Source organism: Lutzomyia longipalpis, chromosome 1 (assembly GCF_024334085.1).
Source record: "Lutzomyia longipalpis isolate SR_M1_2022 chromosome 1, ASM2433408v1".
NCBI classification, from domain to species: Eukaryota; Metazoa; Arthropoda; class Insecta; order Diptera; family Psychodidae; genus Lutzomyia; species Lutzomyia longipalpis.
The window spans coordinates 10,508,518-10,580,606 of NC_074707.1; the positions used below are offsets into that span (position 1 = coordinate 10,508,518).

At 36.9% G+C, this 72,089-nt stretch overlaps 3 protein-coding genes across 3 annotated transcripts; 2 read left to right on the forward strand and 1 right to left on the reverse strand.

Moving 5' to 3' along the window:
- Positions 1-1,786: 1,786 nt before the first annotated feature.
- Positions 1,787-50,648, reverse strand: LOC129789672 (connectin-like). The gene is made up of 4 exons (XM_055826675.1): positions 49,953-50,648; positions 10,420-11,278; positions 9,801-10,017; positions 1,787-3,349 (listed from the first exon to the last, which is right to left on the reverse strand). Exons 2-4 carry the CDS (start codon positions 11,269-11,271, stop codon positions 2,862-2,864), a joined length of 1,557 nt encoding a protein of 518 aa, XP_055682650.1. The 5' UTR covers positions 11,272-11,278; positions 49,953-50,648; the 3' UTR covers positions 1,787-2,861.
- LOC129789120 (uncharacterized) lies at positions 42,011-44,262 on the forward strand. The gene is made up of 3 exons (XM_055825770.1): positions 42,011-42,261; positions 42,329-42,960; positions 43,034-44,262. The coding sequence occupies exons 1-3, from the start codon at positions 42,124-42,126 to the stop codon at positions 44,244-44,246; spliced, it is 1,983 nt and encodes a 660-aa protein (XP_055681745.1). The 5' UTR covers positions 42,011-42,123; the 3' UTR covers positions 44,247-44,262.
- A 7,423-nt stretch (positions 50,649-58,071) lies between the features above and the next one.
- LOC129786913 (uncharacterized) lies at positions 58,072-59,307 on the forward strand. The gene has a single exon (XM_055822169.1). It carries the CDS (start codon positions 58,072-58,074, stop codon positions 59,305-59,307), a length of 1,236 nt encoding a protein of 411 aa, XP_055678144.1.
- Positions 59,308-72,089: the final 12,782 nt, after the last annotated feature.

Consider the following 72,089-nt stretch of genomic DNA (forward strand, 5'->3'; position numbering starts at 1 on the left):
TTCCGTATTTACATTGAAAAATATAATTTTTTGGGCCTTCTAAAAACCCTTGTCTAGATTTTATTAATCTCTCTCGCCGTCTCTTATAAAAAACGAGTTAAATTGTCGCTTCGCTCCAATTTACCTCGCCCTGCTTCGCGGGGATTTATTGCGCTTTGCGCAAATTTTAGAGAAAAAATAAATTTTGATGGTTTAAAGATAGATAAGGACCACTTATCAATCCCAGAAAAAAAATTTACAAAGAGAAGAAATAATTTTCATTGAACAAATCATGCATATGTTAAATCATAAATCATAAATCATAAAACATAAATCATAAAACATAAATCATAAAACATAAAGCATAAAACATAAAACATAAAACATAAAACATAAAACATAAATCATAAAACATAAAACATAAAACATAAAACATAAAACATAAAACATAAAACATAAATCATAAAACATAAAACATAAAACATAAAACATAAAACATAAAACATAAAACATAAAACATAAAACATAAAACATAAATCATAAAACATAAAACATACATCATAAAACATAAAACATAAATCATAAATCATAAATCATAAAACATAAATCATAAAACATAAATCATAAAACACAAAACATAAAACATAAAACATAAAATAAAACATAAAACATAAAACATAAAACATAAAACATAAAACATAAAACATAAAACATAAAACATAAAACATAAAACATAAAATAAAACATAAAACATAAAACATATGTAGATGTGGTGTAGATTTGTATAGCCGAACACGACTGATTACCAACAAACTTACAATAGCTTGGGAAAAGCTTAAAATATTTTTTTTCCCATGTGAAACTGAGCAAAATTATGCTTGAAGAAGTTGTAGGGCGGAAAATTTTCATTAAGGATGAACTACAAACTGTGCTGTATTTCATTGAAAAATAATAATAAAAAAAGTTCCATTTCGCCGAGAGACTTTCTTGTCCTTCTCTCCCCTAAAAATATTTTTTTTAATTTTAAAAAATAAAATATATCCGTTCCTTTTAAATTCATTCCTACAACTCCCACGTTAGTGAAATTTATTAAACTTATTTAAGCAAGCCCGGTCTTCTCTATTAAACTTCTATTGTAATAATTCTATAGATTATTCTGTGCAATATCCGGAATTGTTTTACATATTGAAAAATTATTCTATGTGAGTTGCCAGAAGTACATACATTACCAGAGCGCAGAAAATTTTAATTCTGTTTTTACTGTTGATTGAAAATATTTCCTGCATGATTGGACCAAGCCAGGGGGTAGACAAAGATTCTATTTCCATAGGAATTCACTGATCACTCGCTGAGACACTCAGGAAAATGCTTCAATCTGAAAAAATCCACCATTACTGGATAGATAATTTAATATTCTATCGATTGATAGCTTTTGAGGGGTGTCTCACAAAGATTAATGCACTAAAACTGATTTTAAAAATTTTGATGCACTTTTTGGAAATAAAATGACGTCATTTTCTTCCTTTAATTTTTCTGCAAACCGTCCGCCATTATTTGCTGTGTTCGGGTAAAAAAGGGCTTTGTCTACCCCCTGGACCAAGCATGAGAATGATTTTTAATCAATTTTTTGGATAATTGCGATAAAATTAAACTTCATTGTTATTGGAAAACTTTATAAATATGTACATCAGGTAGGAAAAGTTTGATACATAACTTACCTTTATGTGAAATACGGGAGTGAAACATAAACTTTGAAAGGTATATTAAACAGTTCAAAGGATGTATTGGGGGAAAATAAAAGTCACGGTGGTTTTTAAATTATTTTTATACTCTTATATGTATACATATTTCTTTATTATAATTAATATTATCATTATTTATAAATTTAAAATCACAAATATTCTCAATTTCATTTTTTCCCTTAAATTTTTAATACTGATTATAGGTACACTCACATTTATTATTTTTTTCTTTTATCAATTTTTAATTCATAACTCTTGTGTAACTAATCGGGAAAAAAAGACGCGAGAAATGTGGGTGAATATTTGTCAAAATGTTGTAGCACAAGAGCTTTCAGGGAAAATAGATTAGTTTTATCACTGTGGGACACTTTGAACGATATAAATGTGGTATAAATGCCATAAAATCCCACTTTCTGGCACCACAGCAATGTGTGTGTGGAGTCCTTTTCAATCTGTAGCCTCTGGGGATCCTTTATATCGCTCAACGTTTCCTAGCAATACGTTCAATAGAGGGGATTTATCCTAAAATCATTGTTTTTGTATCATTAGTTTAGTTTTTTTTTGTCATTTTTTTTTCCTTGGAGACACACACAGTTTAGGGGATTGTATGATGTTATGTTGTGTATATGGAAAATTGTTGATGTTGCAACAGCAATATATGAAGTAAGGAATCGTCTGTAAACAATCCACTTGTGGGTCGTATATTGGGCGCACATCACACCATTCCATAGCCACACATGGGAGAATTGCACACAGTCATTCAACAACAAATCGAATTGGTATTTAAACATCCCAAACCACCCCCATATTCCCATTTGGATAACACATGGGGAACATGGTAGATTTTAGGAAGAGTATTCCAGAATATAATGTTGGTGTGAGGTTTTCATGGGGAAAACATCATCACCATTTTCCACTTTAGCACCCGCACAATTTTGGGGGATTTTGATTGGGGTTGAAGACTTTATGGACATGAGAGAGACAGACACTTCGTTGGCTCAGCAGGGCTCACAACACTCACCCTACATTTGCCCCCATTTTGATAATTTACTGATTAATAATATCCTGGTGTGGTGCCAAATCCGATTTGCCACACACAGACACATACTCAGGCCAACGGGCTTATGCCACTGCTGGGCACTAATTGATGACGGACGGCAATGGTGGTGCCGTAAGAGCATGGATTGACACGATTAAGATGACCAAACCACTGACCAATGACACACCTGTACCACTACTTGATGTTGTCTGATGGAGTTCATCGCGTTCTGCATGTGAGATCACTTTTATGGACTCCTGCGGCTTAGGGAGTTCCGTTGGGTACTGCAACTCCTGATGGCATGGCAATTGCTCCTTCATCAAGCTCAACAATCTCACAGCTCGTGGTCCTTGATCACTTACATGCGTCTTCGGGGCAATTATCTCATTAGCCTCCTCCGTATCAGCCTCATCGGTGTCATAGTACTCAAGCCTGACCTTCTTCCTCGGTATAATCTGCACCCCACCTGCCCTCGAGGGGTCAAGTATACATTCGAGATCTCGCAGTGAATGCCGGAGTTTGGTGTTGTTAGTGATATTTCTGAACTCAAAAATCCACGTCAGGCGACAATCGCAGATCAATTTATTCTCTGGAAATGAAAATTAAATCATTAAATTATTTTTAAAACTTTTCCCCAGAGATTTGGACTTTTCACCAGAATTCCCAAACAATAATTACAAATCCTGATAGTGATTCGGAGAATTTATAATTATTCTACATAGTATAATGGCATATGATGTGATTCTCACTAATGTGTCTGATTTGTATGGTGCTGGAGAATTTCCCATGTGGTTAGTCAAATGTATATAGTTGAGTGGGTTTCTTGGTAAAAGGCACGAGCCAAAGTGGCGGAATGCATCTTCAGGGAATGAAGAATTCAAATTTAGAAACTTCTGCAGAAGAGACACTTGAAAGTAATTCGTTGGAAAGAAAAGAAGAACATTAGGATGAATATTTAAAAGGAGTGATAAAATACCCCAAGGTTATGCTCAAGGATATCCGCTTTGGCTCACATTCTTCACCCACACATTATGTTGACTGCATTGGGGGTGTGAGGAAGTTCTTAGAGGTTAAAAGTGGATGACAGAGGGTGAATTTCAATCTACGATGGTCCTTTCCTTCCGAATGAATCTCCCACCCTTTCAACCCCTAAAGGCACCACCCGGCGGCTTCTCGTTTTCCACCACCGGAATCCACGTGGCACATATGAAAGCGCACCGTTGTGCGCCTTCTCTAATAAAATATTAAACGCATGTAACTCGAGATATTCCCTCCGGCCGATGGGTTGAAGGGGGCTCTCGAGGCTTGGACTGAGTGGGTGAATGAGATGAAAGGTAGATAAAAGTTTTTTTTTTCATGTTCAATCCCACCCAACGATGGGAAAAAAAGTCTCGAGGGTTGAAAAATATTTCAGAGGTTGTATGGGGGGGTTGTGAAAGACGAGACTCCCGGCGAAATTGCAATCGTGCTTTACTACCCCGTACATACCAGCGAAAAATTCACCCTCAAGCCACAAACAAGCGCGCTTTTGAAGCAATCTGCCTATCTTTTGTGCATCACGCATGGTTTCTTCTGTCGGCAGGTAATAATACGCTCGTTGCTCTCTTCTATAAAGCAACAGCATCATATAGCTTCCAAATCCACAGTACTGGATTCGTTATGAGGATTTTTTTTTATATTTCTTCAACCCCTAAAAATTGAAAAAGAAGATGCTGCTGAGAAGGGTGCTTCGCAAGCAAAAAACAAATATAATGTACATGATAGTACCTCATCCCTCTCATCCCTGAATCTCGTTCACAAAGGCTGAAGCTATGGGGATGTGTTATTATTTTGGGAGAATTACAAAATACAAAGAAGACAGAAAGAAGCTCTATATTGCGGATACTTGGAATGGGTGGTAGCTGCTCAGATTTCACATGCGTTTCCTTTCGCTCCCATCCCCCTAAGTCAAAATGACGACTTTCCAAGCTGTTATAGAGGTGGAGAGAGAGGTAGGGGGTGGTTGGAGGAAAATTGCAAGGAGAACATTAGTACATAGAGAGGGTATCATGAGAGCACTTTGCCATGGACACGTTTTACACTCATCAATCAAATATCCCCCCTGAATAATCACCTCATCAATGGGGGTGGCAACTGGTGAAAGTGTTGCGTGAAAACAATTCCATGGGCTAATGGAAAAGTTACTCCCTCCTGAATGTTAAATTTTCGTACATGGGATGCTTTCGCTTTGCTAATTGAATTCCATGACGTAAGGAGGAGATTCTATAATGAGTTAGGCAAATTTTGAAGGCATCACTCTATTTGGGTTTAGCTCAAAAGGTACACACAGAAGAAAATTTTGTTTGCAATAAAAAACTATGATTTTTAAAATAAAAAAGTGAAAAATTTTCTGTATTTTTAAATTAATTTTTGTTTTAAAAAAAGAAATCCTTCAAGTTTTAATGTAAATTATTTTTATAAGTTTTAATATTCATTTAAAGGAGTTTATTCACTGTTTATGGGAAAATTGTTTATTCGAGGAAACGATCGGAATACAGTTAACATTTAAAGGATCAGAAAAGGATAAGAAATCATCACAGAGACTTGACATATTACACTGAGATCAACTGAGAAAAATTGACAAGAAAAATATCAAAGATGCAGAAAATGACGTCATTTATGTATTTTTTGTCTTTTCCAATGAAACATAAAGATTTTTCACAAGAAAAACCATTAACGAAATACTGTTATATATGTTTTATTAATCAAAAAATACAAGAAAAAACACAAAAGTGACGTCATTCTTTGCATTTTTGAGGTAATCTATGCAGATCTTTAATAACTTATCTTAGTGGAAAATGTGAAAATATGGTTCTTTTTTATTCATTTTTGATCTTCAATTAATCGTATCCCAATTGCTTTTTCAATCAAAAAAATTTTGTCATACAACAGTGACTAAACTCCTTTTCCATTACTTCCATATTATTCATGAAAATATATCCACAGCAATTAAATAAATAATTTTTTGAAATGCAAATAGATCGTTCGTATACAAATTCTTTCTTATTTTAAGAGATTATTAATTCCAGATTAACGTCTAACATTATAGAACCCAAAAGACACAAAGTCTACTAAATTCTTGTTCTAGAACTCATTGAGTTTGTGAAATGATTCTATCAGCAAATAATTCAATTCAGCACTGTTCCAATTTGCCAAAATTCCATTTTGAAACAGAGTTATTGAATATTTAGTTGAATATTGTTGATGCTTAACTTGTTCCAGAACATCCATTTAGCTTCTCGTGGCAATTTAATAAATTCATCCTCAATGCACCTTCCTGTTTACTCAATAATTTATATAGAAATTAAATTTTCATGTCCACTGGGGAGGTATATAGCATGGGGGGATAAAGTCTCCTCTAATGGGCTATAAAAGAGCAAAGTGAAGACAATACGCCCGAGATTTGAAAAGTCTCTGAAAAGGCGTGAAATATAGATTTGATCACGATATTCTCTGGAGCAATAAGATTCTCTTCGTACAGACAAAGTTGAATGGAAAACTTTTTACTGATACACAGGGAATCGAAGGGTGGAATTCAGCATCGCCCCACTCTCTCATCCTTCCGTATGAACTTTTGAATCATACTGAAAGTCGTTGTTGAGAAGTTGATGCATCATGAAAAAGTCCCCATGGGGAAGATTGATTTTTTTCCAGGGCTCCACACATATGCAGGAAGTATGGATAGAAGGCATGACAGGGTAAAATGACGACAAAATCCATTGAGAAAATTTTGGGGGTGAAGTCGTGGATGGTTTTTGTATGGGAAATTTTGAAGTGGAGCACATTGCTTAATTGGTGACCTGAAATGATGCATGATTGATTGTCTCCAGCAATTTGCAATTCAGCTCAAAACTATCTGTCAAATTCGACAACACCATGCACAATTCGTTGTGCTGATTGACACGCTGACAAACCCGTGCGGTGCCCTCGAAAAGTCCAGAGGGTATGTGAATGCGGTAGACAGGAAGCTCTCGCTTATAGCTCAGAGTCATTCAGCAACAATAGACTTCCCCCATATTCCATGACTTCTGACCAATTGAAATAATTTCCTTGTCATTTTCTCACATTCATCCCATATCTCTGGGTTTTTTTTTCATTCTCAAATACTACTGTGTGCTTCCAAACCACCCCCAACTCCCTCATAGCCCCATAAAACCCCAAAAGCGGAAAAACACGTGTCATCGAGAATGGTGAAAGATTATTTTCATTCCCACACTCGCAATACATACATACATATCAGGGAGCAATATGTGAAATTTTATTCCTCACACAGAACTTTTGTTATTGACTCAAGTGTCGATGGGGGTGGGGTATGTGTGTGGGGTTTGAAAGTGGGTTGTATATGGGGGTGGGTGGGTTTGTCGTATATAGACCGAAGAAGAGAACCCAAGGAAGGAAAGACATAAAGAAAGGAGAGAGGAAAAAAAACCTTTTCATTATGATATTGAAAATCCGGTTTCCTCCCCATAAGAGAATGTCTCCGCATGTGTATTGTTTGCGTTCACTGTGTGGTGCTCGGCGTGAGAGCTTTTAAGCTCGTCTCGTGTGCCAACAAGTGTTGGGTGTATTATGCAAAATATAGTGAAGAAATACATTTATTTGATTTGATCTCTAACTTATTTTTACCCGGGAGTGATGGTAGAGAAAAAAAATTGAGAGGAAAACTGACGCTCCATTGGATAGGAAATTCAATATAGGAATCACCCCTCAAACCACAGAAACATAACCAACAACGTGAGCTTTTCTCGCGCAAGGAAAGCACTCACACTCTGCTATCTAGAAAAAAAAATTATATATACCTACATAGCATACACGGCTGCCTCAAACAGCCTTTGCTTGTTCATTTTTTTTCGCCACCACCCTTATTTGCTGCTGTTGTATGAATATTTTCCTCTGTGTGATTTAAAGAGCTCTGCACACATGGAAATTCCAGTAAGTGCGCGAATGGGTGATTCTCAATGGGGATGGGTTGGATACAGAGGGGAGCTCGATATAGAAGAAAAGACATCACACTCAGGAGGGGCAAAGGAGGAATGAAAAAAAAAAAGAGTCGAAGAACAGAGAATTTTCCATGCTATACGCTTGATTTGCTCTTCGTACAAATATTACATTTTACCCATGTGAAATGTTATTCAGCTATTGGGCGTATATATTCTACTCAAAAATATGTATCTACATGGCAAACAACGTGGTGGGTGAAAGCCAAAATATATGAGAGAATTTATATTGTAGTGTCGTACAGAGGGTAGGTAGCTAAAGGGGCATGGGGTGGTGGAGGTTGGCAGCCGATTTCTGGTGTTTTAACCAAAGGGAAAAGGCTTCAAATAACATTTGTTCGCGAAATACACGTGGTACGTGCTTCTTCTCGCACGTTGACGATTCACCAAACACTGCCGCAAGTCACCATGAAAATTCTCTTCTGTACACAATTTTCGCTATATGTATGTGGTTCCCAACCATTAGTGTGCAGCATGGGTATTCTCACCCACTTTCGCCCCTTACTTTCCGTATGATCCTTACAGGAAATCATCCCCTTACAGAAATATCAAATACACACACAATAGGGGGACATGGGGCAAAAAGTTAGTTTTTTGGGAGGACCATTTTCCTGATTTCCCTGAAAATATTTGAGTTTTCTCATGACGACTATCTTATAGGAAATTTTCCGGGCTACAACTTTGTCTCAGAAGATTTTTTTCTAACTCAACGGGAAAATGCATTTTCAGTCCATTTTCCGAACCCTTGCACTTTTAACTTTTTGCCCCAACCACGGGGCAAGAAGGTTAATTTACGTTTTTTGTCCTTAAATTTTAATTTTATGAATTTATTTCATCTAGAAATTATAAAAGCAATTGAGAATAAGTTATTTGTGCAACAATTAGAAATTTTCTTAATAAAAAAATTACAGAAATTAAAAAATTTAAGAAATTTTACTTTGAAATTGGAAAAATTTGCTTTTTAAATAAATCCTGAAATATTAGATCAATTATTATAAAACTTTTTATGCTTAGAGTTATAAAAGGTACCTTTTGATTAAAATGGATCAATTACGAAATAATATTTACTGAGATATTGGAAATGTGTTGTCTTGTCTTTCTAACTTTTTGTCCCAGTTACCCCTATACTGAGATACATAATCCAATTTTCTTCTGTGAAAAATCAAACAAAATCCCTCTCGTTGCAAATTAAAAGTTAAATAATTTTTAATTTTGATAATTTTCTGATAAAATGTCATCACCTTTTGCTTCCACACACACAGACACTTTGACCCAAGTAAACCTCAAAGCACTATGGCATCAATTTTGCCACATTAAAGTGCTTCTGAGGGGAAGTTATGTATGGTTCAAAGCTTTTGCACGGCTGAAAGCTCACCACAAATTCGTTGAGTGCATAATGTGGGTGAAACGAGTTTTCTCTTTTGGTTCAAATTGAAAATTTTCCTCAGAGAACGTCATTTCCTCGTTTTTTTTTCGTTCATACTTCCACAACTCACCAGTTGTATGTGTATATAGCCACCAAAAAGGTTTCTCTCCTGAGGATTCATCGAGAGAGGGTATGTGTGTGTGTTTGACTTTGATATGGTTAATGAAAAAGTGCGGAAAAATTGCTTCTGCGGTAGAGGTGCCGGCTTCTGTGGGGTCCTTGAGAAGCGATATCTTGAGATAGAGAGGCAGAATTCACTTGAAAGAGTTATGTCACATAGAAAGTTTCTTTTGAAATTCAATTGAAACTTTTTCCTCACTTATTGAATTTGCAGCTTCTTCAGGCAAACCCAGCGAGTGTTGGATGGGTTGGAATATGCGAGAGAAAACCTAGGGATTGTAATAGAGCTTGAGAAGAATATGGAAAAGTTCTTGGAAATGAGCTCTATAGTGGATGGAAAGTTGATTACAATTATTACACCCCTTTCTATGAAGGTTCTTTTGAATTTTATGTGTATGTGTAGGTGTGGACGATGTTGATGAACAACAGAAAGGTATAGACTTGATGTGAAAACTCACCGTCAATGTTGAGTTCGCTATTTATTCGTTTGAGATTATCATATATTGGATGGAGGTTCTCGAATGTGAGTGTCTCCAGTTGATTATCCAGCAAATTCAGAGAATTCAGGGCAGGTACAACGGTGAAGATGCCATTGTGGAGTGCGATCAGGCGATTGTGTTGCAGCTGCAGGGTGTGCAGATTGTTGAGGCCATCGAAAGCTCTCTCGGATACTTGCTGCAAGGACATGTAGTATAAATTCAAAATAGTAAAAGAGGGGTGTGCAGAGCTACATGTAAAATGGTTCGAGTGTTTTTTGACACCATCAACATCAACCGAATTGTCATGGTAAATTACAAATGAGAATGTGGGAACCATATGATGGTATCTAAAAGTTTTGCTGGCACTACACTACACTGAGGAAAATGAAGTTCTCTCTTTTGAATTCTCCTGCTTTGCATGGAATATATTTTCCTGCTTGCATGAAAACTAGATCCTCAATTGATTGTACCAATTGATGGGGAAGGGTGTAAAAGTTTATCGTTCACTCGGAGCTTTTTATCCATTTGAAAAGCTTGATACTTTTATTGTTTATATTTATCAAGCATAAAGTTTAGGGGGTAAAAACACGAAACTCACCTCAATCTTGTTATTCTGCATGGCAAGCTCCTGTAAACTCCATAGTTCTGCAAAAACTGTATTCCCAATGAAAGTGAGGTTGTTCGATGATAAGTCGAGCATAAGTAAATTCCCCAAGCCCTTGAAAATATCTCGCGATAGTTGAGCAATCTGATTGTGCTGCGCATGTAGCTCCTTGAGCTTTCCAAGTGAACCAAATACATCATCGGGTAGGGTGGTGATGTTATTGTAGCCGAGTCGTAGTACCTCAAGATGGGGTAGATTGACAAAGGTCTGCGGCTCAAGTTGACTGATGGAGTTTGCCTCTAAATTGACATCAAACAGGACGGGGTGATTGGCAAAGGCATACCTCCGCAGTGACCTAAGCTGGGTGTTATTTGTGAATTCAACTTTGGCCAAATGTGTGGCATTGGACAGGGCGTAGGGGCCAATTTCGGTGATTTGCGTAAAGGAAACACTGATCTTCGACAGGATCGACAGGATGCGTACAGCCCGACTGGGTACGTATGTTAAATTGCCCTGGGCAAATGTGATAAATTTGACCTCTGTTATGGATGTGTGGGCGTAGAATGCAGCCCAAATGGGATCTTTGCGTGATAAATCGGAGCCAAGGATCCAGCAATCGGCTTTAGTTACCAACCGTCGGGCGTCTGTGGCACAGTGACAAATTATCTTCATGTCGGGTGCTTTGGAGCAGAGATCCGGCACAATTGGGGATCTCGTAGGCGCTTGGGAGGAGGATGATGACTTTGGTCGCTTGGCAGCTGCTGTTCTCGTTGCGGGTGTGCCATCCACACAGTACATGCAGCTCATCATCATTGCCAACACCCACCCAAACTGCGGTAGCCACATAATGATTCTGCAAAAAAAAGAGAGAAACTTTATTAACATTTTCGTGGTTTCTATGTGCTTGGAATTTACTTGGCGTGAGACCCGGAATATAAGTCCCTTTTCTAGAGGCCTTTTCCAGGGCATCGTTATCTCTTCTCATATGTTAAAATAAAGCAATTTATTTAAAAAAAAACCAAAAAGTATCATATTTGTTTACAGGGATTTAAATTTTATTATAAGCCTGGCATGTATATATTTATTTGTAGGGTTAGAGCTTTTTCCATATGCTTAAATTAATATATAAATATGATAGGGTCAACAGGTTCGAGCGCACCTGTGTTCAGTTCCACGAAGTGAAAATGAAACATGATTGAGGGAGTTAAATCGAATGAATGCAAAATATTATAAATTGCAATTTGGTAGTAGGTTGAAACATTTTAATTCCCCTATTTGTGCAAATTTCCCTGGGAGTTCAGTGTGTTGTTATTAGCTCCCAAAAGGTTCAGGTGCGTTCGATGTGGTGTGGGTGGCTGAATTTCAATGTATTCAGAATATAATTGTGAGGCATCCATTAAAATTGATTCAGCAGAACCATTAAAAGCACATCCACACGCAGTTACATAAATAAATTACCTTAATGCACAAACTTCGGATGGGTGTGGTGGTGGTGGGTTTTGTGACGAATACCACAGCACAGAGAGACACTTTTTGGGTAAGTAGCAATTTAATACACATGGGAGATTACCTGGGGGAAATGCGCATAATTGTACGGAATTTCACTGAGCTTTTTCCAGCGAAATACCCCAAAAAGCTATCGCCTAAGCCATTTATATTTGATGTGAGATTCATTTAAAATTCAAAAAGAGCATATTTAATTACAGTCATACTTTTCACGTATGGACTATTTTCATCGTATGCGGGGGTTCATGGGAATTCTGAATAAACAAGAACAACCTCAACTCAACGGGTTGTATTTACATTGAATGGATTATAATTAATTTAAAACGTCAATAGGTCGGGAGTTTACGGTCACACCATTGAAGATTGCACACACAGGTTAAATGTATATGTATATAAAATTTAATTAGAACGGATTACAAAAGATGAAAAGAATTTTGCAACAAAGTTTGAGTTTGCAGAAATTTTAACAAAAAGTTCAATATTTCAATCAAATTCAGTTTATTTTTTATATTTACTGAAAAATCACTAATCAATGAAAATCATTTTCAACCCTCCTTTCAATACACCGCGGAAAATTTTATATTGTGAATTTTATTTTTCCCTAACATTCAAATTATATACGCTTGATTCGCACATCAAAAGTTTTTATGTTGATTCAGAAGATTGAGAGTTTCTTGCACAGAATAAATCATACTTCTCACAATGAGTTTCCTTTTATTTTTCCGAATAAGTGAATTTTCATTCGAAACACGATTGCACACAATTCAGATAATAAATGGGTTGAGTGCAATTAAAGAAAAGCACGGACTTTTGGTTCTATACCCGTTGTATTCAACACCATTTCCTTTTATCAGCAATTTCGAGAGTTTACCCACCCCCACACCACCACCTCGTTATTGCTTTGGGTCGGTGTTAAATGCTTCTGTCTGTGTTATTTTTTTCAGAAAAAAATAGTTTTGTATTTTTGAATTTTTCATCACAGATATTGCAGTTGAATGATGCAGAAATTCCTTTGAAAATTATGAGTTTGTATTTATTATTTCGCGTTAAAGGTCTATATAGGACGAAAAAGCTCGAGTCTACCCAAAGCTTTTATTTAAAAAAAAGGATTATTCAAAGCCCGATGAAGAGATAAATTCATTCTATTCTTAATTTCAAGAAAACAATATTGAATACGAAAGCCCAGATTTAACCTATAATCCTAGCAATGAAAACGGAACATTTTTATCGCTCAATAAGCATAATTATGAATTAATTATAAATAAACGAATACACTCTCAGAACTCTCGGATGTGGTGCATAATATCATTTAATGCTGCAATATATTTTTTGCCACCAAGTGTATTTAATGAAATTTTCTTTAGTTTTCCTAAACGAATAAACCTATCCTACCTCAAGTTTGTGCAGCATTTACCCTCATTCCCCGTACATCCGTGTGCGTTCGTGGTATGTTGGAAATTAAATTTCACTGAGTTTTCTGTTTTAGAAAAATAATTACGTGTATTTTTCTCGGGGAAAACGAGAAAAAGTTGCAGAATTGCTATAACTTTTCAAAGCTGCTAATGAAGAATTTCCATCTCATAGTACCTATATACAGGGGATTAGTCCTGTAATTGGAGTGTAAGATGTTCGTATACCCGCCAAAGGATTTTTTTTGCCCTCTCTCTCTTCACCTTTCGGAAATGAGATCAAAGGGTGGGTGGTAAATTGGAAAAAGGAATAGCTTCCGTGTTTGCTTTGTTGATTTTCTATAGAGAAAATTCCTTCCTTTTTAGAATTTTAATGCTTTTCACGCTAAAATTGCAACCTGTTTTACTATTTGCATGGAGGGGAGGGTGTTAAAAGGGGTGAATTTCTTAAGAAAAATTCCAAAATCCAATAAGACATTTTAATTATATAAAGCGGGCATTTATGGAAAATTTTCCCTCAAAAGTACGAAGAGATAAATAAAATAATTTATGAATTCTTTCATTTACAGTTGTTGTGTGTCTGCCTACTCTAATATATAAAGAGCTTTCAGCTACAATGCATAGCATATATAATCCCAAAAGTCAGACATTACACTGCAAAATGCTTTCGAGGTTCGTCGATCTATAGAGCATTTTGTCGGGACATACAAAACCGCTTGGAGCAATGTGAACATTAAAGTGTTACAATTCATACAGCACTCATAAAGAACATTCAATATTTAATCGTGGCAAGTGCAGGCACAAAAGATACATTTACCATCCATAAATATGAAGGAATGTAGTCACACCATAGGAGGTGAATGTAGACAATGTTGTGTGCTCTTTATAACCACCATTCCGCAGAGATATTATCTTCCATTTCGCATTAAAAACAATTCAAGTTGTTGCCAACCCCTTTCGCGAGGCATCCTCCCACACCCCACCCCCAAAAAAACTCTTGAATCTTCCACCTTCAGCATCATCATCTTCCAAAAAAGAAAAGCTTGTTTATGGGGAATGGTGGAATTTTGTGAAAGAGAATTGCCCGCCAGCACTTTGCGATATTTAATGCACATAATTAACTCAAATGAATAAATTTCACGAAAAAGGTTTGGCTGAGATGACTCTGCGATAGAGTAAGAAATATCCTTTGCTGAGAAAATTTTGAAAATTGCAGAAGAAAATTAATTACAATACTTGTATTATTGTGTAATTTTCCCTCATAGGGAAAGGAATTTATCCTTGTTTTCACAGAGAGAGAAAGGAAGAAATATACGGAGAATGAACTGTTTTTGTTGGGAAGTTCTCTACAAAACATTGCCATAGGCTTGATATTTATTTTGCACTCAGAACAACTAAATTCAAAAGCTCAAAGGAAGTCTTCTGATTTTATATTCAAAGTCCGGAAATTTGACAGGTAATGATCTGTACTTGAGTATCCTTTTATTTTTATGAAGGTTAAAGTAGAAAATTTTACATTTTCCTCCTCAGTGAGTGGTGAGAATTCAGCAATAAAACATACCAATTGTCAGAGCTTTCCCTGGAGCTTTCAGACACAGAAAGTGTTGGACATACAGAATGTATCGAAAGCTCTAGCAGTGGGTTGGGCATGTTCTAGCATTCTCAAAGATCATCGGAGAGAAAAATCCAAAATTTTGCCACTTTTTCTTTCATAATTTTAAATGTAAAAGCTCAGAAAATATCTTGAAAGCTCTAAAAGCTATTCAATAATTTTATAAGAATATCTAGAATATTACTGTGTTATTTATAGCATTGAGAAAGTATCAAAAGCTCGAAAATGATTTGCATTCAAAGCAGAAAGAGAAGAAAATTCCTTGGAAAATTCAATCAGTTTAAATGAGTGGTAATGCCAATCCTCCTTCCGGGATGTTGCAACATTTTCTCTGAGTGTGCGTCTTTTTATGCACGAGAAGAGTAGCAAAGTGCCTCGAGTTGATTAATTTCTGGGAAAATCTCCTGAGAGCATGTCTCCCTGGTGGGTGTATGAAATTTGCAACAAATTCACCTCCAACACCCTTAGGACGATATACATTCGCACACTAATGCAAAAGTCTCCTTTTGGATAGCCTGAAAGTCATAACTTGGGTGATTTCCACACTCTGTGTGTATTATATAGAGATGGGTCATGGTGGCATATCCTCATTTCTCACACTCTCCCCATCGTGTGTCAGTTGCTTATATATTTATTTACGCTCATTTTCAGTGAATTGAGGAACGGACGTAGAAAAGTTTGTGGCGGAAGTTTGAAAATCCTTCTTCATGCATGCACTGAATTCGGAACGATGTTGAATGGGGTTCAGGGAGCTCATGTTTAGCACTACACACCATTATAAGTAGTTAGGAGTGTACGAGGACAGCGATCTTGGTAGTTAGTTAGAAGAAAGTTTTGTCTATATCGCACAAAAGAATCTCTTCTTCTTGCGCGCGAGATGCTCCCCGCCACACTTTGAGCTTTTTTTTTTCCTCATATGTATCGACAAAGCTGACTCAGTGAGGGAGGGATGGGGAGCTTTTAGCTCGATATTTCTCCTTGGTGTGTTGTTTTACCGCGAACCTTTCGCACGAACAATGGGAGAGAAACAATAAATGGAGATTGGAAGATGAGAAAGTTTTCATGTTCCCCAAAAGATACACGCTATTCGTTGTGTTGCTGGAGGTTTCTTTTTTTGCTGGCTCGTTGTCGGGGGCAAGCTTTGTGTGCCAAAAGTGTGAGAAAAGCTCCATCGTTAGTATAGTGTATGTATGCCATTAGGTGAAGCACTACGAGAGGGGGCATTCAGGTGAGAAAGCGGAGGTAAATTGATGGAGATGGTGGGGATAATAATTAATGGGGAAACAAGAAGGATAATTTCCATGTTGGCAGAAAGTACACAATGTGCTTGCGCGATGTATATTTAAAGTAAGAAGAGAAATGAGCGTGAATTTACAATGGATTTCCTCACAATGCGCAAATAAGTCTATTTAAGCAATTCATCTGTGGCTTGCTCCATCTAATTCCGTGGTAAACACTCGACACCTTCACACCCCCCTCGCCATCCAATCCGCCCAATTTGTCACGTGAGCCTCTCGCGTCATTTCATCTGCCACACTATAGAATTGGATTCCACTATCATTTCACATCACACAATATACGTGTACACACTCAAAGCAATTACTTTTGTATCAAGCAGATGATTTTACAAAAGGATTTCTCAAGCAAAATGATATATTTTGTTTTAAAAATATGATATTGAATTTTTTTATAGAGAAATTTTTTTTTATCCGAAATACTTTAAATTGTTTCAATTCTCATTAAAAAAAAAGTTTATTAAATAAATGAGTAATTTAAGTAATTTAGAATGTTGATTAATGTTTTTTTTATTATACCATACAAACATATTTAATTAAATAATAATAAAAACCACAAACTTTCACTGAAAATTCCCGGGGTTTTGTTTGGCGTGTAAATTATTTTGTGAAAATACCCGGCGCCTCCATCCACATTACCCCGACAATGGGGTAAACTTATTGTGACACGAAGTGAGGGAGACAAATAACGCCCAGGGTGAGTCAATAGACAGTGACACCTGGATTTCTGCCTTTTGATTCCAATTTATCCGCACTAATAAGATCGAAGGAAATCCCAAAGCGTGAAATGATGAAAACCCACAGACATTTCACAATTCACATTCTCACCTCCGCGTGGCTGCCACCATGGTGCTCATGCCTCAAAATCTGTGAGGGAGCATGTGGTAAACTGGTGATGAATTACTCTTGAGCGCATGAGAAAACACATATAGTGGCAGTTACAAATAATACAATATTTAACCACAATGACAAAGCCGTTATACTCCGATTCAATTAGACTGTGAAGGAGATTTCCGTTTGAGCTGTGGAGGTTTTGGGATTTGTGCATTCAGAGATTTGTGGAGGCCCGGATATGTATTTGCTTCGAAATTAGAATTGGAATCAATCAGTGTCTAGGAGAGAGGGTTTTAGAATGTGGTCTACCCACATACTTACAAATAATCTGCATTTAATTCTAAACGACAGAAATTTAAACTGAAAAGGATATGGGGTGGTTTTGAGCTTTTTTTCTCGTTGTTAACACCACACTGCAGCTTTGATATATTGCTGCGGGTTAAGGGAAAACTTTTATAATTCCCAACTCCCCATGAAGCCGTAGTTAAAGTGATGGGAAAACATAGAGAGAAAATTCCATGACCCATCCCCGGAAATCTTCTCAAAGAAGGAAGTCTCACTGGAGAAAATCGTTTTAAAGCACTCTACAAGCTCAATTTTTTTTTTATTTATGACAAAAAAAGTTTTTTTTTGTACACCTATTCTGCGAATTATTATCCATCTTCCAGGGATCAGTATGTTTATATTTACAAGTCTTGGAGCTATTGTGAATTGGATTTATTCCTTCCTAGTTAACTGAAGTGGAATAACATCCTGATTTTCTGGGGAGAGAACTCAAAGGAGACGAGAAATTGTATTATTTATCAAAATTCGCTGAATAGGAAAAACCTATTGGAGATTACTTTTTGTATATTGGTTGATGCGTATGAAATTACCCTGAGAGGTATGGGGATGATCGCTTCTTCTTATTGTACAATTTATGAATGGAAGAGCTTTTTGATTGATAAAATTCCATTTAATATTGTTGAAGTGAAAATTTAGATTATTTTAAGGATACTTCCTGCCTAATTAGAAGAGCATGAATAGAGAGATTATGGGGCTGAAAATTCCTGTAAAATTTTACTGAATTTCTTCTTAAACATTTTCAAAAGAAAAAAAAATGACAGAAATTGTCACAGAAAGGGTTATTAAATTGGAAATTATCTTGGGTCATCCAAGAGGAATGGGTATGGAAATAAAGTTTGTGACTCCTTAAGTGTTCTTCCTCTTCCTCATGATGTATCAAATTTCTAAGTAGTCAGCGTGGAAATTGTTGTAAATTGCATAGTATTGACGTCAAGTTTATCTTGAAAGAGCCATCGAACTATGTTGCATGTACTGCTAAATATTGGAAAAGTTGCATTTATGAAATATGAATTCCTTCCCATAGAACGTTCAAAGTTTCCTGCAAAATGATTCTTGTTCGATTTTTCAATTATGCTCTTTTGTATATGCTTGAAGGACGTATGCCGAAAAACTCAAGAACTTCAGTGTGTGAGAATTTCAGCAAAACATATGAATTAGGGTGGTATGGCTGGGAGTTTGAGTACTCATCAAAAGTTTTCTTATCAGATTCCTACACAGAATTGAGTGCTTACGTAAGAGTTTCATTATTCCGTATATATTCCAACTCTCTCTCGAGAGACTTTGGTATGTGTGTATACATAATATTGCATGAATTTTCGGGAGCTTTTCTTGGGAGCTTTCGAGGGTTTTTCTATTTTCATACACACACACCCCCTCACATCCACATAACAATGTTTCAAATTCACAAAATTGAACCTGCCAATTTGTAAGCCCAATCGGGGTAAACATACTCGTCTAGCTGTGATTTGTTGAGCTTCATTTCAGGCCATACATGAAAGAATTTTTCGCATAGAACCTCCGACATTTCGAGAGGTTTCCACCGCACCGGAGCGAATATACTTTTCTCCCCACAGCTAACGAGCTTTTTCGCGGAGCACATGAAAATTCCACCGTCAATACCAAAATGGTATTTTTGCGTGAAATTGTACAACATTCTCAAGTCAAGTACATCCAATTATGTGAGCCTTGTTAGTAATGATTCCCCATGCTGATTCCAACATGCATACAAGTCTTCGGCTTTTCGCAGTCAGGGCAATGTGATATGGCACGGAGGCTGAGTGTAGGTAAAAGTCTAAATGAGAAAATGACATTTCCTCAGGCACACACGCACACTCTTTACAATTATGTAAATGAGAATTCTCTCATATCGTGAGGTTTTCTTCTCAACAGTGAAAATTTCCACATTATTTTCACTCTCAGTATCTCTTTGGGATTTTCCAAACATACCACCGAGTGGTTGTGCTGTGAAAGGCAAAAGTAATGACGCCCGGAGTTGGGGGGAGGGAAAGCGGGAAAATTCATATGTTTTCTGTTCCTTGGGGGTGGCTCAATTTTAAACTCCCTTTTAACCCGTAGACATACATACAAAACACATATCAAAATGGGCTCTTTTGCTCTTTGGGATCATGCATATAAACTCACTCTTTCTTCATAATATTCAAGCCGGAAAATTTCCTGCGGCGAGTGACTCTAATTATTTTTTTTCTTTTTAAATTTCCTCCACAGGGTGTTCCAAAATAACGTGACCATCCCTTAGAAAAGATTTTTTATAGGAAGAACATCTGTCTCAAAAGCTCTTCCAATAAACATTTGAGACAAAAAAAAAGAGAATCAAACAATCCATTATTGAGATTAAGATTGAGATTAAAGTTCACTTGAAAGTTTTATCTTGTATGTATTAAAAATGATCTTTTGCATTTTCCACATCATGAATATTTGTGCACTGAAAAACTGCCATGCAGTTGATAAATGGAGCGATATAATTCAAAAGTTTCAAAAAGACGAATTTCTGTGGAGGCGACTGGCTGTACGCCAGAAAACTTGTCAGCCGGCTGTATCTAGAAACTCGTCAGCGTCTGTCTAGCAGCCAGAGGATTCTCTTTTGGGGGCTCAGATGCTGGTTTTGTCGTCTCAAAAGTACACACTCAGAAAAGCTTCTACATGTGTATTGAATTTTATATATGAGGGCGGACCAAAAGCTCTGTACAAACGGGGACAAGGGCGTCAGATGAAACTCATGACTTTTCCACACAGCCAATATCTTACTTAAACTATAAGTTGCAACCCACTTCGTCTCCCATTTCAGCTTAATAGGATGGTTTTTCCCTGATGTTTTCTCGCTCCTTGATGTGGCTGGTGTGTTGGGGCAAAAGTTTCAAGAGCGGAGAACTCACTGAAAACAGAAAGTACCACTGGGGGCGGAAGAGGCGGGGGTTGAGGCTCTTCTCAGTTAACTTGCCTTTTTGTATTACTATTAAATATGCAGAGGATCATGAAAGTGAGAGTATCTCATCGCCCTTTACGCCCACATCTGCCGGAACTGGATTTTTTGCATTACATTTTACTCATCTCAATATCCAGTTACCATTTTCCCTTCGAAAGCCTTCGAATGTAGGCAATTTATTCGAAATATATATTCTCCATACGTACAATCCATTTCTTTGGGCAATATTGAAAAACTCCATTAAATGTTTATATTTTCGCGAAAGTGTAAAAGAAAATGAGAAATCACCCAAACAAACAAGGGGGTGATGCACAAGAAAATACAATTTACCACTCAGCAGAAATCCAACTTGGTCGCAGATAGAACAACTCTCAGTTCTAACGAGAGAAAAGCTCCAAGCACAAATACTCACCAAAAGCCCACAGCTCCATGATAATAATTAAATGGAGTTACATAGAAGTTTTAATCGCTTTCAACTTGGTGCAACTATGGAGAATTAATCCTTTTTTTTCCCCTCAGTGGGGACGACATCGTAAATTATTTTCCAACCCCTCCCCCCGCCCCCCTGACACTTTTCATGAAACACTTTCTTGCTTAAAAAGTACATTGGAGGACGTGGAGAACGTGGAGGAGAGATCCTTCCGGGAAAGGTATTAATCGAAGTCTCATTACTCATAAAACGATAATTTTTTTTCCTTCTTCTTCCGCCGACCTTTTAGCCACAAGGGGTTGGTATATGCTAAAAATAAAAAGGTATAAGTAGATGAGAAGATGTAAAAAAAGTATTATAGTAAAGTTATTCTTATGTGGTGCTCTAGAAAATTATTTAAATTGACTTCCTTCTGGCATTTTGCAAACCCCGCACTGTCATGGTTAAAGCACGAATTTCCTGCCACTCGCAGGAAGTAAGGTCACCCCCGGTCCACCCTCAGAGTGTACTATAACCCATGGGTGAGAGTAAAGTAGTTCATCTCTTGAAAAAATATTGATGCAAGCAGAGAGCTTTCGCAATTCATTACAATTTTCTTGGGTGCCGAGGAAAAAAAAAAGCTCTACGTGCTTTCGAGTGTACTTTCTTGATGTTTTCCTCATTTGTGAAAATGTTAAAAGTCAAGCAGGGAGACGCACACTCAAGTACCATTGGAACACCATATACCATTTGAATATGCAAGGAATGTGGAGTTTGTGGTCTGTGGCTGAATGCTTCCGGTCACAGAGTCTCTTTTTTCTTTTACTTCTTTCAATTCCATTTAACTCGCGGATTTTTTTTTCTTCACTTTGCCACTCTATCTTATGCATTCACCAGGAAAATATTCTCTACACTGTGCTAGACAAATATTTTTGGAAGAGAATTTGTGTCTACATGTGGTTTTTATAACATACTTTCAACTCTTTTGGAGAAAACGAGTGAAGCTTTTGGTATTTTTGCTTTCAAAATGTCGGAGAAAGCTTGTGCCAAAACGTTGCCTTTATCAACTGAGACATGTCAAAGGAGTGCAAACATAAATTATTTTTGAAGAGAGACTTAAAAATCCATTTGCAGTGTAACTTTAAATCATTGGATGCCAAATGAGAGCTTTTATCATTTCCTCAATGATTCTAAACTTGAGATGATGTTTATTGAATTTTTAACCAAGTTTTACGTAAGCTAGCAGTTTTATTAAAGTAATAAATTATTCTTTAATATGTAAAAATGTATTTTTTAGATTATTCAATTTGTTCTAAATTTTATGTAAAGCTCAATTTAATATTCTAATCAAGATTTTAAATAATAAATAAATCACAAAAGCTTTCAATTATTTCAACAGAATTATTTCTATTACAACAGTATCAATCATTAAATTTATTTCCCTTCTAAAAAAATATGAAAATATTTTAAACATTGCAAAAAGTATAGAAACATATAACATAAATTAGTTTACAAAAATTGCCCAATCCACAAGTATACATAGCAATAAAAAACAGTTGTAAATGAATAGAAGCAAACTTTTATATTTTTTCCGTATGATTTATTTTTCAACATATAGCACATTCATTTTCCTTTAACGAAATCCTATTCATAAAAAAAATCGCGTTAATTTCCTGCACAGCGCAGTTTTGAAAGCACTCTCTGGACAAAATACTCCAAATGGCTTGCACTTTTGGCTTGGAACAAAAAAAAGTAAAGGGTGGTGGTGCCTCTTTATTCGCAATGGCGTGGTGTGGAGAATAAAGTTGTTCATCATTGTGGCAAATTAAGAATTTTCCAACACTATTCAACCCCAACCTGGGTGAGGTGAAACATGGAAAATGATTTATGTTCCTTTAAACACCAGTGTACCGGTGAAAAAGGTTGAGAGTTAAATTACATTTTCTTACAGATGATTCCATTTTGTGATGTTTTCACAGTTGAGGTGGTTTTTTGCAACACGCAGCACACCCCTTTGCCGTACATACGACGAGGGGTTTTTCCACCTCCTACACCGGGGTTTGCTCTTTGGGATGCTGACAAGATGATATCTCGAATGTGCTTCTTCTCATCTTTTCCTATTTCCTTGTTTTGGTCTCGTCCCTTTTATTCCACCACGCACGATACATTAGTCTTATGATTGATATGCTGAAGCTTTATTTGTTCGTGATGGATCTACATAAGAGCTTCTGGCTGTCATCAAGATTTTAGGTGTGCAAACAAATAGAATGTGGGTGAAGCATCCAGAAAATCATTATTTCCTTCCAAGGAAATATATATGAACATTTCATGGTTCCGAGATAAGCGTATAATCTGCCATAGAAGGGCTTTATAATATGGCTTCGAATGACCAAACAATGTTTCACTTTAAGATGATTTTCGATTGTAGGTTTGTTGTATTAAAAATAAATAAGTTTGACCTACATTTCATTCAATGAGATGCCTCTTTTGTGGAGGATATTTTTCGCTCAGTGGGTGTGAAATGTTGTACCGCACAATATAGAGAAAATCCCATTAAAACAGTTTGACCTCCATCCGGGGGACACTGCACCCGCATAGGAGGCAAAGGGGAGAAAAGGGAACCTCATGCAGGAGCATAGGGGGTGAACTCTAAAGTCCTCTCAGTGCTAAATTGCACGATTCATGGAGATATTTTCTACATGAGCACGAGAGTTACATAGAATTTATGAAAATAGAAAACAGGGTGGGGGTGGTAAAATTTCAATTGGGGGGTTATTATGGTGAACCACTCCCTATGAGGAGTATACACATTGTTTGGGTCTCTCGGTTTAATGTTGTACAAGTTCATATATAGTAGATGACTCTCCCCCTATGCAAAAGTTGAGATATTCCCCGTAATTTTACACATGGGTGCAAAATAAGTGTATGCAAATTGAAAATATCAAATATCATATGGCATTGTGCTGTAGGAGTACCCATATAGCAGCTACCTATTATGAAAACTGCTATATAGGTGTGTGTATGTAGGAGAGGGGACTTATTGCGAGCTCCTATGGTGCCCCTTTTAGCATCTATAGTCTGAAAATATTAGGGAACAGTGGCGGGTTACAATGCAGAATGCTTGTTTGGATGACAACTTACTTTGCTGCAACCCCGAATGGGGGCTTTCCCATAAACGTTGAATCACACGACACCCCCTGGGGGCTGTGTGCTCGAACTGATCGAATTGTCGTGCTATTGCAACAGATTTTCCCAGGCAAACAGCTAATGGTCTGATCCGGAAAACCTAAGGCCATTTGCCTTTTTTGTCTCTCTCTCCCACCCTCCTACCAATTCTCTTTAATCTTTACGGGCTATCTCCCAGCTCATACCCTGTCTACTACCCCATCGACTTTTGCCTCCGGAGCTTTCAGATGCGGGGGTGTGAGGGTGCTTGGGTGAATGTGGGAAAAGAGGTGTACGGAATGTGCCAAAATACGACGCATGGCCAAGTGGAATGATGTGATTCGGGGCTGATTTATCGTTTGAACTTTTTCCCTGCACACGCTTGCCAAAGTATATGGATGTTTTTCTCATGCTGGAAAATGAAGAAACAAAGAGAAAAAATTTCCACTGACTAAACACTAACCACATAGCCAGAGCTTGAAAAAAAGGAGGAAAAATGGACCAATTCTCCCCACCACATCCCATCGAATGAAACAATAATTCACCAATCGCGATATTAATTCGCAGATTTTCAAATTCCACCCTATAAAATTTCCACTTCAATGATTGGATTTCTGGGGTTTGCCAAAAGCAAAGAAAAATTCATAAGCACACCCCCACCTCCCCACGCAGAGTTGAGAAAAGTGTCATGAATTGGGAGAAAAATGACGTTCAGCCTAGGGGAAAAAAAACATGGCAATTTTCATTTTGAAGGATTTGGGAGAATTTCTTCACCCTCATCCGTCCAGGACGGAATTCAATTCGGATCACAAAATTCCCCTGGCAGGGTGTGACACGGGGCAAAAGGCGAAAGAATTAATATTTTTCACCCTTCTGCTACACAGCTCATCCGAAAAATATCCACAAAATACCTTTTCTCGTATTACTTTGCAATAAATATTTTGCGAAACGCCTGGGTGTGTTTTTCCATCCTTTTTCTTCATTATTATTTCATGCAGGATAAATTTTGAAGGATTTTGAAGTTCAAATTTGGACAATAAATATTTAAAGAAAAATACATCGAAGGTTAAATAAGACTTGGGGTGATGCTATGTTATGTGGAGCTTATTTGTCTTTTACCTACATTATGTACATATCTACCAGAGGGGGTTGAATGGAGTAAGTGAAAGCTTAATGATCGATAGCCTGTAGAAATGTTTATGTAATGCAAATTAAATTATAAATTCAATATACATATAAAGAGGATTTATACGCTCATTTAGGTGATTAATGTATGTGTGTATGTACGTGCATGTAACTTGGATTAAAATGATACAAATTGTATGAGATTAGCTTGTGAGGATAATAAATTTGTATGAATATTTTCTTAAATTAATTCCATTTGACAGCAATTTCATAGAACATTGTAACACAATTGTACTGCATAATGTTCAGCAATTTTACTAACAATTTCTAGGAATTTTCCAATCAATTTTACAGAATTTCACAATTAGTTCCAAAAGAGCTTTCACGGTTGTAATGGGAGATATTTTGCATAAAAATCCCCTAAAATGTAATAAAAAATTGGTTTGTTTTTGAAGAGTTCACAAGAGAACAAAAAAAAATCAAAATCATTTTCCCGGAAAATAGAATTATCTGGGAAACGTTTTGGAATAATCCATGTGATTCCACCTCCAGCATAGAGATTTAGGAAAATTATTTTAATAAAAGCTTTTAATTAACGCATTTATGATTCCATTTGCAAATATAACAAACGAAATGTTCTAGTTTTAGCGTAACAAATTTTATTATTGTTAAATTGAATGTTTTAATATAATTTAATTATATATTCAATTTTTATCGTAGTACATTTGTGGGATATTTTTACATTAAAAACTCTATTAAATAATTTTAAAGCATAATTTAAAAATTAAAAGCTTTTTTTTTTTGTTCAAAACATGAAATAAATAAGTAAGCGTGACAATTTTCTTTCCAATTAGGGATCATTAAAAGTTAACCCAAATAAGGCTTATTGTCAAGAAGAAAAAAAGAAGGTTTGGAGAATCTGAAAATTCTTTTTATATAGCATGGAAAGGCAATTGGAAAATAAAAAATTGCCCTTTTCCAGGGAAGAGTGAACCGTATTTCTTGCGCGTCATTTATCAACCACCGTGATAAGAATCCTCGAAGACGAGGGGTTTTTTTGTGACGATACCCATTTTTGGGGAAGAATGAGTTTGTTGTTATTCTTTCACTGTGAGTGGGTGGGTGCTGTGTGTGTGGGCCCAAAAGCCAAGAAGACTTTGTGGGGGCAAGGGGGATGCTATGTGGGGGTGGTGTGTGAGTGTATGCAGAGAGAGAGGCACATTGTCGATATTAAAGGCAAAATTGAATTTGAAAACTTTTCAGCGAAATAATAATAACAGTAAAAAGGTAAACATCCTCCCTTCCGATATGTATGTTACTGCAAAATATACATAACACAGTTGATGTGTATGTGGTAATTTCTGAATGCCAAGCACCTCCCGGGAATGGATCTCGTGGGGTAATGCATATTTGCTGTATCTTTTATTTTCGCGGAATTTTTTCCCGCCAAATTGCCACTGTGAGTGGAAAATGTTTGTCAACTGCCATTCGTGGATTTTTTTTCAGGCCCATCGCAATGTGGAGCATGGGAATTTGAAGTAGGTTTGAATTTCGATGTGCGGGGGTGGGTATACCTGTGAAAACAGGAAATTACTTTTTACAGAGAAGATTGTATCATTGGTGTGTTGGTATTATTCCACATATTGCATGGCATTATCACCTGAAATTCGATATTTTTCATCATCATCCCTTTCCAGGGGTGTAATCTACCCCACAATCATCAGCCTATGAGGCGCCCAATGTGGGCGAAGAAAGGGGGGAGAGGGTGAGAGAGCAAAAAAAAAAACAACCTCGTGCCACTGGCAGGAAGCGAAAAGTGAATGGAATCAGAGTAGAAAGTGTGATTCAGTGAGGAGTAAATGATTCCATTAGGAAATTCATGCGCTATGTTTGACCTGAGGTGGGAGTGAGATGAAAATATTGGAGATACCACTGAGGCGATGAAATTCAATTTGTCGATAATTAAATGACCCAATTCCATTAAGACATTTGCTCAAAGTTGAGAAATTGCAATCTTCACTCAATTGCGATTGGCTCCACTTGTTCGCAGCAAAAGCCCAGCATGTAGTAGGTACAGTGAACGGGGGGAGAGCCTCGCCTCACAGTCAATTGATTGCGTAAATGGGAAGTGATGAAGTGTGAGTTTGAGAAATCAAGCCATTTTGCCATGCATTATTCCACCAATTTCACAACTAATTTGCTAACTCGTGCCTTTCTGTGCTGCCACCATTCCTCTCGGGGTTGTGATTGTGTATCTAATCAGCAGCAATTGGCACAACGAGAAAGATGGGCAGTTTGGGAAAGCATGAAATTTCCTCCTTTGAATGTTTGCTCTCTATGCAGATTTTGGTGATGGCGAAGAGAACAAGTCGCACATTTGCTGCTGTTCTTCTCGCCCATAGCCAGGAAGCCAAAAGACACTCACTTTGGAATATTTGTCGTGGAGAGCATTCACAGATGTATCAGCAGATATACTCACTTCCGAATAATTCTCTGCATGCACATAAATCAAATTGCACATTCACTGCCTCCTCATGTGCACACATAGACAACTGGGCCACACCATTATCTGCCGGCTGCAAGCTGGCGCGCCGGCAGAGCTTTTTTTTCTCCTTTGGCACACAGCCAATCCGTGGACTGCATAAAATTCTCACTCAAGTTGAATTTATAAAATAAATTTGTGAATTGGAGTGTGTGTGAAAAATAAGCACGAAAGTACTACCTAAATTTTAAAATAAAATAAATTTATGTTGGCAATACATTCCAATGTTCTCAATTGAGAAATATACGAATTAAAAAAGAAGAAGAGAACAAAAAGAAACTTCTGAATGAGAAGAAGATTGCGCATTCTTACTATGTACGTAAGTAGAATAAGTGTGAGACTTCTATTGTGAACTTCAGCTTAAAAAACTTTTTCCCTTTGAGTAAAACGCGATTACTCGGGATTTCTTTTCTTCACTGCTACACTGGAACTTTTCGCAACGGTCGTAAAAAAAGTTTTAGAATTTTGAGACTTTTGAAAGGGAATCCTCTCCATAGAGATATTGCATTGACTACAGATGGGAGGAGCCTCTGTAAATTTTTCGGCTCAATATCCACATATGCAAAAGCCCAGAGACAGAGACGATACAAATTGCAAGATATGAAATTTTGCCGAGAAAGTTGTTCAATTTCTATTTCCATCCCCAGATATTTACATTTAAATCTACATTTTCTGACATTTCCGGAAGTACACTATATAGGAAAACTAAAAAGATGAAAGGGGTCCTCGTTCCCCAATGCGTTTTTGTACCCCAAAAGGAATCCATTTGGATTTTCATCAGCAACAAAATGAAAAGAAGTAGATGAGCATTCCTTACAACATAAGGAAGCATCGAGTTCAAAGGAATTTTTGGGGACGACCAAAGAGTGAAGTCTTGCGAATAAATTTTTCATATGAGATTAATAAATGTTTTGGCCGAAATGTTGCAAAGAGGAGAAAAAGAATATTAACTTATACTCGCCGTTCGCTTTTGGCAGAGAGTGGATGAGTTTGGGGGATGTGAAGTGTGCTACATCCTTTATCTTCTTACACATAAATCCATGGGAATTCATCCTGTCTCGGGGGAGATTCTCATGGATTAATCTGGCATAAGAACTTCGATTTTTCTATAACATTCGCTCTCAAAGAAGTTGAATGGGAGAAAAATGGGAATGTAGAGGATATTTGGGTGCCAAGAAAAAAGGAAGAAATTGCGATAGAGAAGAGTGGGAGATTTTTGTCATTCTAAGCATAATCCTCAATGCTTTTTGTTCTTCTTTTCACACACAACCTGCAAAAATTCTCGAATTGTTTCAAAAAAAAAATTATATAAAAAAAAAGTTCAGTTTGGGAAATTTACGTTCAATGAGAATAGTTTAAAGTACGTTTTGCGCAATTTATCTATGGATAAAAAAGTTAATGCATTGATATATAAGAAGAAAACTTCCTGTTTTGAATAATCGGAAAACCGGTTAATCTTGCAAAGGATTTAAAGAGAACAAAAAAAATCTCAAAGAAAATTCTTTTTTTTTTTTTGAATGAAAATTTGACAAATATTTTACCAAAATTGCAAGGAATGACGTCAATATTGTAATTTTTTCTGTGCATGAAACTAAGATTAACAGTGATGATTAACTGAGACGAAAGATAGGGAAATACATTAGTGGGAATGAGAGGGAATGACAAAAAAAATGTCAAAAAATGTCATGATCATTTTTTTTTTACATGAGATTCGTGAATAGCACCATAAATCATTAAGAGAGAGAAATGACATCATTCTTTGCTTTTTAGGGAAAATCCTTGCCGATTTTCGTAGCTAGTTTCAATGGGAAATGGAAAGTCTCTTTAAGGATTTTCTTAAAATTCTTTTTAGATCCTCTGCAGGAACAACCGTGTCCAGATTCTTCCTTGAATGAGGAATTTTCCCATAGAATAGTGACTAAACTCCTTTTTTTGGAAAGATAAGCAGAAATATCTATTTATTCACCCGTATTTTATCACTTTAAATATTTAATTAAATAGGGGAAATAATCAGCTCTGATGCCACCCCAGTTATTAATTAAATTAAATTAATTAATTATTATTAAAATTCAATATAAATCAATGTCTGCTGCAGCGTATAAATTTGATTTCTTCCGGACATTTACCGTATTTGACGAATTGAAAAAGGAAAATTTTATTAATTTCCCCAACTTGCATAAATGAGCATAACGCCCTTTCGCAGTGCTGAAAGTTTTCAGAAATGTACACACATGTCATACCCCGAAATTTCCATCCAGTGTACATTTTCATATTTAGTTAAACGTGTCTATTGGGGGCACCACAAAAATGTCGCCAGCTCGCAGTTGAAAATCTATTACAAATGTAATTAATATAATTAAAAGTTAATCCGAAATTGAATTATTTTCACACCACGACTAAACCCACCATCATCCACTGAGAATTTTCAATTAAGCACAAATTTTAATAGTCCACCTGAGTTTCGGCGGGGAGCGTGGGTGGAATGATGGGATGAAAAATATGTCACAAGGAAATCAATACGGGGTGTATTTGGGTATATACCTGTGAACTCGTCACGTGCGCAATAAATTTTTCATCTCTTGGGCAAAAATGAGAAATTTTCTCGATCACAAAACCCACAGGGTTCTTTGCAGGTGGAGAAAAATCGTGAAATTATCCCGTGAAAAAAAAATTTCAACGTTGATGAATTTCCCAAAGCCATTCCAGGAAGCACCAAACAAATTTCTTGTGCCATACCAAAAATCCTGCCTCGAATTCAAATTGAACTTGAGCTCTGGGAATGTTGAAACAATGTTGAGGAAGAAATATTTCTCTTCCTGGCCACAGCATTTTTTTTCTCTACCTCCAAAGCTCAACGCTTTCATATACGTTTGCACCCAGCTTACCATTTATCTGCCAACCCCCTCCGCCCTGCCATAAGATGTAATCTCGTGTATTTCGCACAAGATTATCCATATAAAATGCACACCATTCAAGGTATACTAGAGATATACATTTAACTTTATTTTTTTTACATGATGTGTTTAAGTTTTCTTTCTTTGTCTGATTTTTCCCTAAAATTTTAGGTTATTGTTGTGCTTTGCAGATAATTTTATTTATTTTTATTTAAAAAAAAAAGCAAGACGTCACTGGAATTCATAAAAGCTGCTTTGTTTCACTTGACCTGATTTTGATTATTTTTGAGGCGTTCGAGCGACATAAAAATGTATAAATAATTAAAATAATAAATAAAAAATTAAAAAAAATTGAGGATGCTATTGAGTGCTTACTGGAAGCTTCTAAGGAGACGTAGGATAAAATGGTATTAGCACAGGGATTTATATGAAGGAAGAATAGAATTCCTGTGCGTGTTGGGTCCCATTTGTAAGGGATTAATCTTTTCAAATAGGTCACTCTATTTCATGAGTTCTCTCTCTCTCTCTCCATTCAAATATACATATTTAAGTATATTTTATTTTTAAAATAAGTCTATGAATAAGGAAATATTGAGGGAAAATTGTTTGACTATTTACATAAAAATATATACAACTTCAAGTCACCTTGCAAACGACTTTATGTAAAGGTTGTGTTGTACAAAAAAAATGTTATTATTGTAGGTATATGTTGGCAGAAGCATTGAATGTTGCGAGAACATAGCGACAATGCCACAAATCCTATATCTATGGGGATGCCATGAAAGCAAAATGCATGAGTGAAGATCAAACAGTATGGAAAGTCCTTAGCGGCACAGCATTTTCATCATTCTCTTCGTCGAATGACAAATGCAGAGTAGGGTGAGTGGGTGTGATTTTGATTTTATCTTTTACCGTTTGTTTGAACTGTCAACTCTACCCTTACCCCACACCACTTCCCACCCACGATGAATTGGATGTCAACACTTTCCACTCTGATACTTCGGGAGTTTCCTCGCACTGGCGGATGTGACGAATATGCTCCCCATAGAATGGGGAGATATATAAATTTCCGCCCCTTTTTGCCATCTTCATCTTTCACCCCTCCCTCGTTGTGCCACCCTTTGGCATCATCCTCACTCGTTTACCCGTTTGGCATGGCGCGTGCTGAATTTATCCCGACAAAACAGTTGGAGAACGTGGGCGATGAGGTGAAAATTCGCGTAGAATTGAATGGAGAAGTATATATTGAGTGATCAATGTCAAGTGACTTCCAGCTCAGCTTACGGGACATTATTTTCAATAACCTCTCAATTGACTTCATAAATCCTCGAGTATTTCATTATGTGATTCACTTTAGAGCAAGAGAAGTGAATGTTTGCCTCTCCACGCGATCTCACTTCCACCCCTCGCCGCCCTAGCCGTACCACCGCGGCCAGTTAGACATTTATGTAGTTTATATAATTTATCATCCATATATAGCGCAAACAGCATGCATATATCATTATCCTGTCGTTGCTGGAATTTATGACATATTGCCTAATGATGGATCAATAGCCCAGCGAAAGGGCACGAAAGCTCACTTGAGCTTTTTTCCTTTCGCGAAAACTTTTCCTAGCCTCTCAATCGCATGCCATCGAGACATTTCCCATCTGTTAACCTTTCATTTGCTATTCTTGTCAAATTATTGCTGAATAATACATAATTTATGGCATGTTTATTTCACATTCAGCATATCTGCCACCGGCTCAATGTGTCTCATGTGAAAAAGGTAAAAGAGACTTCCTATGTGATGGCATGTTAAACAAAAAAAAAGCTCAAATACAATAGAAGGAAATGTAAGAAATTCTTGTCTTCACAATGTCTCTCAGTATCCTTTTAATATCCTCCACAGAACAAGGGTTTCAATACAATTTTGCTTTTCCCTTTGAATGTGTAGAATTATTTTATAATGATGCCTAATTTAAATTCTTTTTGTGCGCTTAAATCTACAACATAAACCATGCTTAGAGCAAATTGTTTTACATTAAAATTCGTCTTGTTCCTTGTCTTGTTCCCTGTCTTGTTCCATTTAATCGCCTTTTCATCTATGTGCTGATAGGGAAATAAAAAGTTTCACACTCAATTTCTCATTGATTACAATAGCAATGTATTTTGCACAACATCCCCCTACACCGCATTTACACGATGGAAGAATTCCCTGCTGAGGACTTAGAGAGACAAAAAAACATTACATGGGTACGTGGAAAGAGGTGAAAGTATTTTCTTCTCTTTGGCAGAGATATTCTCTATCTTCTATCACTTAATATCTCGGCATGAAGTTTTTATGCCACACTCCTCATCTGAACAACCGATAAATAAGAGAATCGACAGAGAGCGTGAAAAAGTGTGTGTGTGCGCAGAAAATCGACGAGAATGTAAGATGAAAATCCAGAGGAGATTTTCTTCAACATTATTGAGGGTTTTATGGTGGCGGGAATGTGGAGAAATCTTGCTGGGGACTTTCATTAAAATAATAAATAGAAGAAGTGTAATTAGAACAAATACAATATAAGAAGAACCTCTGGCTTTTGTGGCATTTCCCATGGAATTCCTCTATTCAATATCCCTCCGCACACACAAATACACCCATTTAGTCCTTTCGTCGACCCCATCAATGGCTATATATTTCTCTGGGGTTGTACCCAAACCCACCGCCTTATCCACAATGAATGGGCGGCGGAATATATCCTCGATAGAACCAAAAATATATACTACGGAGCTTTCTGCCATTGATTGCTTGTGAAGTATTTAAATAATGTGTAAGACAATATTCCATTACACTCAATGAACCTTCAAATGACCAACATCTACACGATCACTTCATGCCAAAATTGCTTGCTTCCTCTATGTTACCCACCCCCGCATCCATACCGCACGGATGAAATACCCTTAAGTGCAGATTTCTATTGATTTTCACTCCCCCTTAAGCAGCATCTCAATGGTTTCTCATCCAGTAAGCTCTCACACTCTCCTCCATCTAAGGTATACTACTGTTTGGACTTTGAGTTTGAAAACTCAATGAACGTGCATTAGAATTTTTTTCTTAATACATAATGTAAATTCCTGCTAACATTTGCTGGCTGAATTAACATGAAGACGAATGCTCTTTCGCATTTTTATGTATTTTTACCAAATAATAAACAGGAACATAAAATAGGTATAAATTTTACATGGAAATACACCAAACATAAATTCCCCTCCGCCCATATTGTGTACAAGTGAACATGAAGATATTTACTCTTGGCTGCGAGGATATAAATAATGTCAAATTGCATTTCGTGTATGAATGTAAATTTTAATAAACAATTGCTCGAATTTATGATTGTCTATATGGAGTGGATTTTCCTTTTTTTCGGGGGGATTTTAGGTCTATAAGGACATTTTTTTTCACCATATTGTAATACATGAGCCACAGTGAAGATTTTTATGCCTATGTGGAGTTTATTTTTTAGCAATAAACCCCACAACATAAAGTGGATTTTTATTGTTTTTTAGCTGTGTTTCTTTCAGACACAGCTTTTGTGTATTTTTTCATACACACCCTGTGAAGAGCCATTATTGAATGGACCTTCAGTCAAAAAGCTCTCGCATGTATTCGTAAGAAATTGAAAGAAAATATAAACTCCTTTAATTGTTATTGTAAAATGTAAAAGGAAAATAAAGAGATTTAATTGAAGCAAAATATATTCCAAAAGCTCCACTTTGGTGCCAAAAGCTAACACACTAAATGAATTAAAATGACTTTTCTTTGATGGGAAAATTTTAATTCAGAAATTAGTGCTTTAAATTGCTTTGTGAAATTGAAAGAAGGTATAAAAAATGACTTTTATATATTAAGGTCTTTTATCGTGACTTTGAAATTCCATAAATTTCCTCATATATGCATCTCATACCACGTTCATTAATAATTCAAACATAAATCATTGTGGAATTTTTCTACCAATATTGTCCTCTTTTTATTAGCTGTGATTCCCTACTGTTGTTTTTGTGCTGTACAAACAAATAAATTTACAAACCCTTTTTATATACATATACCTTCCTCTTTTATATTAATATCTATATGCAACATTAAATGGAGTCAATAAATCATCTCCCATATCATTTTTAATACACACATTTATGCATTTAATTGCAAAAATAATTTTTCTTTGAGATATTTTAGAGTTCTACAATTTTTTTTACTCCATTACAGGATTTTTCCTTCCCATTGCGTTCTATTCAGAAAGGATTTTTTTCTTCCGACTCCTCAAGCTCAGGTCATTCATCATTGATGCACCATTCGTAAAGGAGCTTCTGGCAAAGAATGACAGAAGAAAGCTGAATCGCAACAATAGTTTCAATGAGAGAAAAAGAGTTGAGAAGTTACTGTGACAGGGTAGTGTAAAATATGACACAATTGGTCTCAACCTCCCCGTTCCCTTTCTTCCTCACTTTCCCATGGATGCTATCCACTTGGTACCCGAGAAAAGTTCATAATTACTCCCCAGCGGAGTTTCGCGAACAACACAAATTTCACTTTATTAGAGCTCCGCAGTGTATATATGGGTATCGATACAGTGGCGACACAAGCACTTTTCTCATCCAGAAAGAGTTCACTTTTCCCTTAATGTTCCACCGGGGGATGAAAAGCATGGGCAGGGGGTGGTATGATGGAAAGTAGAGCAAACTACTGCACTACCTACCTTTCCATTATGTATTATACTATAAAGGAGCAGCTAGAAACTTCCTTTTAGATACTTACATTACCCAATTTTCCGGATGAATTTATTTAAGAATGCAATAAAAAGTTTGGCGAGATTTCAAGCTTTTGAAGTTTATATATTTCTTCGTTTTATTTTTTCTCTTTTGGATAAACTTCAAAAGATAGATATCTGAAAAGGAGTACTTTTAGCAATTTTAAAATGCACAAAAGGAATTCAAAAAAAAAGCTGATTTATTGTGAATTTAATCCGAAATTCAGCTGGTATAGATCCAACTTTTAATTTTTCTTTTATTTACTTACTATGAATTTTAAAAATTTTATATTCATACTCGGAAAAACTTTGCTGGTTCTCTCGGTTCTCTCAATGAATACATTTTGCAAAGTGTAGTAGTACTGACACTTAAAATTGTGATAAAATATATTATATATGAGAGATATTGTTGAAACCGGAAACATTTCATTAAAACTTCTCCTGAACTTGAAGAGAAAATTTTCCCAACACTCGTCTGTATTGGATATTTCTCGTTGGCAGTGTCTAGCAATATTTGTACAGATTGAATTCAGCCTCACACCCCATGATGACGAGCACCAATTGTGGGATGGGGAAAGCCCACCACCACCCGTCGAATACGTTTGATCCACCCAATTGTGCGGTTCGGGAAGCTCTATACGAGGGAAGCGCGCGCGGGAAAAGCTCCCTTTTCAATTTTCAATCATTCCCACACCCTCCGCTACGGCCATAGAGATGAACTGGGGGATTTTGGGGAAAAATAATATTTAGATTTTATATTTTTGTTTTTACCCTGGCCTCCCGCACAGTTTATTGGGTGGGAGGACTATGACATGAAGACATAAAAAATCCAGCAGGAGGAAAAAATAAACTGGGGAGTGTATTAAAATGCAATGGAATATGAATGAGACACGACCTAAAAATCACATAAAAAATTATGATGGTGGATACTTTGCGGTACGTTTGCGATTTGTATTTTAAAATACATATTTTGCCTTTGTTAAAATTTTATTTTTCCGAAAAAAATTCATTCCGGTTGGAAAAGTTTTTTTTTCATATTTTCGGATTTATCATAAAGGAATAAATTTCTTTTTAATTTTTAAAATGTAAATAGCATGGTAGTCAGTTGCAATAGTACTGGCGCAAATTTTCCACAGGTGTGGATGAACAATAAAATACAGCTATGTGTAGGGGAACGTGGCCCAATTGCGATCCCCTAAATTCTGTTTCAGAAGGATTGAAAAAAGTCATATTAAAATGAATTAAATCTTTCCAAGTTTGGTACCATTGGAAAGGTCATTTAATAGGCTAACTTTGTTCTATAGATGCAAACATTCTAACTCTTACCTGTTCTGAGTAATAGTCGAATTAAAAAAAGTTGCTAAAATTGCACTTTTTCACCACGGTGTTCTAATTGCGACCCCCCGAGTGTTCTAATTGCGACCCCCCGAGTGTTCTAATTGCGACCCCCTTTTTTTGCCGTAATTTGTGGGTTTTTCACTAGTAGATCACTTTTATCACTACTATAAATAGGAAAACTGCCATGAATTACACGGAAAAGCCGGAAAATCAAGAATTTATTTTCAATTTTCCCTACATTTGTTTTGACATTTCGCCCTTGAGGTGACTACACACACTTTCACACACACCGACAATTGCGCACTCACTGTCATAATTCCCAGAAAATCCACGAAAATTCTTCTGAGGAATGTGTAAATTACACTTTCTGCTTTTCCCTTTGGCTTTAGGAACATTTTCACTGCGAAAAAACTTACAAGAAACGTAAAAAAAAATGATTTTCCTGGAATCAAAACACAGCGCGGTCTGTGTGAGGAAGACACTTCCACACCACTACACGCACGCGCGACAGCTTCACTGTGGTGAGTGGTGGAACTAGACGGTCCGAATTGAAACATTTTGGGGGTCGCAATTAGAACATTTTGCATGTATTACATTTTCACTTAATTACTTAAAATACCTAAAATCTTTCAAAAAATTGTAAATCAAGCAATAAACTAGACCCTCTAAGCTACAGAAACGCGGCATAATATGAGACATAATAGTGGGAAGAAAACTCATATCAACTTAGTTTCTAAAATCAGAAAATGTCGGCCAAGTGCTGAAAATTAATTTTGATTTTTTATTAGTCCTGTTGTGTACTAAATTAATTTATTTTAGGCGCTAACATTACCTTACTATAATATCTTCATAATGTAGTGAAACTAATTTTATAATATTTCGTCATTTACGAGAAAAAGGGGAGGTCGCAATTGGGCGGCGGTCCGAATTGGGCCACGTTCCCCTATGTATATTGTGGAGCTTGGAAATTTTCGTATATAATGTATTAACTTTTCCATAGTGGCTAAGGGTGCCAATGTGAAGGATGATACTAATACAAATCGATTGATGGTGATTTTAGCATCATTCCCAACACACTGAGTAGTCGCTTGCTTGCGAAAAAATAAATTGCAGCACAAAATGGACTTCCCAAGTGGAAATTATCCAACAATTGAATTTTCCTGTCTTTCCCCCGAATTTTTTTTCTAGCAGACAAAAAGGCAGTCCAAGAATTTCTGGTATGCTGTTGTGAATGAAAATGATAAAAATTACGTATTCACATAGGACACTACTCACGAAATTTATGTCCAAATCTCAACACGAAAGGGAGGGGGTGGGTATAACATTTCTAGTGAGACACCTTTCTGGTACATAGTGGTTGATAAAAATGCAAAATATGCACATTGCATTTTCATACACACACTGTGTCTCCAAGAATTCCACTCCCGGGAATCACAAGCTCGACACTCAGATTGCTATAATGCTAGAAAAAGTTTTACTGAGAATTCAAGGAAAAAAATAATAATCCGGATCTTTTTTGTCGACACCTTAATGCATAATAGCACCGACATAAAGTATTTCTGAGAACTTGTAGTTTTATTGCATTACATTTAATGTTATGCTACATATCTTCTTCCTCTTTCTTTTTTTTTTGAAAATAATTTTATTAAGCTTCCAACTCTATGTAGGTTTTGCTAAAAATTTAAATTTTTATAGTAAAAGTTTTACAATGTAGGTTAGAGCTTAAAGCTTAAAGCCACAAAGTTCTAACCTTTAAATTTAAGAGCTTTTTGTGATTTAAATACGTAATCGGATCGAAAAATATGGCAGAAAAAAAGAAGAGAAATGTGAGCATTAGTATTTATCCAATCCCCAAAAACTTTCTCATATATGAGCCCCATAATGAATCCTTAAGTGAGAAAGGATTTAAACACCTTGTTATCCACATTGAACAACCCATCCACTCCTAAATTACAGTATCAATGACAAGATAACACTTATCGAATATTGCTACACCCACCCACTGCCACCCACCACCCACTCACAAAGCTACAGTAATCCACACTTTTAAGCATTCCCCAGTGCTCTCATTTATTGACTTAATCCCCAAACCTAAGCGCTCCTTCCGATGGCACACACACACACGTTACAAATCTAGTCAAATATTTGCTCCACGTTCCTCCACTCTGCGGCAATCCCCAGGCCCGGCTTTTTCTCCCTATATACATACATGGACCCCGTAGAGAAAATTTTTCCGGCGGGTCGAAAGCTCTTTCTGGTGCTTTTGGCACGTTCCGCTGTTCTGTGTGGAAAATCTTCCCGTTGAGCTTCACTTTTTTTTTCACCCCACCACCACCCCTTCCTATGGAATTATGCCCCTGAAAATGTTTCACGAAATACCTGCGAAATTGCCTGGAGGATTTTCCCATTCTCTATATCCGCAAACTTGTATGGTTTTATGGAGAAGAATGTGTACTTTTTCTCTTTCTCTCATATCTACCTCAATACATGGAAACCCTCTTCCCACCCATCAATTCAATCCGCATTGTATAGTTTGAAAGTATTTTAACAGATGGGATATGAAAACAGGGAGAATTTCACTGCAGTTTAGCGGAAAATATGCTTATAAAGTGTTTTAGTATATAGAAGAATAGTGAAGCGAGTTTTTTCTCTTTTCCTTTGGAAAATATACAATGTTTTTATGCTTCATTGGAAGGGATATTTTATTTAAAAATATTTATAGTTAAAATATTTAATTTTGAATGAATGACTTGATGAGTGCAGGAAAATACGAGGCTACCACGAAAGCTCTGTGAAAATTGAGTTAGTTTTCTCTCATAATAGATGTAACCTAATTAGAGGAAACTGGGAAAAAATATATTGAATTTTAAGTTGATATTTTTTTCTGCTTTTAATAGGTCATTACTACTTTTGTCTATTTTCTTAGCTGTGATTTTTTTTTCTAAAATTCTGCCTATACTACTTTGAGCTTTTTCTAAATTCTTGTGGGATTTTCTTAGTTTCGGTTTTTACATCATTTTCATAAGGAAAAGCTTCTCATGAAAGTGCAAAATAATATAACTCAGAAGCTTTAAAAAAAGCTTGGAATCTAAAAAATATATTGCAGGTTGAAAAAGCTCCGTAGGTCAACAACCAAAAGATTTAGGAAAACAAGCTTTAAAAAGTTTATAAAGTTTCAAGGATACTTTTGATTTATTAGCTATGCTTACATCCTTAAAGATCTTCCAGCACAAAGAAAAAAATGTGAGGTAATCTACATAAGAAAAGGACTTTAAGGAAAGGGCGGAAAGAGTTTTGCAAATGTTTCTCATGAGGTTATGCTGGGAGGCTACAAAAAAAAGAGTGTCCTCTCAATATTCTATGCGGTACAATGATGAGTCCTTCCGTCAACTATGTACAACGGAGGGTGGGGGAGGATTGAGGCATTTGAGGGTCAGAAAGTGGTTTCAGACGAAGGAAAGCCGAAAAGTTTTCGCATGTGGCAAAAGTGCGTTTGTGTTTATCTAAGAAGCTTACAGCTGGGCATCAAGACCATCATTCTGTCATAATGAAATTCCCTTGTGGTTTCCATCCGAATGTCCACCAGAGAGAGTGGAGGCATTTTATGCCAGAACATGGGGCCGCAGTTGGGCGGGATGGTAAAAAGTTTTTCCCTCACAAAGGGAGCTCATTGTTGTTGCCATCCGTGTTAAATGTGTGTACGGAGGCCGAAAGGATAATAATCTGTTTGTCAGATCAAAATGGACGGATGACAAGGAACCTGGTCTTGCACCTATTATTTTTCTCTCTATAGACCTATTTTCCCCAACCCCCACACACACACTACTCAGACTCACTGCCAAGCCTTTTGGGCTTTTTGTCTTTCTGTCGAGGATGACCCGGAGAAAAGAAGATACGTAATATGGGGGTGGGTGGGAAAATACTTTCGGCGCGTAAATCCGACGACACAGCGACGACGAAGGAAGAGAGAGAGAAAATTTCTTCAAGGAAAAAAACACACCCAAATAACTAGTTATTTTTATATTGATTCTGACACCCCCGAATCTCGATTTTATTTTAACAGATGTTTTTTATCGGTCCTTCCTGCATTAGATTTATGCTGTCGTCCTTTTGCCTGTGAGACACTAACATATATATGTACGGAAAAAATATTCCCAGGGCACACCGGGCAAACGAAGGGTGACCATATATGAGAAGGACGCCCCACCCGATGTTTGTGGGGGTATGAAGAATGGAAGAAGCTCACGGAAGGAGGCCCTTTTTCACTCCCAAAAAAGGCACCAGAGAGGGAAAATCTTGCACAAGGCGATTGAACACCGGCATGATGTATTGAGGCCACCCTCAACTTTTTGCCATCAATTCATTGGACCGAGAAAGTCAACATGGGAAAACTGCCTAAAATTATTTATTGAGTCAATATAATAAAATGTCCTAAGATAATATTTGTGAATGGTTACAATCTCTCGCGTGGGGTGTTTATATTAACAGCGTTATGAGGTTATTATCTATTGTATGCCCGTGATTTCTTTACTCTTTATATACCCATTTCCACTTGATTCCAGCGTGTACAGAGCACCAAAATACGTGGTGGTGGCACCCATTTAACTTAAGTGAGGTAAGCTTTTTCGGGTAGATGCCTAATGAAGTGGAGAGGAAGAAGAAAAAGGTGCAAACTTCCACTTTCACGTACACACTGCAGAATCTATGAGGGAAAATTTATACCTACCAAGTGGCATAAAATCGATCCTGGCTGTATTCACCGCGTAAAAGAGTTGCTGATTTTCGTTAAAATTTATATGGAATTGAGCTGCCGAAGCGGGAGAACATAAAACCCCGTGTATTACGGAAAGTTTAAGAAATATATCTTCAAATTAGGGATTTTCGATTACTTACCACATAAATTCCACATATAGAAGAAAATGTACGTACTTGAGTTTATGTATTGAGCTTTAAAGAATTATATATTTGTGAGCAAAAGGAGCTTTTGCGGGGAAAAGCTCTCAAATATTAAGTAAAGACTTTTCTTGACATGAAAGAAAATTCCAAAGTCCCTTTAAAGCTACAAAATTTAATGAAATAATTCTTTTGCAAGGGGCAAGAATCTCTTCGTGTTAATTAAAACAAACAAATCTCAATAATCCTGTAAGAAATGCAAAAGCTCCACATTTATAGTGGCAGTGAAGAGTAGAATTTTTGAGGATAATTGCTTTTATAGTTTGGGATTAAAATAATTAATTACCAGACAAATGGAAAAGTCGGAAAATTTTACACTGAGAATTATTTTACACTTAATTCTCTTCTCGAAATCCAACCAAGCAGCAAAGGGTTAAAAATCTCGTGGTATTAACAATGAGAAATTCATGGCAAAACTATCCGTTAGCCTGCCCATCAATCAGCCAGCTGTTTGGCCAAAGAGAGTCAGTGCTTTGTGATTGAGTGGTGTGGATGGCCATTTATTTGAGATTATCTCACATTTTTAGTTGTAAAAACTTTTGGTGATGCCCCACAATGGATGGAGTTATGTTTGTGATTTGCATTCCCACCGAGGTGGAGGAGAAGAAAATGCTCAAGAGATGTGAAACCATCGCCCAATCTCAAGCCTCAACGCCACTCAGAGCGCCGGATTTTCAGCCCAACAAGGGAACCGTAAGTAGACCACATTCAGGGAGTTTTTTTTTGTTTCATCAAATAAACAGATTTTTTTTCTTTGCAGAACAAAGTTCAAGATTTGCATACACCCCCGATTGAGCAGAAAAATACATCCACAGAGCACCTGTTGAAGGTTGAAGGGGACCCCGTGGTTACCATAAAGACACCCACGCTCAATGTGCCACCCCTCACAGAGGGATTCTTCCCATCGAGCCGTAGATCATCCCTGCGCAACAAGACATGCCATGGGAAGAAAACGAAGAACGTCAATTGGGCAACGCTGGACATCCCGAGTGATTCTTCCATGCAAGCTGTTGTTGAGGAACTTTTAAAGCGGACAAAGATAGAAAATGCCACATGGACGGAGATAAATAATGGCCGTAAGCTGAAGGTTGCTTTCTCCCTGGAAGTTGGTCAGAAATGTGAGCGTGTCAAGCAGACGCTCCTGGAATGGGGAATTGGTGTCCGGGAGGGCTCAATTCTCACCCTCACGCCGTGCTTCTTCTTCAGTTCTGCCTCCCAAACGGCAGCCACAAACTCTGATGATTCTCTCGAAGAAGATTGCCAGAAGGGTGGCGGTTGGGAGCGCTTTGTAGCCTCAATGACGGCGAGATTTAATGTGGCACAACTCGTTGAGGAAGTTCGCTACAATGCAGAGCTGCGATTTGATTTTGTTTCCCTCCTCGTTATTGCATCGTAAGTTGGAAATTTTTGAAGAAAGCTCCACAAAAGCTCAGCAAATGTAGGATTTTTGTATTTTTTTTTGCAGAATATTAGCTGGATTTGGTCTGGTGGAAGACAATCCGCTTTTCCTGGCTGCCAGTATGCTCATCTCCCCACTTATGGGCCCAATTATTGCCGCTATTTTCGGGACAGTAATCAAAGACCACAAACTTCAGCGCTTGGGATTAATTAATGAGCTTTTGGGAATTTTAATGGCCACACTTGTAGGCTTCATTTTCGGCCTGATCATCTGCAGCGTGGATCATCGCTACGGCATTGGGGAGGGTCTTACGCAAGAAATGTTGAGCCGGTGTGAGCTACATTCCCTCCTTGTTGGTGTTTTGATTGCCATCCCTTCAGGAGCAGCAGTGGCCATTGGGATTTTGGGTGAAAATGTTGGTTCCCTAGCTGGAGTTGCCATTTCGGCGTCTCTCCTCCCACCAGCTGTGAATTCTGGGCTCATGTGGGCCCTTGCATGCTTGTACAAAATCTACGAGGCCGATGGGAAGCGCTACAATTCCATTGTCAACACCAATTACTACTCCAATCATCAGTCCATTGAGGTGGCCATCATGGGCTCAATTAGTATGTGCGTTACGATCACCAATGTGATCAGTATCTATGTGATGGGCGTGATCTTCCTGCGAATTAAGGAAGTTGCCCCAATGGCTACGCAAAATTATCGCCAATTCTGGAAGCACGACGTCAAGATTGCCCGGGATTACAATAAAACCTGCCAAGTGGATGATGCAACGAGTCTTCGTCAAAAGCTCGCCGATGAAATTGCCGGCTTTGAGGCGCAGAGCGACAATCGTGGTCAGGGTGCTCGGGCAGAAATTGTGAGGCGTCTAACACAGGGTCCAATGCCGTCGTTGTACCATCATCAGCACACTTGGTCACCCCTAACGCATGCCGCTCAATACCGTCCAACTATACAAGAAATGGAGACACTCCTCATGAATCCCGATACCCATCGCAATCACAGGTGCCTCAGTCATCTCTATTCACCCCCACGACGGAGTCCACCACGAGCCCTGGCCACAGAACGCTTCTACAGGCGACGCTGCTCAATGCCATCCAACCCTGTTCCAGGCGCCACCAAGAGCTCAATCTTCATGAAGTATACCCAGGATACGAGGCTAGATGCCATCGCTGAGACATCAGCCCGCATTGGTGATGGCTCACGTGGCTCACGGAGTGGCAGTGAAACTGAGCGAGGGAGAAATTTTATTGTCGTGCCGGTCCAGAATCAGGAATAAAATTCATTTTCAGCCACCCACGTTCTTGCATCAGCAAAAAAAATGATAAATTGGTGCTTCTGAATCAGTTTCCTGACCAACATTACCATTTTATTACTCAACTTCGAACCAAAAGCTCCATTGCCAAAAGAATTTTCCGCCAAACAATTGATTCTTTTTGCTCGAATTTATTGATTCTCGCAACATTTTGAGCCATATCGGAAGTTACTTTCACGTGGAATCCCAAAGTTTTGTCTGTTATGTCACAGCGAAAGCTTTGCCCACCAGAGCTTTTTTTTCCTCATCGAAATATTTAAATTCTGTTGCTTTAGCTTTTGAAATGTTTTTACTAGACTTTCAAAATATTTCTCGTGGAATATGTAAGTTCAGCGCGCTTAGAATGCTCACTGAAATCCCCCTTATATATGTACGTGAGAACGGAAATAACGCTGAATTTTTGCCTAAGAAATGCGGAAAAGGAACTTGTTTGCAAAATTGCTTCAATTTAAAATGTGCTGCATATTTATTTTTCACTCTGTTAGTAAATTTCAACTTGGTAAAAAAAAAGTATTTTGCATTTGGGAACATTTCCCATGTGTCCTAAATAAGCCAAAGGGATCAAGGAGCTTTTGCAGTGCAAAGCTCTTTAATATACTCCCCTTTCTTTTTTTTTCCTCAAACTTCGTTATCGTGTGAGCAGTGCGGTATATTTGTATGTTTATATATAGAAAGTATGTGCAGCAGCTGAAAATGCAAAAAGCTAAATATTGTAAATAGATGATTGAGGGAGAATTTGGCACAAATCCAAATATTCTGCACTAGTCACTGCCATCTCTCATCTCCCGGATACCTCCCCCCCCACATCCGGGGTGCGAAGGGCACGAGAAAAAAAGGAGAGCTTTAACACGACCCAGCGATTTACGCCATCGATTATTCTGTTCGATGAGCGATTGAATCTTTAAAGAGGATCTATGCTCCACCCCGTCCCCTTTCTGTCCCATTTCTTTTGCATTAAATTAACATTAAACACCGAAACAGTCCACACTTTGCCTCCGTCACATCCCCTAATGTCACAAATAAATGAGCTTTGCGGGGGCGGGGGTGCTTTTTTGTCTGTTGTACGCTCCGAAGACAATTGAAGCTTGAAGTGGTGTATTTAATTCGCGCGACAGAGGACGAGATTCCCAGGGACGGGAGACGCCTGAGTCAACGAGGGGGGTGGTGGAGAGCACCCACAAAAGCAATTGTAGTTTTATTTACTTTCTTTGGTGACAAAAGCTTCCATTCACTCTGTTGAAATTGATTAAATATTAAGTTGAGATGCCGCTTGAAAATTATTCTCGAAACGTTGTGTGTGGAGAAAAGTGCAGGGAGTCTTCTTCATTGTGATTAAAAGTAACAATTAAAAAGTTTTTGGTGAATTAACATATTTATGTTTCGTTTCGGCGCAAAATAAGTCTCTTGGGGTAGTGTGAGTTTCTTGTTTGAAATGTTTCCCTGCTTGAGGGCTCAACTTTTGCTCTTACTCTCGCTCCCCACGCTCTCTTGCGTCTACCGCGCCCACACCGCCATCATCCCCCAATGCCGTGCACATAAATTAGCGATGGGACGACACGAAAAACCCTCCTGGTAAAGATATACTATAATTTAATTTTAAGTACACACACACAAGGTATGATGCGGGGAGCTTTAAAAGCAACTCTAAGCACGGCATCACATTACACATTAATATAACCTTATGTTCTTCACGCCGTACCCTTCGCATTCTTTGTCAGGGTTCATCGCTTAGACGGGTAGATGGTGTGGATTGTAAATTATACACACTGGGTGTGGAACATGATCACAGTGTCAATTGAGCTTCTTCAGTGAAATTGAGAACATTATTATCTTATATAGAGTCAATTGCTTGGCATTTTACAAGGTTAAAAACCACTTTTTGCCCTTATCTCATGCTGAAAACTTTCTCAAATTTATTTCAAAGATCAAAAGCTTCCAAAGTTTACAAAATAATATACATTTGATATCCTCTATGTATCACAGAAATGAGGAGAGAAGTATTATATATCTATGAGAAAATCCCATAAACTTTGTTTTAGTGAAATAAACAACGAGATTTTTTGTTGTGCCTTTTTTACATGAGGCGTTGAAGAAAAAAAAGCTCCAAAAGCTCTCTGGAAAATTTATTCTTCAAGGAGTTTTTTTCTGTGAATTTCTTAAGCAGAGTTGAGAAAACAATTACAAATTAGCTAAGAAACTATTTCTAAGAGCTTTTTGTGGCTTTTTCTTATAAAAATCGTAAAGTGGTCCAATGTTGATCCAACTGTCAGGGACTTTAAGGCATTTGTGCATTTCTCAAGTTTCTGCGGTCAAGAATACAATGGAGCAAGAGTATTGTCCATATTATTGTGTCTATATATATGCTATGTAGCATTTCACCCAGTAACAAGTTTAAAAAGGACTTTCCCAGCCTGTCTAAAATTTCATTTAAACCACACAGCTACTCAGGGGTGCCTTCTGAGAAATTCTCATATGTGGTGTATTTCTTGGAAAGCACAAGAGGGGAACCTTTGGGAACTTTTAGGGATGCTGTAAGATCCAAATGTGTACTGAAAAGACGTTTGTTGTGTACGTACCCCGCCCCAAAGAGGAAGATGGCGCGGGGAGAATGATTGTTTAGACTGTGGGTGGTAACTGGGGTATACGGCATCATTTCTTCCCTTTTGGGATCTCGTGCTATTGTATACATTGGCCTTGTTGTGGGTGCAAAGAGAGCGTTCCACCATTAAGATTTTCAATTAGAGATAGAAGAGCAATTGCCCAGAAATGAGTTATATTCATTTCTTCAGCACCACCAGTGCCACATCCAATGAAAACAATCAATTCCTTCACTTTAAGTCATTCCCACACTTTGGGGAGGACGACAGACTATGTATTGCTTACATGTGCGTTTCCTCCTGCGTGTTAAGTGAAATATTGTGTCAGTTAACCGGAATCTATGGGGGTGGTATGGGGGGGGATGTATATGGAGACGATGAAAGCTTGCCGTTTTCTATTTGTATCGGGAAACCAATAATAAATTACAGCTGAGGTGAAAGGTGTAACTGATGAAGTTTGTGGTTTATGGCGGATAACCTCGTGCCAAAAGGGGGAGGGCGGAAGCCACCGTATAAGAGAAAATACACCAATTGCTCGAGGTGACAAACATAGCTCTTTATCTCCCCAACCAACTGGTACCAAGGTGTCAACATTTGAAGTGGATAATTGAAAGTGACACCGAGAAATCAAAGCTCCTTGCCCGGAATTATCCCATCTCACCCAGGCGCAATGAATGAAGGAAGCTCTCTCGGGATTTGACTCCATATCTTCCATCGTTCTCCCCAAAAACTTAAGAGCCAAATGGGCAGATGGAGTCACATTGGATGCTGAAGATATAGCTTTAGTCATTTATTTAAAGACACATTTCTCTCTCTCTCAGATGATTCTTTTCTCGACGCGTCCTCCTTTTATTGCATTCTTCATTTGTTATGAGAATAAAGTCTTGTGAGGAAAATTGTCTCTTGAAGAATTTTCGCAGTATTTGGCGAATGAAGAAGATGAACAAATAATCCAAGTGAAGAAAAATGTTGCAGATTTGTGACACTTTGTTGGCACGCCTGGGGAGCTCTTGAGCTAGAGAAAAGAGCTGCTAAAAGGCAAAGGCACTGAATTGATTTTGGAGTACACGCGGGGGTGCTCTCATCTTTTGTCCTCCCAACCCCTCAGTTTAATGAGAAAAATCCCTGGACTGCGTCTTTTTTTTTTTGTCTCCACGCTCACGGATATTTTGTAGCACACAGGGTCGATGGTTGTTACCCTCCGTGGGTGGGTGGATGCTAAATGTTTCATGAAGGTTTTTTTCAACTGAAAGAAACACACTGTAATTACACTTAATGGATGCGAAAACGCTAATAAGGGGATGGCATAATAGCTAGAGAGCTGAGGCAATTCATTAGATATCTCATGGGTATTTACATCGTATAGGGGATGACGCGCGGGGGGTAGGCGTATACAAATAGGCGGTATATCTAAAGAGTTTAGCTTGGAGTTTAAGGGTGGAAATGTGTAGTGTATTGATTGGAATACATACCGATAATTAAATGATCGGGGAGTCATCAAAACTCTAGCAACATTGTTGCAGAACTTCCCCATCTATTTCATTGGAAATTCCTTCTCTACAATTTTCTATTTAATTTCCCTCTAAGTGGGCTGTTAATATTATGAAAATTGCTGTCTTGGCTATTATTAAGCTATTATCCTTCAAGGGGGAAATTAATTGATTTTTTAATTTTTAAAACATTTCCAATCAATTAGCAGTTTTAATCATTAAAACTTATATAGGTTTGTTCATAAATTTCATTCTAAAGAATCGAACCATCCCTTAAATCAATTGATTTTTAAATAAAAAAATTTTATGACAAAGAAATTTTCTTTCTACTCATCCTGATATGCGATCTCCATTAGCACAGCCCCATGGAGAAAGAAATATCAGATAATCTGAATTAGGACCTGCGCAATGTGAAAATTAAAAGCAATTTTTGACGCATGTCATATTAGAATTTGATGGTACACTTGTTGATGATTTTAGAGAAATTACAACACCCACAAATTCGCAATATCTCCGTGACTAGGAAATTTTTGAATATTAATATCGCAAACTTTTCAGTTCTTGAGCTTACAAGAGAGAGAAAAAATATTCATTCTGAAAGTCAAAGATGAATAGCAAAAATAAGTTGTGTGCGGGAGCTTTGTGGAAGGGGTTTTTTTGGGCACATCAAAGATACTTTAGTATCAGCACGCATGCCTTCGTCCATTAATTTAGGCGGTAAAGCTTAAAGCTCTCCCGTTCTTGCGTTTCATGCTCCAAATCGATATGGGCGAGAAGAAAAACTCATTTTGATAGATGGTTTTCTCATCAATTGATATGGGGGTTGCGTTCGTGCGGGGGATGGTGGTTTGCTTCCTCAGCAGATGCGTGAAAAAGTCATGTGTGTGTGTGGATTTTTGCATAAATCTCAATGCCAACATGGGGAGCGCGTGTTGGGTTGAAATTCTGGGAAAATTTATGTGCATGGCATCGACTATCTGGTGAGGCCCATCGTTTCCAGCACGATGTCCTGATAAAACAATAAATGGCGGTAAATTAAATTAATGCAGCATGGTGTTTTTTGTATGGGGGGTGTGAGAGTGCCTGCTCTATGTGCTACCAAACGGGGAGGGATGTATTTTGCTTTGGCCATCGAACAAACCGATCAACCTAATGGACCATTGAATGATTTGACAGTATCCCATTTTGTACAACCCCCACCGAATTTGTGGTGATGTTTTCCCCCAAACCCTCATGCACTTACAGCACAGGGGTTTAAGGGTGGAAAATTTGCCGAAGCTGATTCATATAATTTGATTTCCAACAGACCAAATTGGTCTATTGCGACAAGAGAATAATCTCACCCATACCCCTTAGGGGGAGCTGTGGGTGGGAAACAAATCACCCAAACCCTAAAAGCACCCCACTATGTGTACCCAATAAGCTCCACCACCGACGCCACCTGAACACGATGGTAAACATTTTCACAGTGTGGACGAGTTTATCGGTGTCGATTGCCAACATCTTAAATGGCATGGGGATGTTTTGCTAATGTGTAAAAATAAATCAATAAAATGGCTTGTTTAGTACTGTGTTAAACCTACCGCAGTCCGTTGTCCTGTTTTCCAATTAACTTCCGCTCCAGATAAATCCTCCACCAGTTGTGCTGTCCCAGCGACAAGTGCTAATTGCCCAGATAAATTGCACACCACTGTTTTTCTTTCACAACAATTAACCAGGTGTGGGTGTGGGGTGGCAAGGTGTGAAGTTCAGCCACTTGAGATAGTACAAGCCCCCGCCTACTTTCAGTGTGTACCTCCACACCACCCTTGTATATTCTTCGAAAGTTCAGGGCGCTTGTAGGGCTATACGGCACTCTCAATAATATCTACCACTTCACGCACCACAATACGGTGGCTTGATGCGCCATCTCCAGCTGAGGAAGGGGTTCTTCGTATTCTTCTCACTTACAATCCGGGGGATGAGGGAAAAATTCATAATTCTTTTCCCGCCACGGAGACACAGTGTTTCGCAAAAGGGGATGAACTTTCGCGTCTCACTTCCGCCCCAAAAGTGTCTCCCTCGCGCGTGCACCCCGCTTTTGATTTCCACCGAGGGTGTGTGTGCGAGGGGGAGATTGATCAACCCTCCGGAGACAATGAAGGGGGGTGAGTGGGTGGTAGAGAGAAAAATTGTGGACACTCGAGCGTGCCGAATACAAATGCCCGCCGAACAAGTTATTCCCACCAAGTGTTGCAGACAATTTACACACCATCCGTTTCCGCCACTCCGAGAGTACTAAACTGGGACATCATAAAACTTCTCGATCTTGCTTCTTACACACCATTCTGCAAGTGCGCAGACCTACCCTCACTCGCGTCCAAGGGGTGACTCTTTATACGAGAGCGAGAGAGAGAGAGCTCCCATGGCTTTTCTCCCATGAGCTAAAATAAACATTTATGCGGAACGAAATTTGTGTCGTAAATCAAAAAATTAGGGGTTTGCGCAGTTGGGAAAGCTCAACAAGTTTCGGTCACTCGTCACAAAATTTTTGGTACATACTATGCAGCAGCACACAACCCGAAGGGGATGATACACCCAAAGTGCGCCACTCTGTGAGAGAGGAGCCCTCATATCGCTTTTATCCCAGTTGTACAAAATATGCTCCAAATTTCATGCATTTTCCCATTTATTTTGTCCTCTCTACGCTCTCTGGTGCTCATTTTCGGGAAAATTTTTCCCGCATCCATCCATCTCTCAATCTGTTGCTCCATCCCATCCAAAACTTCGGGCGTGTGCCGTACACAACTGCTGTGAAAGACACCACATTTTCCCGTATACATATAGAGCGAAATACCAAGCCGTGCGAATGCAACTTACCAAATTAATTATCTCCAGCGGAATTTATTGTCGCACACAAGTTTCACTTATAGAGTCACCCCCATCTCATCCTCGCATTTACGTACCTGTTAATTACGAGCAAATTGAACGTACCTAATGTGGTGGGTAGATAAATAGCGCTCATGGCACGCTGCTGAGGAGCTTTTTGCTACATATATGCGTACTCATACGTATGTATGTATAACATTTATTGTTTGTAATGCGGGACCAGCGACCTGCAGAGAGAGTGTGAGAGAAAGAGACCATTGAAGGGAATCCAAGTCGAAAATCAACGTCTTGACAAGAAAATGTTTGCCACAGAATATTTAGCTTCCCAAAGCCACCGATCAATCTTACATTGGCAGACACGTATTATGCGTCAGATAACTTCAAGCAAGATAATGCTGTTCTCTGGAGTAAGACAAGGTTGATATGTTCGATCAAATACTTGTAGTTATATATGTACATATTTATTGAGATAATCGTGTATTTTTTATGAAGACAAAGGAGGGAAAACTGATATGCAAAAAATACATAAATATTCAAACAAGAGATGTCAATTCAAAAAAGATGTTTTAAAGGAAAACAATTGAAAGAGAATTTTTTTATTTATTAAAAATTTGTTGTTAAAGATGTTTTCTTTTAAAGTATTAAGACCATTTCTATTTAAATATTTAACAGAAATACTAAATATTTTTTTTATTTACTGAGGGAGGCAGATCAGAAAAATCCTAGACTAAGACCTAGACCTACGGTTCCTAGACAAAAATATTGCGAAGAGGCCTTTAAGAAATTATCATTTGCAGAATAATTTACAAATTATATTTCTGTTTATTTAAAAATTTTATCTTATTAATTTTTTTCCTTAAAAGCTAAATTTATATTTCTTTTTCAAATTTTCCAGGATGTTCGAATTTTGTGCAAAAGTTCTACTAAATCAACTGTTAAAAATCAACCCCTTAACCGTTTTTGATAATCCCAAATTTATTGAAAGAATAATGAAAAAATGAAGCCTTCAGAAAAAAAATCATTGAAAAATTTTCCATAGCAAAAATTTTACAGAAATAAGGAAAACAATTTCCACGAAAACAATTTTAAAGATTTTTCATTTTTAGATACAAAATTTGAAGAACAAAAAATTAGCATTAAAAAATCCCATGAAAAAGTTTTAGTTTTAAAAAATATATTCAAGAAAAAATTCTTTTCCCAAAAAACTTTGTATAATTTTTGGTCCCAGTAAGGACTGTACTGTACCTGCTCAACATTAGACAAATAAGGTAAGATACAAAAAAAAATGTTGGAAAGAACAATAAAAAAAAAATAGAAGAACCAAAAAGTTTTTCTAATCGGTCAGTTAAGTACTTCTTAAATGAAAATCTCTCCAAAGTGAAAGCATTTAAGCTCAAGTACGGACCACTATAGTCCACTAACTATCAAAGTCAGTTAGTTTTAGTTGTTTCAACTCACACAATTGCTACACACAAATATATCAAGTATGTAGTTGTTTTGTAATGGAAAATACAAAGTTGAAAATGATTTTCTTTGTTATTCTTGTTGTTTTCAACCAAAAACTTTGCGTGTAGGTGTTGTGGTAAACTTTAAAAGTTACTTAAATAATTTAAAAAACTTGTCCGTTGCACAAATTATTTCATGGTCATTTGATGAATGAAAATGGAATGAAGTGGAAATCTGGTCTGTCAAAATTTTCAGCAGGTACATTACCATGTTAAATTGCAGAAAAGTAATGGTGAGAAAAGTTCTTGTCAGTTTTAGAAATGAAGTCTGGGACAGAGATAAAGTTTATTCTAGTGTGAACGTCAATTATATTTTTGGTATTTTATACAGTGATTCAATGGTGAGAAACACCATGGGACACACAAGATTCCGCAAATGGGTCTCTCAAACCATTATGCACTTTCACACACCCCCAACTCCGCAAAAAGCTCCCTTATCCCCGTATGTGACCAGGTCATCCGGGGACTGCAACACTTCAAACTAGTGCATGTCTCACATTAATTGGAGTTAAATGAAAATTTGTGCTTCGTCTGGTGCATAAATTGTATTACGATGGGGGTGGTTTTCGTTTTTATATCACCTGGCTTGTTCATTCCACACTCTTGCCTCATATCCACAAATGTATATAATACTTCTAACACCCAACCCCCACGCCCTACTGCCGTGAGGGATGGTAAAAGGGAGAATGTGTGGTAATTAAAGTTTTATTGATACCATAAAGTAGGATGTGTAATTACCGTGTGTGTGCGTTTTCATGAAAAGACATCACAGACAGAAAGCTCGCGCGTTCCCATTTCATGTCAGTCGGCCCTCCCCGACCCGTAACCGCACACACACATACCGGAGGCAAACACTTGGAGTTAAAATACTTGTGCATAGCTGTAATATGAGTGAGTTTATTATTTAATTGCAAGTTTACTTAGATTTTCTATTGCCATGGGGTCCCTGCGCTTTCTCTGCGGTACTCAAACTTCCACACACTACCCGGGCTTTTCCTCTCCTTCAGCTCAAACGTTGCAGATCATGCCGCACCAAGTACAACAAAATCCTTCAAAATACTTAAACTTCTCTCATGTATGCACCCTGAAAAAGAGCTTCTTCTCTCGCGCGCCATGTGCTTCCATCCTATGCTCTCTCTCAATTGTTTCACGCAAAGTACCCCATGCTGAAGGAATAAAATTGTCTTATTATTCTCACAAGTTTTAACCACCCCCTCGCACCCCTCTATATATATGTACAGTACATACATGAGTTTAAACTAAACATATATATGTAAACATACTTCCACATTTTAATTGGATTATACTGAAACAACGTCGTGTTTGTTCAACATAGTGAAATGCGCTTCTTCATCCTTTTCTTCCCTCCAACCTAATTATTATCACTGCCATACATATCAACTTGTTATTCTCACGATTAACAGATTTATCCCCCTGCTTCGTTTGTTCGCCCAGCCTTTCGCATCTTCTGTGTAGCATACAAAAGCTTGCATTCAACCCCACCCCATCACACCCTTTCCAACATAACACACGCAATCTGTGAAAAACAAATTGTTTTTGGTTAAACTCGTAGCTGAGCAATTAACAATTCCAAATTAAATCCAAATTGTGTTGGATCATGTGATTGTTTATACCCTCGGATAATCCCGGTACAGCCAGAAGCAGGAGCTTTCCTCCAAATATGACAAAGAGAGCTTTTTTCTCTCGCTTGTAGGTATGTATCTACATTTTTTTTCAACCAACATTTTGGTGAATATTGATGCTACTTCAGTAAAATTTGGAATTTTAATTTAAATTTTAGCTGTGTTTCTTTCAGACACAGCTTTTGTGTACCGAGCAAAATCGAAAGTCGTCAGATCGGGCTCAAACTTGGGATGAGCACGAATTAGGGTCCCCACATTCCAAAAAACGTATGCGCCAAAAAAAAAATTTTTCCGGCCGTCCGTCCGTCCGTCCGTAGTATAACACTAAATTGCGAGAGAACGGTAATAGATAGAGACTTGCGGTAAACGGCAAAGTTTAAAAGTCGACTGGAAGACGTCCGATTATGACGTCAAATTTTACCCCCCACCCCCCCGTCCGCCATTTTGGATAACCTCAAAATTTTGTTTTCGCTATATCTCAGCCCCTATTATAGCTAGAGGTCTGAAATTTTGATATGTTGTAGGGGCCATCAAGACCTTTCCAACGATACCTCATTTTCGAAAATCGGTCAAGCCGTTTAGTCAATATGGCCGCCACAATTTTTCATCGAAAATCGACCATAACTCGAAAACGGCTTGACCGATTTTGATCAACCCGGGGTCAAATGAAAGATCTCAACAAACCCTACAACTTTCTAGAACATACGAAGTTTCAAAAGTGACCGCTAGGGGGCCAAAAATCAAAAACAAAATTTTCGATGAGTTTTCGATGAATATCTCGAAAACGCCATTATCGATTTGCTTCATTTTTTGATATGTTATAGCTGACCATATTATCTAGCTCTGTGCCAAAAATGAAGAAAATCTATGGATCCGTTCTCGAGATATAGCCTTCCAAAGTTGGCATGTCATATCTCGGGTTCTACAGGTCCGATCTTGATCAACTCAAGCGCAAATGAAAGGTTTCGTGAAACCCTACAAATGTCTAGAACATTGCAACTTCGAAAAATGACCGCAAGAGGCGCTAAAGACAAAAACAAAGTTTTCGAAAATTTCGAACTCGAATATTTCGAAAATGCCATTATCGATTTACTTCATATTTTAATATATTATAGTTGAGGTTAAGAGCTTTCCAACGATAGCTCAAACTCGAAAATCTATGGAGCCGTTCCCGAGATATGGCGTTTTAAAGATTTCTTGGGGGATGACTTTTCTACTTTTCCCGACTTTGCGCGTATTTAAACAAATTCGCGTTCTAGTTTGCTCTCACAAAATTGGTACACTGAAAGAAACACAGCTCTCGTAAGCTTGGTCAGCTTACCCGTACATTTTTTTAATCATTTTGACTCGAATATATTCCACGTGATACTTTCCGATTTAATTCATATGTTTGTGTCATGTCCACTTCAACCAGAGAGTTATATAAAAAAAACTAATTGAAATAATGTCATCGCAGTGGACAAGTTTGTTAATTAGTTCTACAGTACACTGTGTATGTACATACTTAAGAGCTTTGCAGTGATTTTTTTTAGCTGGGTCGTCGTTTTTTTGCACATTACCCCAATTAAATGAAAGATAGAGTGTATATCGAGGGTAGGAAAATATACTATACTAACTCATTTTTGTTGATTTTCAGGAGAGCGATTTGAAGTTTGAGATTTACATTGCTTCTTATGTAAAACATTTTTACATTTTTCGCTGTAACTTTGTAGGGAACAAATATTCGAATTTGTCCTTTTGAAGGAAGATGAAGGACATCAAAAGCTATCGAAAAATGCGTTTAAAATATAATATACTGACTCGACTAAGTATAGTATATTTTCCGACCCTCGATATGTAAAGGTAAGTTGAGTTTGATGGGAAAATAGAACGGTTTTCCATTTATTACTCGTTCTGCATGTGACAGAAGTCATTAATTATATTTACATTCGATATAATTACAATTTTTTAATTTATATACTTTAATGTGTAACTTTATTTACCCCTTTTGGTAGAGAGAACATTTATTTTCTCTCTCGTGTTTTAATTGCTTTATTCAAATTAAAATTGAAAATAGAAACAAATTAAGAACTTTCTACTTATTTTCTTTCTTTCGTTTTATGCTTTCTTTCTATTTCTAAATTAAAGCTTTTAAAATATGTACATAAAATGAGTACATATGTACGTACATAATGTACATACATACCTACATATTTATGCAATTGGTTTTTTTTAACTTTAATTGAATTCAATGCTAAAAAAATTGTTAAATGTATTAAATAATCACCAATGTGATATTGTTTAAAAAAGAAAAATGAATTTCGCAATGAAATATTGATGATGAAATTTTGTGCAGGAAAAGTGGTAAACATCCACGAACAAAGTGATTTAGCAGCACGCTAATTCCTCTAAACACGCGACAGCGTCACGCTTAGAAGCTTTAAAAGCTCTGCAACTTTATGAGCTAATGCACCTAGCTCCTGTATAAAGCTCGCAAGTGTAATTAAACTTGTCATACATAAATCATAGGTATATACATATACCAAGAGGCACGTCGTGCTCCCAACAGTCGTCGCTATCAGCCCCTTGTGATTTCACTGTGAGCTGCGAATTTCAATCCCACCGTTGGGATTGCACGGCATCATGCTCATTTTCTCTGTTGCCATACCTCCACGGAAAATTTCTTTCATCCCCATTCAAAATGGGGGGAAACGTACCAAGGCGTAGTACCATTCGCTACTGTGAAGACTTCCGAAAGAAGCAGGAAACACCGGAATACAACACACACACCTATATATTTTCGATAAAATTCCAAAATTGCAATTTTCAACGAGCACAAAGTTTTCTCACAAGAGATAGATGCAATTAAATACCATGTCGGGGGATGTGCTAGCGGAGATACTATTGCAAATTGAAATAAAACACAAGTGATGCATAAAAAAATTCATTAAACTGAAGAGAAAGTTCAATAAATGGATGAATTACGAGAAAATTTTAATTAAAAATCAACATTGGTTGCACTTTGATTTATATCCTTCTGGCAAGGTGTCAGTCATGACTTCTTTCCATATAGCCTTCCACATTTTTATTCGTTGTAACTCTTTGCTCTGATTCTTTTATTGACTTTCTGGTTCTTCTTTTTTGTTCTTCTTTATGACACAAAATCATTTCTTTTTTTTTGCAGCATTTTAGCACAAAATTATTAAGCTTTTAGAGATTTTCCTGGATTTTATTTTACCTGGCTTAAGAAGTGGCGTAGATAAATTTAATTGTAGGAAGAAATTCCAGTACCATGAGACAAATTGTGTACGAAAGTGAAGAACTGATTTTCCAATAACTAAGTTTTCGACTAAAGAGCATTAAAAAATCTTTTAGCGTCTATTGAAGAATTAGAAGGAGGCGATAGCTTTGATAATATTCAATTTTTTCATTCCTTGTGGAGTTCCAAATTAGTCACGAGAGTGTATAGTCGCATTTGTCTTTCTCTCTCATATTAATTTTGAATTTGGTCATTTCGAGGTGAAATAAATAAGATCTTTTTGATAATTCAAACATCGAACAATTTTGAAAGCTTTGTGGAGTGATTAAGATAAACTATAGAAGAAAAGTGAAGGGATTTTCACAGTTTTTCCAGTTTGAAGAGAGTAGATTTTTCTTGGTGAATTCTAATAAATTTTAATTCCTGGAAGAGAGAAAAGGACAGTGAGATGGCGGCAGCGCCGATTGGCGCAGGCCGTAAGAGGGGGATGAATTCGGCAACGGATTCAGAATTCCCTCCGTTGGACTCTGGACAGAAGAGCAAAAGGAATAGAAACATTTTTGTGTTTGGGAGAGGAGAAGAGAGTGAGAGCCCGCGCTATTTGGTAGTTGAGAGAAGTGATGATGGTGAGAGTATGAAAGCGCTCTCGGTGTTCAAGGTGAAGAGAGAAATCAGCAAGTTGGTGGGGAAGGTGAAGCGTTTGCAACCGCTGTTGCAGGGTAAATCGCTGCTTATTGAGATTGCGTCGGACGAGCAAGCGGATAAGCTTCTCAATTTGAAGACCTTGGCTGGAAAATCGGTCAAGATTTCATGGCACCCGTCGATGAATAAATGCAAGGGGATAATTGCGTGCTTCGATTGGACGTATATTCCTCTCGCAGAGCTGAAAGAGGAGTTGAAGGCATTCAACATCTCCGATGTGAATGCAATCAAGAGGAAAGTTGAGGGAGGAAAAATGGTCGACACAGGCACATTTATTGTGACCTTCGATTCGCCGAAGTTGCCAGAATCCATTGACGCGTTTTATTACCCTCTCAAGGTGAAGGCCTTCGTACCGAATCCAATGAGATGCTTCAAATGCCAGAAGTACGGGCATTTTGTGGATAAATGCCGTATGGCAAAGAAGATCTGTGCGAAATGCTTGCACAATGAGCACGAGGGAGATTGCGTTCATGCACATGCCTGTGCAAACTGCGGAGAGGACCATCTCTCATGGTCCAGGAAGTGCCCCATCTTCAAGCAGGAATTTGCTATTATGAAGATAAAGATCACCCAGAAGATCTCATACTTCGCAGCCAAGCAGGAGTACATGAGGACAAGGAGTATGGACTTGTCTTTTGCAGAGACAGTGGCTAAATCTAAAGCCACGAACTTGCGGAAGCGGATTAATGTTGGAGGAAAGACGGTTTTTCCAGGCTACGAGCAAGACAAGTCTGCGACTGCTGGAGTTAACGGGGTGGGATTCCCCCCGTCGGAATTTGTACAATCTTTGAGGTCAGATAGGATGGAGACTGATATAGTTCTTCCTGGATCTTCAAGAGATGGAAAGCCTTCAGGTGTCTCCCCAGGAGACACCTCTTTGGGTGCTAAGGATGACCTTAGCACCGGTAATATTTCAAATATTCCTTCTACAGGAACAGTAATCAAAGATGCGTTGAATATTTTGGTTGATGATGAAATTTAATTTTTTATTTATTTTTTTTTATGATCACACACAGAGTTAATTAATTTGCTTATTATTAAGTTTTCTTTTTTTCCTTAAATTAATCATTCTTAGTTTTCTGATTCTTTATGATCTTAATTCAATGGAATATTAATGGTTATTATAATAATTTCTTTGACCTTCAAAGAATAGTGTGTGATCAAAATCCGGATTTTATATGTCTTCAAGAGACTCATTTAAGAATTAATGATGAGCCTAAGCTCAGAGATTATAATGTCATTGCAAACATAAACGAAAACTCTACCTCTTCGGGTGGAACAGCTATTTGTGTATCAAAGAAAACAAACATCATGTTTTCTGAAATAAGTTTTAACTCTGATTTAGATGCAGTAGCCATTAGGGTGATCTTTAAAGGTAGAGAGTTCTCAATTTGTTCTATCTACTTGAAACCTAGCCTCAAGTTGACCTATAATGCTATGCAGAGTTTTCTTGATCAAATTCCTTATCCTCGAATTATAGTTGGAGATTTTAATGCCCATAATGAGATTTGGGGTTCAATTAGGAATGATGCTAGGGGTAGAATTCTTGAACAGGTATTTCTTAATAATGAAGATGTTCTTCTAAATAAGGGTAAAGCAACTTATTTTCATCCAGGGCATAAAACATTTTCTTGTATTGATTTGGCCTTATGCAGCGCACAAAATTTTAATGACTTTGATTGGGAAGTACTAGATTCATATCATTCTAGTGATCATTTTCCCATTAAAATTAGTGAATTGATTTTTGGTCCAGACATACATAGGCGACAAAGGTGGAAAGAGCAGGATGTGGATTGGAATAATTTTGCAATAAAAGTGGCAGAATTGCTTCCACCACTAGATAATTTGAGCATTGAAGAAGCAACACAGACATTTACAGAAACTATTCAATCGGTAGCTAATGATTTGATTCCTAAAACTAGTTCTAAACCAAAAGGGAAGCAAAAAGCTTGGTGGAATGATCATATTGCATCATTGGTTAAAGAATGTAGAAAGGCATATAAAAGAGTATGTCAAAATTTCACTGACGAAAATGAACAAAATTATAGACTTTTGAAAAGTCAAGTTAAAGAAGCATCCTTAGAATCTAAAAAAAAGACTTGGCAAGATTATGTTCAGACCATTAATGACAACACATCATCTCATGATATGTGGAACAAAATTAATCGGATTTGTGGAAAATATGTTACTCAGAGTATTAGTCAAATGAGGATTGATGATTCTCTTGTCACTTCCCCCTTCGAAATCAGTAATTCTCTAGCTGCTTATTTTCAAGAGAACTCTAAAGATGATCCTAATAACTCGATCATGTGGAATAGGAAACTTTTACTGGAAAGTACTCCGCTGGCGGATACTTCTAGTGAAGTTTCTGATTCTTCTATGCTGAATGTTCCTTTCACCTTGAAAGAAATGAATTCATGCTTGAATAGAGCTAAAGGCAAATCTCCAGGTCCTGATACTATCACATATAATATGCTAAAAAATCTTGACTATTCTGCTAAAATAGCACTTTTGAAGATATATAACAGGATCCTGGAGAGTGGAGCCTTTCCTGATACTTGGAAGGTTGCAAATGTAGTACCAATACTTAAACCTGACAAGGATTCAGTGTATGTACAAAGTTATAGGCCTATTTCTCTTTTAAACTGTACCTCTAAGATTCTAGAAAAAATGATCTCTAAAAGACTAAATTGGTGGCTGGAACATCATGGTCTTTTTTCTGAGAGACAATATGGGTTCAGATCTACTAGAAGTACAGCAGATAATGTCACTTATTTGCAAAATTATATAGCTGTAAACAGGCAGCTAGGAAAACATACAATTGCAGTTTCCCTTGACATTACAAAAGCCTATGAAAAAGTCTGGAGGATTATAGTTATTAAGCAGCTATATGACTGGGGAATGAGGGGAGAGTTATTAATTCTCATTGACAATTTTATGAAAAATAGAAAAATTCAAGTTTTAGTTGGTAATGTATATTCTAACAGTTTTGAATTGCACAATGGAGTTCCACAAGGAAGTTCTTTGTCAGTCACACTATTTTTGATAGCTATAAACAGTGTAACGAAAGAATTTTCAAAAACGCCAGGAATGGAGTTTTTACTCTATGCAGATGATTTGTTGATTTTCTCCTCGGATGTTAATTACGATTTTCTAGTAAACAATTTCCAAAATGCTTTAACCAATATTATGCAATGGTCTAGTCTTAATGGCTTCACCTTTTCTCCGGAAAAAACAGTTGGTATTCACTTTTGTCATAGACCTACATGTAGAGATCCAACTCTTTTTATGGGTCAATATTCAATAAAATTTGTAGATAATATCAAAATTCTTGGTGTCATATTTGATAAAAAATTGTCTTTTGATGCTCATATTAAAAAACTTAAATCCTCACTTTTAAACAAACTAAAATTGATTAGAAACCTTTCGAGTCACAATTGGGGTGCAAATCAAGATCAATTGGTAAGAATAACAAAAGCTCTTATCTGTAGTAGAATTGAATATGGAGCAACAGCTGTGGGAATGGCTAAGGAAACAATTTTAAGCAAGGTTAATCCTGTTCTAAATGCAGCCCTAAGATGTTCCACTGGTTCCTTTAGATCTTCACCCATTAATAGTATAATGGCAGTTGCTAATTTTACCCCAATAGGTATCAGAAGACAAAAAATCAATATAAAGTATCTTACTAAAGCAATCTCTAGCAATAGGGATATTTTAAAAATTGAAGAAATTAATAGTTTGAGATTTGTCAAACCAGTTCCTTTTATTTTCAAGACAAATTTAGTAATTGCTTCACTAAATGTTCCTGTTTCAAATCTCCTATCTTGCTCTTCACCTAAGTTTGCTCCTTGGTTATTTAATGAAAACGTTATAAATTTTTCTTTGGCCAAGTTTAAGAAGTCAAATACTACTGCGGCTAAATATCGATCAGAATTTGAAAATGTAATCTCTCATTATTCTAACTATGTTAAAATATATTCGGATGGTTCAAAAACTGATAAAGGAGTAGCATTTGCTATTCATAGTTTAAATAATTCAGATGAAGAATTAGATATTCAAGTAAAACTTCCAGATTTCTTTACTGTTTTTACTGCAGAAGCAAAAGCAATACTGAAAGCTTGTGAAATTCCTTGGGACACTAATGAAGATAGAGTAATAATCTCCGATAGTATGTCTGTTCTACAAGCCATTGTTAATATAGATAATTTAAACCCTATAATTCTAAGTATAAGAGATTATATAATAGAGAATTTTCCTAAACTTAAATTTATTTGGGTTCCAAGTCATATTGGAATCCAAGGTAATGAAAAAGTAGACACTTTGGCTAGAGAGGCTATCTCTAAAGCCATAGTGGATGATGAAAGTCTCTATCCCAGGGACATAAATGAATTTATCAAGCCAAAAATACAAGAATTGACCCAGAAAGAATGGAATAGAATTTATGAAAGTGAAGGCTTGGCTAAAATTGGTTGTAGTTTAAAATTGTTTCATAGTCAAATTTCTTCATTTAATCGGAAAGATAGAATAATTCTAAATAGACTTCTAACCGGTCACACTAGATTGACACATGGACATTTGATGGTTAAGGAAGAAGCACCTAAATGTGAATCTTGTAATAATGTAACAATAACTGTAATTCATATTTTTAGAGATTGTATCAAATATTCCTTGGAAAGACTCATGTTGGATATAAAAAATTGTAAAAGTATTATGAATTTTGTAAAAAGGATAGGCATATATGAATTAATTTAAGTAAAATAATACTTTTGTATCTAATTTTTCCCATAATGGGTGACATGTGTAATCAATCCAGCATTCTCTGGATAATATCTTTATTAATGTAATTCTGAAACTCATTGTAATTTATTATACACTCTATGGCCATGGCCCCTGTGTAAAGATAATTTCTTAAATATATATATATATATATCATTCCTTGTGCTACCTGGTGGGGTAGATTCTGATACAAATCTTTTCTTTTCTTTCCTTACAATTCGTCAGTTATAAGATTTTTGGTATTCTTGGAAAAATCATAAGAATTTTAACATTTTTTCCAGGCCACTTAAGAGATCTTTCTGACTATTTTCGTGAATAACAAATTCTTTGTTTTTCTTTTCTAGAACGACTATAGAACGATTTGGAAACACCATTTGTCAAAATCTTACAATAACCTTTCAGAAAAGAAAAGATTTTTATGAGAATCTACCCCTTTCCCTTTAATTTTTTTCTTTAAGTAAAAGACGTAAAAAATAAATTCTTCTAACGTTTCCTACTAACAATTTGTTAGTAATTTATAGAATTACAATTCCAGAGGGATAAAATTATCGGTTATAAAGAATTTGCTTCTAAAGATTTATGAGATACATATTAAGTAAGAATGTTATTTTCAGTCAACCACAATTCTGTTAAGTTTTATGAGAACAAAAAATTATCCACAATTTTAAAATGAAAACCATAGAATTGTAAAGAATTTATTAGTACAAGTGCAATTGCGTCTTAACACGAAGGAAAATATTCTTATGAGGTAATAAACACTCGCTTATTTTCTTTTATATACGCACGAAACTTATTATATTGTTTGTTGGAATGTATTGTTGTAAAAAAAAAATCACACAATACTTTTAAACGGAATTTTAACACGCAAGTAGAACATTCAGGACAAGTATAGTGAGGAGATATGGGGTACTTCCAACCCCTTTGAAAGATATCTCAAGAAATTCAGTGTTATAGGATTTCAGAGAGTGATTGTAATTCAACTTGAAATTTGATTCGATGCCAAACAGACTTCGACAGTGCTCCATATATGGTCATTGTTTGATCGTATTTCCTGTAAATGGAACATTATGAAGTCTATGACCAAGTTTCTTATCCATTGTCTTTCAAATGAGTCTTTGAAACCTATATGAGGTAAATAGTTTTCTTTACAATATTAAAGGCATGACTAGAAGGATGACGTAGATCATTTAAAATTGATTTGTTTTCTTAAACTATTTCTAAATTTAAAATTCTGAAATTCTGAAAATTTCACATTAATCTGAAGATTAAAATTATTCATCCCCTAAAAATTTCATAATTAAATCAATGAATTTCTGGGGAAAATAAATTAAATTCCTCATCATTTATTCCCTTCGTGTCATTAAATTTTCAATCATTTAGTTTTGTCTGGGGAAAAGATTATACGCATTAGTAAGTTAAGAAATGGTATGAAATTCTTCAAAACAGTAGTTAACATAGAGGGTAATTGCATATCTCTCCAATGTTAGGAATAATTTTCAATTACAACTTTCTCTTTGAGGACTTCTCTCGGGAGGGTGAAATCCACCACAGAGAATTTTCGTCCAAAATAGTGGGCCAGCGAGGAAATTGCTTGAGATGCTATCAGTGTCCTTTTGTGTTTTGTATGTTACCATCATTCCCCTTGAAAGTTCCCATTTCTCTTTTCACAATGTCATACAATTTTATTTTACGTGTAATTTCCTTTTCTCCTTTGTCCGAGAATTGGATGGAATATAATCCAATATATTTTGCCTCCCATATAGGCATTTGGAGCAAATATTTTGCAATATGACACTGAAATTGCGACAAAAGAGCTCCCCACATAGAGAGGCAAATATTTACACCAATGGCTTCCTTATTGGGAATTAATCAACACACCTCATAGCCATCACACCCAAATGGTGTCCCCATGTGTAGTATACGAGATTTCCTCTCACCATTTTCAATTTTGTACTCAATCAATCTAACAATGATATATGCGCAATATTTGGCGGTTGTGATGGCTACAAATACCTGACTTTCTGCAATGGTTACGGATGTGCAACGCCATACACGCGGGTCAGGCAGGCAATTTGAAGAATGATCAGTGACAAATAGACACAAAATATATAACATCGCACGCAAATATACTGAAATGAATTAAACTGAATTGAAATATTTGCCTACAGGAGGGTACAGCAGACTGTAATGGGATGATGTTACCGACAGAACCCTGGGGCGGGTGCAATATTGTGCGAGAGACAATAAATGAGGGTGAATTACTTACCAATTTAATATTAACTCAAGTGCACAAAATATTGCATTTGCAGATCAACCAAATTACATAACCGTATAATGCACACGATCCATATTTAATTTAATACTAATATCGTCCTAATGAAACTCCGTGGGAGGTCTATGAGCTACCCACTCTGTAAATTACTGAACACTGCTAAAGAACAATTTAATTTTAAAAACACTAATATTCATCGAACAGATTGGTTAATTTTGGTAAATTGTGGTAAATGAGATAAATAAAAGAAAATATTTTGTAATTATTTTTTGCTGTGAACTAAAATTATTTTGTGAAATAGTTTGGTAGAAGTGGCATAGAAGCAAATTCTAAATTGTTTTTTATTTAAATTCTGTGCTCTTTTGCTTACAAAAATCTTCCTTTATGTGGTGCCCTGCATAGGGGGGCACAACAAGGGGGACTCTGGTCAACTCCCCCAGTAACCTCAACCCTCGTCCTCACTCAAACTATTACAGCACTTCTAGACAATAGTCACTCCCGACCAAGGCTGAGCTACGACTACTATTCTCTCATCTAAGTACTTTCTCAGTGCTCTCCTACATTCTCTTGTGGATTCTCATATTCTCTCTTGCCTATTTGAGGGTTTGTAACCTGGGGCAGAAGACCTTCGCCGAGAGGTGGGCGGGTGGGCAGCCGTTACAGTTACCGCCAATCTATAGATACTCACTCTATGAGCAGGTTAATATTTGCTGGATAGTGAGTCGGGCAATAAATTATTATTCTTAAAATTTTGCCAAAGAATTTCTAAAACCGTTGTCAAATAAATATATAATAAATAAAAATAACTCTTATGTAAAATTGTCGAGAGTAAACAATCGGAGTTAAGTTTTTCTTTACCGGAGTATTTTTCTACAATCAAATTTAATCAAGAAGCTAAAAACCTCATTTTTGTAAATAAAAAAAAGAAATCTTAAATTGATTTTTTAATCTAGGTCTTGATAATATAAACATATTTGGCTCATAACAATTTACCAAAATTTTACTCAATTAACACCCCTTTTCTCACAGTGTTGTTTGGATTTACCTCTAAATTTATATATAATTCCAAATAGCATCCAGAAATTGTTTTTTCCCCGTTAAATTTAATTTAAATTGAATTCATCAAACAGAGTTTAATTAAAAATTAATTCGACATTTTATTTTAATTTTCATTGAAAGGCCACAATCAACTGTTTATATAATTTGCTAAATGAAAATTTTTGGATATTCAATACATAATTTTCCCTTTTTTTTCACCCCCACTTAATGAATTCGCAATAATTCATGACCTTATTACGGTGGAATATCTGAAGATTGGAATTAATTTTCGCATGGAGATGGCTGGTGGAACGTTTTATGACGTTATAATTACAATTAGTACCGGATTAAGGTAAATTCTTCGAATGTGATTGAAGGCTAATTAAATTTTGCTATTGCTATTCCTTGGCGTGTTTAGGGGGAGGCGGTGTTTGGGTTGACAATCGTCTTCTGTCTAGATGTCACTCGAGACGAAAATGTGGATTGTTTTGCCAAATAATTACCAACATAATTGGGTGAAATTCACACACAGTGGGATTATGATTGGGAACAATTGGTGGCATTTGAGGTTTGATTGTAATTTGCGATAATCATTGCTGTGTAATTAATTCCATTTCGCTGCTTCAATGGTCATTCATCGCATCAGTTTGGTACGTTTGATATATAATCATTTTGCTGTCACGTCATGTTCTTTTCTTTACCTACCTATTGTGCCATTTATAAATGAATCAAACTATCCATATGTATATGAATTAATTCTCTAACGAGCGCTATTGTTACACACTCTGCGGAAAATATAAATATTTTTACATTGCACATTGTACGAAATTTCGTAGAGAATTCAACATATTTATGTTGAAGTGAAAATTAGTGAGGAAATGATTTGTTCGTTGGTTGGAAAATGGTAGTGAGAGAGTTTTTGGGAGAAAATTCTCGAGAGAGAAAAGAGGAGTCCTAGTTGTGCAAGCATACAGATTTTCCATGATCCCATCCAGGAGGCGGATATAGAGGAAAATGTGGAAGTTTGAGGTTCTTCAACGAGACACCAAAATGCCGTTTTCATCTTACAATCTAATCCTCCAAAGTACCGCCTAGCATGAATCCTACATGTTGGCTGTGATGTTGCGATTACAAGAGAAACACAGACTCTGAGACTTGCTTCTTGAGTGAAACCCCACCACCCAACCACAAGGATAGGGATTGGGATGATGTTTTGCAGTCCAAATAAATTATTAGTAAGAGGAAGAGCACACTGTAAGAGTTCTAAACACTTGAAATTATTCTTCTCAAATTTCCCATTTAGTATTTTTTATCAAGGATCATTAAATGCTTGCTTATTTAACGAGAAAATTGTGAAATTCATTTTATATTTCATCCCATTTTATGAGTTTAACACTAACGATATTTTCCAGGATAAAAGATTTCCTCTGAGTGTTTGGGAAAGTTTTTCGATGAAGTAGTTTTTGGGATAGCTATGATGAGTTATGCGATACAAGGAGCTAAAAGTTTGGAAAATATGAACTCTAAGCTCCTTCAAAGTTGAGCATTCGTATGGAGGAGTGCCAGAAGTGAAAAAGTTGTCGGGGAATCAAGTTAAGATGCTATGACTATTTTGAGAGGATGAAGGAGCTCTTCATACATCACTCATTCAACGACTTGTGCGCTCTCTGTAGGAATGCTGTCCGCATTCCCGACGGGAATCGTGAGGGGATAATTGCGGTCGTGGAGGACCTATTGAGCTTGAGGAATGCATCTCAAAGATTGGGTGTTCATAAGGGAAGAGAGCGGAGGTAGTGGCTCTTGTGATTCTGCACGACATGGTGGGAGGATTAACGTGAAGGATTTTGTTGGCTCGTGCGAATCCATGGAAATTTGTCCACAATCAATCGTTAATGCCATAGGATTAGCCATCACTCCATCACCCCAAATCGATAGCAAAGCCCCCACACCACCGTGGTACCCACCCACATGATTCATCCCCTAAAGTGCGTTCCAATAATCCCACTGTGAGTCAATATTTTGTCTGAAAAAATATTTGTACCCAGAAGGATAAGACAGGCGAAAGCCAAACTTGCAAACATGTTGGGTGTATGTTTGCCTCGAGGATTTCCACCATGATTACCAACCATGAAAGTCCTTCTCATTCATCTCTCGCACCAATCCTCTCCGCAGCCTCGTAAACTCATCGCTATATGCTTTCTAAGCCAAAAAGGGAGCTCTCTCAGCGCACTAGGAAAACGGGAAAATTAATCCCAGTCATGGCTTGAGTGAAATTTCATTAGAAATTGGCCGTGAAATGGAGTTTTTTTTCGCGAAAGAGAAAAGGAAAATATATAACTTTCTGACTGTGAAATTTTCACCTTGATTCCGCTTATTCTTTGTTCATTTTCTTCGGCTTACCTCCGTCTTATGTGCAAAATTACCCAACCGAAGAGTCATCCTATGAATAACATCAAAGCCCCCGCACCAAAGTCTATTATTTAGAGATAAACTGAGGTGAACCACGATTTTTTTTTTCACAATAATTGCACGTCATTTTTTTTGCAAATAAAATATTTTGCTATTCTCAAAACCATTTTCTCCTCATGGTGCTGCTGACACACACAAAAAATCCTTCTTCGTTCGACCCCTTGAGCAATTTTCGTGGTTATATCCTTTTTGGGAAGCAGTTTGTTATTTCTTTTTGTGCTTGCTTATGTTTCATCCCGTGGATCGCCGTTTTTTATGGACTCACCAAAAATTCCATTAAGCGCTGCTGGATTGTGTTTGGTTGTTGAAAAAAAAAGTTGATTTTTATACGTGGCGCAAGCTTGTTTGTTCGCCTTTTTCTTTGCTATATACATACATATATAGCTCGCCTTGTGGTTAACAATAAAACCGCACTTTATATTGAAGAGGGAAGCGCGTTTTCCGCCACCAAGGGGGACTGTGCCCGCGGAGCTGGAACAATGCTTTTGGCTCCTGCACTTGAGACAAAAGGGTTACCCCTCCCAGCAACCCTTTTCCCCCCGCGCTAACCCCACAGAAACCACCTTTTCGCAATCTTCTTCCGCTCCGTAGACTTGGGAAAATCTCTATGGCCGGGAATTGACTTTTCCACGCTTGGGATTAACAAAAGGTTAATTATTTAATTAAAATTGAAACTTTCACACCGCCCCTTTCTGTCAGCTATGGAAGAAGGTAAAATGTTAGGAAAGGTAATGTGGGCGCGAAAACCTTGCATATCACCTCCTGGCAATCAATCAACCACAATCGTACTTCCCGATCTTCCGCCACAAGAATGCACGCAGAATTTCACTTCAATTTCCTTTCACGGAGAAAATCCATTTCCGCTCTGTGATTGTGCCCCGAGCGGACAGTGAGGATTTATTTTAGCATAATACGAATTGAAGAATTGCACGTGCGGTTCGCATGTACTGCATCAAACTGCCCTAAGGGATTCATTATTCTCAACATTTTTATCCGGAATTTTTTTGTGTGGACATTGCTCTGAGGGAAAAAAAATGAGGAATATAATGAGAGACAAAAAAAATGTGATGGAAATTTGCAGAAATAATAATTATTTTTAATCTAAAGAAACTTTTAATGCGAAAAGAAGGAGAAAGATTTTAATCCATCTTGGAAAAGTGGGAAAATGCCAAAGTATATAGCAATGTCTCGCCAAGCTCTAAATCTCCTTATAGATTTTCTCAAACGTTTCACATTTTCATTTGGGACGTACCCTCTTTGATTTGGTTTCAACTCAACTTTTGCGTATAGTCCCCCTCATTCGGGGTGGATTTGTAATTATGGCGTGTTCAAGAGCAGAGCCGGAAGCTGAATTGGGCACCAGCCTGTTTGCTAACTTCCGGCCGCACAGACAATCTCTGCGTAGCCAGAAACACCGGAAAAACTCTGGCCAACCAATTTCAAGTGACTGTTGAATAGCCTAAACTGAATTATAATTTAGCTCTAATACTCTGTATGATGGTTGGTACCTTTTTCCCCAAAAAACATTCAATGAAGCCACCGTAAGCGAGGATTTCTTTTGAACCTACGTAAATCCCTTTGGGTAAGGTCTTCAAGCGTGGCGAATGAGTAATTTGTTGCTTCGTTTAATTTAATTGAATTTAACGTTAAAATTCCCCGCGATATGACTTTCCAACCATGGAGAAGTCAATAAAATTATCAAGAAAATTCAATTCAAAAACCCCACGTCACAGTGGCAAAATAAGCCCTTCTGCAGCACTCTTGCATGCAAATTGGCACGGGAACTCATTTGATGGGCCGGCTATGGGACTTCTTCATCTCCTCTTTTTTTTTGCTTATTTTTCCTTTGTACATAAATGGGTAGGTGTGTCTGCCACTTAATTTCCAGCATCGACAGCATAGTGGTAAATGCCATCGGGCGTGGTTTTCAGGCCCCTGCTTTTTTTTGCCAATTCCACCGCCAAGGGTGAAATTGCCGGTGATGAAGGGGTTGCAGAATTTTGCGCGCTTCAAAAACATGCTGAGAGAAATTCAATTTACGGATTTCCGGTGGCTTCCATCCATGTTTTGCGCGTCAGAGAGGAACATATACTTGCTGTCTCGTTGCCATGGTAAACAATGAAAGCATCCTCCTGATGTTGGGGATGCACAGAGATTCCCATCATCTGGCTTGGCTCGGTTTAAGCGGTTGTACAATTTCTTTAGCCTCGATTCTATTATTATATGAAGCAACTATATTGATAATAAATACATCAAGGTGAAGAATTGCGCCTTAGATATGATGGTTTTATCCAGGAAATTGCATTCATATTAGATAGTTCCTTCTGGTTGTTATTTCATGCCTGTTGTTGTGCTATCGTTGCTGATATTGTAAATTATTTATCTATTCTTATCCATTCTTTAAAGGATAATTGATTAATTTAATTTTTAGCTTAGAAATCATTTTTATTAAATTATCAAGGACTTACATGCTGCAATTTTTAGCAGAGTTCATATCCTGAATTCTACAAGATTGCTAATGAATATTTTGTTAGGGCGTACACCTCTACAAAACCTTGCTTAAAATAATCATCTTAAGAAAATCTTATGCTGTTTCAATGAAGAAAACATTTATAGTTTTAGTTAATTAAAACATTTAATTTGTATTAACACCTTTAAATGTATTAAAGTATGTATCATTAGAAATTCTTTTTTTTTAGTAAAATCGAATATAAACCAATAAAAGAAAATTTTAAAACTTTTCTAGATCATTTTAATGTTAGAATTTACAACATTCAATTTGATTTAAAGTTATGTTATTTTTTTATTTAAAAAAAAACTAATAATTTTACCTAGTCCATCTAGTCAAATAGTTTTGAAATTGTAGTCATTGGTATCTTTTAATTCTTTTTTTATTAAAATAGAAGGAGGCTATTCAAGCATATGGTTTAAGTGAAGAAATTAAGTCCGCTTAATCTTTTAAGAATTATAAAAAATATGTAATAAATTTTAAATAACTGAATTATCTAATTTTCTTAATTTAAATTAAAGAAGAGATCTTAATTTTTTGTAAATTTTGTTCATGTCTTCAGTCATATTCCGATAAATTACACTACTGTCTCGCAGTATCACGTCCTTCGATTTTCAGACTCATTCATTATTAAAAAATCTTGTAATTAAGTGAGATTAAAAAAGTTATCTGAACTTTCTTACTCAAAAAAAAATTTCCT

Coding starts and splice junctions, on each gene's coding strand:
- LOC129789672 (XM_055826675.1), bottom strand. CDS start 11,271: ATGTGGCTACCGCAGTTTGGGTGGGTGTTGGCAATGATGATGAGCTGC. Junction 10,018..10,419: donor TGCAGAATAACAAGATTGAG/GTGAGTTTCGTG, acceptor ATGTCCTTGCAG/CAAGTATCCGAGAGAGCTTT. Junction 3,350..9,800: donor TAGCGAACTCAACATTGACG/GTGAGTTTTCAC, acceptor TTTCATTTCCAG/AGAATAAATTGATCTGCGAT.
- LOC129789120 (XM_055825770.1), top strand. CDS start 42,124: ATGGATGGAGTTATGTTTGTGATTTGCATTCCCACCGAGGTGGAGGAG. Junction 42,262..42,328: donor TTCAGCCCAACAAGGGAACC/GTAAGTAGACCA, acceptor TTTTCTTTGCAG/AACAAAGTTCAAGATTTGCA. Junction 42,961..43,033: donor TCCCTCCTCGTTATTGCATC/GTAAGTTGGAAA, acceptor TTTTTTTTGCAG/AATATTAGCTGGATTTGGTC.
- LOC129786913 (XM_055822169.1), top strand. CDS start 58,072: ATGGCGGCAGCGCCGATTGGCGCAGGCCGTAAGAGGGGGATGAATTCG.